We start from the raw sequence: 72,089 nt of genomic DNA on the forward strand, positions 1-72,089 counted from the left end.
GGCTAGTTTCTCAGAACAATGTGTGGATGAAGCAAAGTTGTCCATGTTGAGAAGAAGTACATGTGAAGGTATAGGAGACATCCTTTGCATTGTGACTGCATGATGGAGCATAATTGAATACAGGGACACCGCGCTTTCGATAGCTAGAAGCTATTGGACTTGCTTGATGAGGATGGTGTACATTTCATGGCCAATCGCGCGGTGCGCACCCCAATGGATCGCAATGGTATTAAGGCAGTAGTGCAAAAGGGAATTGTGCAAGTGGGTCAGGGTGACAAGTCTAACCATAGGCGAGACAAGCTCCCTAGGTATGTCCTGCCCTTGATTTGCCCTGAACAATTGTGAGTGATGCTAAAGGGCTAGGGGACTAGGGACGGAGCTAGTCGACCAAGGTCGCTAGACGTACCTTATTTGAGGACCCCTAGGTGCTGTGCTGTGATCGTGGGTGCTTCTTATCTTTTCATTTGTTTCTTTTTCTTTTCTTTTCTTTTCTTCTTTGCTTTTCTTATTCTTCTTTTTTTTTTGGGACTTGCCTGAATACAACCATTACAACATGTTGAGGCTATCAGCCTCCCAATGGGTGGGAAATGTCAAGTTTCAAGGGCTCAGAAAATTGATATTATAGTGATGATTGTGCCCTAGCGTCGTTGTTAGAGAAGCAGTTGCCGAGATGGGGAGCTACCCTTGAGATATTGCAAACCTCCCTTGCGACACACGCGATGTTGGTATGATTGAGGTGACGACTACCATGAGCCAACTATAGAACTTGACCCAGAAAGAGAGCGTGGCCCATGAATGTGCTTTGGACCGTGTGATGGGGGCGATTGGCAAGGGTGCTTTCGGCAGCGTGGCTTTGCCGCGGCTCCTTGTGGGGTTGATGGTCTTGCGGGGATCGGACATTGAGCACTTTCGCCCAAAAGACCTGTCGGATCCTGTATCCACTTGTCACTTTATGAGAGTACATGCATGGTATATGCCGCAACTATAATAAACCAGTGCAATGCAAGGAGACACCACTTACCTTAATTCTATGGTGTTGATTTGGACATTTATCACCTGCGCTTAATTAGCTTTTTCTTTGCAAAAGACGTGAAATACATTAAATGCAGATATGAAAGTTTCGTACAATTCGGGGAATGTCAACACTTAACCATTTAAAGACAAAAAGTTATGGCCAGGTAGCATTTGACGAGCCCTTTATACGATGTGGGGCTACTCTATTTGTACGAAGCGGGGCGAGTCTGGGTGGCCGGTTGATTGGGGCTCTGCTGGCGTGGAGCTCCTGTGGGGTCGGGTAGGGAACATGTCGGCCGGGACATGAATGGTGTAGTCTCGAGCCGCTACCATTTCCAGAATGTCTTTAAACAATTCATTGAATTCTTCCCTTTCCCAAGCTGCCCTTTGTGCCCTTGAGCATCTGGGGCTCGGGCGTGAGTTGGGGATTCGTGCCACTAGTGCTGCCACTTGTTGCAAGTTTTGAGTCTTGGCTTTCTTGACTCGAGAATTCTTCGGCCTTCGCCCTGGACAATGGTGCTTAGGGCCTCGCTTCTTGGCATACCTCTTGATGGTGGGCACATAGCGCTCCGGTGGAGGCGCGCATGCCACGTGCTCCCGTCATCTGTGAAGAGCGTCTTTGCATGCCAGATGTCCATGGTTCTCCATGTGTTCTGTCTGGAAGTCTGCAAGATGCAATCAAAGGGTTAGACCTTGATACAGGATACAACTGTTCGCATGGAAGGGATTTTAGTGTGGTTTATCAAGCGCATGTGACAAGAAGGGGAGGGGTGAGGCATGCAGTGTTTTTTCGTAAAGGGATGGCCCCCATGATGATGTTTGTTTTGCCTCCAGCCGTTAGCCAATATTGGCTTATGCTAAGTTGTGTGGACTGGTTGTCATGGAGTGGGATAGGGTACATCCTCGGAAGGATAGAACAAAAAGGGAAGAAGGTGTATAGAAAGGGGCTGCACCCTGTCTACACCATCAGTGTTGTTGGTCAAGGCTTCCTATGGTGGGAACGTGGGTTGCATGCCCTTCACTTGGAGGTGGGGATGGTCACACGGCTTTTAAATGGGTGATGAGAGGAGGACTTGAGGAGCTTATCCTGTCAGACCCAACTCTTCTCCCTACGCTTGACTATCATTACTTGTGTGTGTTGATATTGTTTATACACGGTGACACAAAAATCAGTGTTTATTTATATACATACTTATGAATCCATGTCACTTAACGAGGATAAGAACCAATTGTAGAACTCGGGGTTGTACTGGAGCGTGGCACACGCATCTAGCACTCGTGGCAGCTTATTTAGTACCAATAGATATTTTGCCACATCAAGCATCATGGACACTTGTCCGAGTCTACTGGCAACATGTAACTCCTCCTCTGTGAGAACCTTATCAAACAGAGGGTTTTCTTGGCTAGGTGGTTCAGCCAAGTCCCTACCCCGAATGGCAGTCAGCACTCGTAGGGAAGTTGGTGCCACATAGGTTGTACAAGCTGTTGATAGTGTTCAAGTGGAATGAGGAATGCCAACGCGCATATGAGGAGTTGAAAAAGGCTCTTACTACTACACTAATCTCACGAGCCCCAGACTAGAACATAACGTTTCATGTACGCATAGACGCCTCTAAGTTCTGTTCAAAGAGGAGAGAGAGACAGGGAAAACACCATATCCATGAGCCTTCAGGCTCTCAAGCTCATTTCTTCATGTTCCAAAAACTAAACTGAAAAGCACACACACTACTAGATAAAGTGACCTAGTGTAAATGTAGACCAGACAGGCTAACTCTAGTCAGGTCACTAACTGACTACTAACCCGACTTATTTAATGTAGTCACATGTAGACAGCTGTACACACTAGCTGTCATAGATGTCGGTCATAGATGAAGACACACTGACAGTGAGCTTGATTTCTAACACTCCCCCTCAAGCTCAAAAACAAAACTCAAATCATCTGCATCACTCCAAGTAGCTGTCTAAAGTGAATGAACTTATCTTTACCAAGTGATTTGGTAAAGATATCTGCTACCTGGTCTTCAGTCTTCACATGCTCCAAGTCAATCTGATCTGCTAAAACCATTTCCTTGATGAAATGGTAGTGAACCTCAATGTGTTTTGATCTTGCATGATAAACAAGATTGCTTGCTAACATAACACTGCTCAAATTGTCACAGTACAGCTTGACTTTGCTGTCCAAGTGTACTCCCAAGTCATTCAGCAACTTCTGTAACCACTTAGCTTCATAAGCCGCTACGGCCGCACCATGATACTCTGCTTCCGTACTAGACAATGCAACTGTAGGTTGTTTCTTACTCTGTCAATTGATTATGCTACTTCCCAATCCAAATGCATAGCCGCTGGTTGAACTCCTGTCATACGTGCAACCAGCCCAGTCAGCATCAGTGTACCCCATCAAGTCAAGGGGTTTCCCATATGTATAAAATAGCCCATGATCTGTGGCACTCTTTACATATCTCAGAATTCTTTTGACTGCATCCAAGTGTGGTTTGCGAGGCTTCTGCATGAACTGACTGATCAGCCCCACAGCATAACTCAAGTCAGGTCTAGTGATCGTAAGATAGATCAAGCTGCCTACCATCTGTCTGTACATAGTAACATTCTCAATCTCTGTCCCAATATCAATCTACAGCTTGATATTCTGCTCCAAAGGCGTATCCATAGGCTTGCAATCAGCCATACCATATTTCTGTAACATGTCATGAGCATACTGGTTCTGTAGCAGCCATATGCCTTGAGGTGTAGAGACAACCTCAATCCCCAAAAAATATTTCAGCTCTCCAAGATCCTTGACCTTAAACTCAGCCTGTAAACATGTCTTTATTCCTGCAATCCCATTTTCATCATCTCCTGTAATGATTAAGTCATCAACATAGACAACTAGGTAAACATAGCCATTATCTGTCTTCTTCACAAACAGACTATGATCAGCATCTCCTAATTGGAAACCATGTTGCTGTAAATAACTGCTAATGCGAGCATTCCATGCTCTGGGTGCCTGTTTCAGTCTATATAATGCCTTTTTCAGCCGACATACATGTGCTGGAAATTTTGGATGTATATAGCCTTCAGGCTGTTCCATATAAATCTCTTCCTGTAATTCTCCATTGAGAAATGCATTCTTTACATCCATCTGCCATAGTTTCCAGCCTCTAGCTGCTGCCAAAGCAATCACAATTCTAACTGTAGCCATCTTTGCTACAGGGCTGAAAGTCTCCTCATAATCAAGACCATACTGCTGCGCATACCCTTTTGCAACCAGCATGGCCTTATATCTTTCCAATGATCCATCTGATTTACATTTTACCTTATACACCCACTTGCATCCAATAGGTGTTTTTCCCTCAGGCAACTGTGCCAAATCCCATGTACCATTTTCAGCCAAAGCTGAATATTCCTCATCCATAGCAGCACGCCAATTCTCATCTGCAACTGCCTCATCAGGCACATGTACATACGGGACTTATGCTTCATCCCATATGCCGTCCCGTGGCTTATGCTTCATCTTGTGGCAACCGTCCCGTATGCCGTCCGACGGGCCTCCAAGGTAAGAGATTGAAGCCCCCCGATCGTCCGCGTCCGCGTGGACGATGGGTGGGCTTATGGTCGCGTCCGCGCAACCGTTGGGTGGGCTTATGCTTCGTCCCGTGGCTACAAGCGTGTGGCTTCGTCCCGTATGCTTCGTCAGAACAAGGTAAGAGATTGAAGCCCCCCAATTGTCCGCGTCCGCACGGACGATCCGTGGGCTTATGCACAAGCGTGTGGCTTCGTCCCGTGGCCTAAAGAGGTTGATTGTGTTATTAATCTTAAAGAGATTGATTGTGTTGTTAATCTTTAACCTTAAAGAGATTGATTGTGTTGCTAATCTTAAAGAGGTTGATTGTGTATCTATTTGTAAGTGTGTAGAGAAAGTTATGGCACCTAAAAGAGTGCTTAGAAAGAGAAAGAAATGTGTGTCACCTCATAGTAGCCGTGAACTCTGTATGAAGCTACGTTCAGGATGTGTTCCTGGGCGGATCTTAGAGCAAGAAGCATCATCGCGTTTGAGATCAGTGGACACTCCTTCCTCAACGAAAGGATGTGGTCCAAAAAGATGTGTCTACATTGATGACGAAGCACAAGTGGATGGGGACTCCAATACAATTGATGGGGTTGCGGAGCACACAGGTAGTCACTTATGTGTCCATTTCATTTACATATGACTCTTTGTTCAGTGTTATGTATTAAATATGATTGGTTTAATGCTACTATTTTTTAATGTTACTTATTAATATCTGCTCCTACAGAGACTAATGTGCAGCATGATAGCCTAGATGACAAAGAAGAGGTGAGTGGTGATAGTGATCAAGGGGAGAATGATGATGAAAAAGAAAAGAAGCACTCAAGGAACTTAGGCAAGCAAGTCTCTCTAGGACTGATGAAGGATGTGCTGAGTCAATTTTATATAAAAAAGAGGACGCTGCCTCCTCTTGTGCCTCTTTGTAGATTAGTGGCTCATGAGGCAGTCAGATTTGCTACGGATGATGCCCAGTGGTTGATTCCTTCCTTTGATTCCACTGGTTATCTTGAGACTATGGGACACTTCCTTGTGTCAGTTGAAGGTCCGAGAGGGGAGATGAATGGGGTCCAATATGGCGTCAAAGAAATGAGGATTTTGAGAGGGCTCTTGGAAGAGAGTGGCAAGACCTTAAGGGTAAAAAGTTCTTGGTTTGGGATGGAAACCAGAGGCTTAAAACGTGGTGGAAACACATCAAAGAAAGTAAGTTGTCCACTATACATGCAAGTATTGAATGTTTGTATCCCATTCTTATGTTTGTTGTTTTCAATTACAGAGTACTCCGACTGTGCTCACTACCATGTTAATGTACGGTGCCAATTCATTGAGGTGCCAAAGGCGAAGGAAGCAGAGCTACTACTCGCACTAGACACCACCAACGCGTAAGTCTTCTTCCTTTAACTATGCTCCTCTTTGTAATATGTTACACTTACATTCTCATATTATGCTTTTGTTTGTTTTCAATAGTATTTCCAGAGCTCATGTTACTCCAAATATTGCGCATGAGGTGTATATGTTTCAAAAGTTTGGTATTGCAAACAAAGAATCCATTCTAGATAGATTGAGTCCGGCCATGAGGAAGTGGGCTGAGGTTGAGATGAGTATAGAGGCAAGGTATTATCATGGTGTTGCTCCATGGTATAACTCTCCTTGCGGTTTAATATCTCAGCTTGTATGGAAGGTGATTTTCTTTCTATGGCTCACTTGTATGAGATGTGCTTTTCTATCTCTAATTTAGTTTTTTTTTTGGAATGATAGGATGAATTTCATGTCTTCATCTCAAAAGAAACTGTGAAGCTTGAGGCTCTTGGTCTAGATGAGGTAGAGAGGAAGAAACATTTGGAGAAGGCTACAAGGGTGGAAGAGGAGCGCCTTAAGGATAGGGGTTACAAATACCTATCCATTGCTAATCCCCAAAATGGTGATGAGTTCTTTAAGTTGTTATTTGGGCTAAAGTGGGATGATGCAAGCATGCTCAAGATCACAAGAGACAAGCTGTATTGTCTCACAAGCTCAAAAATCCGTGCGGAAAGGTAATTTGTATATATAACGCAAGGTGTGTGTATGTGATGCTTTTTTCTTCAATGCTTTCTATTTGCGTATATTGTTGTGCATCGCAGGAAAAAAATATTGTTGCATCTTATGAGTCTCACAAAGGCCAAAGACCCCCAATACTCGCATTTTGGTGATTATAAGCTCTTTCGGGTTTACACAAAGAAAGAGACATATTGGGCTCACTTGCATTCAGAGGCACTACTTCAGATTGATAGGATACAAGTAGAAGGTCCACAACTACTAGATTCATTTGAGGAGTTCTTTAAGCTTAACATGAAGAATCATGTCATGCAGGTTGACTCAATGCAGTGCATTCATATTGCTTTCTTAAGTTCTTTCTTAAAATGTATATGTGCTAATGTTAAGCGCTTGTGAAACTTGTGTAGGCTTTTTTACACCTCTTGGATGGAGTGAAATCTTCAGATGTTGCAGAGAAGATGCCAGAGCTTACGTTTTCAGCCAAACGTGTGATTTATAGGTTAGCATGCATTTTCATATTAGATTGTGTGTCTGATTTTCATATTAGATTGCATGCATTTGCTTGCGTAATTGGCAAGAATGTTGCAGGTGGATACTACAATGTGTAGAAGAGAAGAGGCTGGATTCAGCTCCGCAATTCACAAGAGAGTGGATTGATGTTCGTGACGAGAACACTATGTATTCTCCATCATTACGTGAGAGAAAATTGACGGCATGGGAGGCAAGTGTTTGCCCTTGGTGGCTGGATTACCCTGTGGGGGTTATCCCTAAGCAAGAGAAAGATCTGCATGAGAGTAAGTACTTCAATCTATGTAAACATCTCGTCGCTTTTGTAGCAATAGTTTTTGTGCTCATGCATGGGAATCTAAGGGTGAATGATACTATGTAGGATTCAAGGAGGGAGTTGATACTCATGAACCGCTTACCGCACCCACCACTGTAGAGGAGCAAGCAACCAAGGCTACCAAAGGTGCCACCCAAGGTACTCAAGGTAATCCAGGGAGAAAAAATGTGCCAGAGTCCTCTATGGCGCCCACCACCTCCTTTGTTGCAGATTCATCTCTTGGTCGAGAGAATTGGGAGAGGCGACCTATGACCCGTTTAGTAGGTGAGAAGTCTTATATTAACTTGAAATTCGTGTATGATTATTAAAAATAAATTACTTTGAAATAATTGTTGCAGGGTTCTAGTATCAAACATATGTCGATGCTCTATTAGTGGATGTGACCCAAATTGATAGATTTTCCCTTGATAGGTAGACATGACAACTACATATTGCAAGAACATCAATTTACATGTTGCATATAGCATTGCATCATCATTTACTTTGCATTAATGACTATGTTGTTTTGTGTATAGTATCAACAAGTTTTTTGCAACACAAAAGATGCATCTTTATAGCAAAGATGGAGTTCCATGTCAAGAGGTGGCTCGATTGATATTTGCGGATTTTCCTACGAGCTTGCTTGTGGATGCTCTAGGTCCCATCCCATTGGGTAAGTTATGCTTTCTATCACACAAGGTTTACATCAAACTCACTTCTCATATATCATAATGCCAATGTTGTTTGTAGAGGGCATGACTATTCCCAAGTGGAACACGTTCTCAAAGGGTCTAGTTATGGGTTGTATGGACCTTGCTTGCGAGTATTTGGCCGACCAGGGATTCTTAGTTACTATGTGCTTAGCAGAGCATATAGGTGAGTTTATTACAGATGCGGCAAGAGTGGGGCTTGTGCTTCACCGCACTTGGACACTCATGTGTGACTCCAAGGCTTATCGACATCCCATTACTAGAGAGGCGGTAAGATAACAAAGTTGGATACGTTGAACGTATGGTTTTATGTTCTAAATAAAGTTTGTGTTACATGCTTTTAAAAAAAACATGGATCACTTATTCTATTTCCACTCGTGAATAGGTACTTGATCTTACTGTGTGTCTTTGGCATTGTGCTGGTCATGTTGTGCCTTGCTACGACAGAGAGGCTGGGGAGAAGATTTCAGAGAGATTGTTTCCAGCGTATCATAGCTACATGATGGATGATTGTGTCTTTCCCATGGACGTTGATGGTGTCATTGTTAGAGGCGGAGCAGAGAGGTCTCATATTTTCTTTCAGTAAGTAGTCTTGCATGTTTTTGCTCTCAGGTTACCTTGTATGGTATTTTCATTGTTTCTACTTGCATGGCCGCAAAGATTCTATATCTTGATTGGTGATATGTGATTGGTGATACGGTTAGGTGGTTACTAGCTACATTTACGAAACGCTACGACTATGTTTTGGATGTGTTTGCGGGGTGTGGTGGTTTGGCGTGGGCCAGTGGAGAGGAGATGAGACATTGCATGTGTCTAGAAATAGATGATGTGCTCTATGGGGAGTGTTTGTCCACCATAGTGTGTGGACCGGTACCATGTTGAGAGAGAGTGTGTTTTTTTTTTCGAGAGACTCTAGACATTTCATTTTGTTACTAACTTTATATGTTTATTATACACTTCGTCATGTGACTATGCCCGATTTTGTCTAAGAGATTACATGCATTGGGATCTTTGATTTGTTTTTAGGAAGAGTGTACCTTGTGACTATTTGACACGAATATATTTTACTAGTTTTCCGTTGGTTTTGTTTTCTTGATGTGTGTTCATGTAAATGCAACGTGTCGTACTCCTTAAGTAAGACTATTTATATGCAGAATGGATATGTTGCACGAAAAAGCTCGAAAAAAAGAGATTGATTAGAAAAGAACGAAAATGAAAGCCCGCAAAAATAAAATCCCCGAATCAGATTGCTTAGGCATAGACATATTCTCCATTTTGTCTTTAGAGAATCTAATCTTCTTTTTCACCCCTATAATAACTACATCCTCATGAACATCATCATTTTTTGCATCATCTTTCAACCATTCCGAAATATCCAAAGACATAGCACCACTCAAAGCATTAGCATTTGACACATCATGAGAAGAAAAGCCCATAAACAATGGATATACAAGCTCTTTTCCTTTACCATTTTCAGCATCAATTGAAGGATGAGAATGAGAAAAATCCTTGTCATAAAGATCTACAAGAATTCATCTACCAATTTCTACTTTTTGAATGCACTAACCTTATCCACTTTTGGTGATTCCCAAAGAGATACATGCAAAGTTGGGCACACCACCTGCAAGTGAGCATACAAACCTACCAACATTGGTTCAATTCTACTCTTCTGTTGCTACTTCTAAATTGTGGGTACATGCACCTCTTGCATGAACTTATCATACAAAGTACCAAGCCAATTAGGAATTGCAACATTTTGGGCATATCAAAGAATGCCAAATGTATCCTTAGTAATAACATAGGCCTTAATGAAGAGAAGTAACCTTTGCATAAACCACTTGATGAAAAATCTCCTTTTGGGGTTAGCATGCCTCAAAACATATTGATTTTTGGAACTAGTAACATTGCCAAACTCCTGCTGCATTACTTCATCTATACATCTCTAATGCTTAGTTCTATCATTAAGACCAAGAGAGAATACTTGAGATAGAAGAGAAGGTGTGAGTTCCAATTTACCACCAAATTTTCCACTCTCTCTAATCATCAAAATTTGTTGTTGGGCATGTACATTATTGCCACAAGAATCCCATGGAAATTTAGAAAAATAAAGCAAGCCAATCTTCTTAAGCCAACCCCTGGTATTGGGCTCAAATACATCCATGAATATAGAGCAATCTATCACCGATCTGACCATCTCACCATCATCATCACTAGACATAGTGGAAGATGCTTTTAATGTAGAATCCTTTGCTTTGGAAGGAGTTGTGTCAGGAGGGCTATTGCTCCAATCCTCCTCTTTCTCAAGAACCCCTCTTGACTATTATCGGCCCCTCTTAACAAGGAGTTTGGGCACCTTCTTTTGCCTTGTTTTCACCATCATAGCTCCAGCAACAACCTACTGAGAATTAGGTAAGAAGAGAGATGAAGAATAGGAAAGAAGATGAAGGTGTGGATTCAAAGGATGGCATTGCTAAATAGATGCTTCAAAGGTAGGCATCAAGGATTGTGGCTTCTTTGCCATGCCTTTCCCTTTTCCTACTTCACAATGAGTGAATCTCCTAGAAAACAAAGAGTGTATAACATACCGATTACAACATGTACTCACTATGAGTTTGGCCCTGGTCTTGTGTCTCTTCAATTTAGCCTCATGCAACTAAAATTTGATGACCTCACATAGTTTCGGTACCAAAAGAACTGCATTTGAAGTCAATTCCCCTTTTAATCCATCATGCACAAGTCCATAGTTAAAGGTTGAAAGTCCTTTCAAAGCACAATCCATCAATTCTATGATGATACTTTTCCAAGTCATGATTACTTGTGGAAAAACTTTGACTATATATCCACCATAAGGAAAATTCTTATGGCCAAGCCTTAGTTTTAAATAATACCTCCACTTCATGAGGTTGCATAGTGCTTGCAGCAAGATTCTTAATGCTTCCACAATACCTGACACCTCATAGAGCACCATGAAAGTTTGAGTAGCTTCCTTATGAGGACCAAAAACAATTTGAAGGATAATAACATCAGCAAACATATCACAATGACATGATGGAGCTTCGTTTAAGAAATCAATCAATGCAAACTTATAGACAACCATAAGAGTGAGAGAATCATAAACTGCTCTATGAGGCAAAACCCCACTACCTACTCTATGAAGCAACACTACAAAAGGTTGAACCAAATTGACTACAATTGTGGATTTATCCTGAACTTCTTGAGGTAAAACATCATAATCATGTTGTACCAACCTCCTTAGTCTAAACCCATTTACTGCTAACTTGATTATTTCACCCTGCAAAGTAGCCAACACAAAAGTCCCTTGACCCACATTTTTAACAGCCTCATAAGGACCAGCATACTGCAATTTCAACTTTCCCAAATGCTTTCCAAGCTTTGAATTATAGACCATGACAAGATCTCTCTCCTTAATTACCTTCTTCTTCATGTGTCGGTTTACCATGCAACCTGAAAGTGTCTGCTTTGCAATGCCAACCTTCTACAATGATCTCTTGACAATTCTATAGGCATCACTCCATGAAGCAAAAAATTCAATATTTGATCATAAAAGGAATTGAATTTATTCACATGAACACTGAATAGCTCTCCATCAGGTAGCTGATCATTTACCCCACGTGCAGGGTCCACTGACTCAAGTCTACTCAAAAAATCAACTATTGCATGCTCTTTACCTAGTGTATGCACTATTTTGTAGTCAAACTCTTGCAAAAGAAGCTTTCACCTTGCCAATCTTTTTGTAGACTATAGTTTATTGATGAGATATAATAAAACTTGATGATCCACATGAAAATTTACTTGATTCCCCAAATAGGTAATTTCTAAACTTCTGCAATGCAAATATCATTCTGAGAGCTTCCTTTTTAGTTATTGTATAATTATTCTCAGTTGTTGTAAGCCTTCTAATTTCATAGTAGATAGGTCTAAACCAACCTGCAACTCTTTTCTACATCAGAACTGCACCCACCGCAATGTCAAATGCATAAAAAAATACATGGAATGGAATATCCCACCGTGGAGGTTGTAAAATTGTGATACTACCAACATCTTATTCAATATATCAAAAGCTTTATCATGGTCATGCTTCTAGAAAAACTAAACTCCCTTCTCAATAAGCAATGTAAGCAAAGCACAAATATGAGCTAAATATCGCAAATACCTACTGTGCCATTTCACTTGCCCCACAAATCACATCACTTCTTGAACTGTTGTAGGTACAATAGCCTTCTGAAGCGCTTGAATTTTCCATAGCCATGCCTTCCTCTAAGATAATATGACCCAAAAGGACTCCTCTTTTAGCAAAAAAAATAGAATTAAATAGGTTAAGTGACATCCCAAAGTGATGAATTATTTTGTAAGATATGGATCAAATATTCTATGAGCTTCACCTTGAAATTCTGGTGATCCATTCTTTAAACCAAAATTCATAACAATACTTACAAATGCTCCCCATTCCATTATAAAGGCTGTCTTATCCATATCATCCGGGTGCATTCGAATTTGATTATATCCAGAGAAACCATCTAGAAAACTATAGATCTCATGTCCTCCTACATCATCCAATAAATATTCCGTAAATGGAAGAGGAAATGGATTAGTTATTGTTACTACATTCAATTTTCTATTATCCACACAAATCCATATCTTGCCATTCTTTTTGGGCACCACCACAATAGGTGACAACCAAGTCAATTCATTCACAAGTTTGATAAAGCTAACTCTAAGAAGTTTGTCTATCTCTTCTTTCACCTATTTAGCATAATTCAAATTCATATGATACCACTTCTGCATAATAGGTTTAACATCTACCTTTAAGTTGATTCTATGCTAACATACTGTTGGATCAAATCTTTCATGTTAGTATACACCCAAGCAAATATATCCTAAAATTCTTTACATAGATTGATCAATTGCTGCTTGAAATCTTTCTCAACAAAAATATCACCTTTATTGCTTTAGAACTTGCTTCAGCATCCAAATATGCTTCCTAAACATCATCTTCAAACACTCTAGTTGATGTACTCATAGTGTGTTCATATTTCAACTCTGCATCAATAATAGCTTACTAACTTGCTTGATCTAGATCCTCCTTTGTCTCTAATGAATGCTTTTTTACTCTTTAAGAGTTTCCATATTAGTTCCCTTACTTCCCTTAGGGTTATCATTTCTTTTTGCAACCAAATTTATGTCTTGATGTATGAGGTCACTACTTTGCTACATAGGGTTATTGTGTTGCTACATGGGGTTACTATTTTTTTGCATGGGTAAAACCACTTTTGATAGTGATATTCCTGGAAACACATTATATTGAGACAAAATCTTTTCAACATGCACCGCAAACACTAGTACAACAGTAGGATTAGCCTACAAAAAGAGTTCCTCTTCATCATCTTCAATCTCATGCAACATTAACTGTTTGAGAGCAACTAATGGATGGTACTTGGGTTTCAATACCACTTGATTAATGGTAGATAACTTAACCTCCTTACCAGCATGAGGAATGATTGATGTGTTTGAACCCCAATCTTGCATCAACTTGGATTATCCAAACCAAGGTCTTCCCAGCAGCATGTTATATGAATCCCCTAAACCTTCCATATGGAGAACGATAAATCTTACCTTGAACTTTAGCCTTGCCACTTGAATAAGTTGATTCTTTAGTATCCCCAATGGCTAAAGTCTCTATTGATATGCCATTTTAACTTGAAACATTACTACTATAAATCCTTGCAATTTATGTGCCAAATACAACTCTTCATGTAGAATATTAACTCTTGAACCTCCATCTAGTAGTACATCATCAAACTTACTACCCAAGTATTCAACTTGAATAGTTGGAACTTTGTAATCTACCACCTCCAGTTGTGTGGGGACCACCACTTGACATTCTAAGATCTATCCACTGTCCATAGCATAATGTTTCCACATTTTATCTTGATTTAACATAATCTTTGCTTTGCACTTTTCCTTAGATCTTGGAATCAAATCAAGGATTTATTCCAAAGTTATTTGTAACGAAGATTTAGCTATTGCAACAAATAATTCATGAGAACCTTGAAACTGATCATATGAATCCAAACTTTGGTGCTGATCACTAGATTGCATTCCTAACAGCGGCACATCCTGTTGTTTTTCCTCATATAAAAATTGGCTCTCCTAAACGTCATGGGCTAATTCTGTGGAATCAGATTGTTTAAGCTACTTCTTCTTCTATAACTTCAAAATTTCTTTGGAGGTCACCTCTGAGCCTTTTCCTAGTCCTCCCGTTTGATCTTTTGCCTAGCTTTAGCCCTAGTGATGGCTAAAATTGCTATTTCTTCTAAACAATCTTCCACAACTATACAATTTGAGCAATCACAACCTAGCTATGGCTCTAACCCATGGTTAATTACATTTAAAACACCCTAACATGGCACCTCTTTCTCAAAAACTTCTTTAACTTGGTGCTCTAGTTGATGACCTATTGTCTAGCCCTCTGTGACTTCTGCATGTATCTCAACAAGGACAACTACTACAGGTGTCGATGGTTGATTTCCACTGGGTAGTCCTGCCGATTGCATTTCTTACTACTCTCAGGTCTGCATTCCCCTTTTAGCCCTATGGTGTACCAATAACTCACAATTAGGTCTTGACATGTGTCCCTACCTGCCATAGTAGTAGCAAGGCCCTCATTACTACCTTGGCTAATCATCATCCCATTGATTCTGTGGTTGACCCTTTCTACCAAAGCCTTTGAATCATTGCTCTGTTGTGCCATCTCACGTGCAATTCGGTTTCTAGTGCCATTGGAGGTGTTGTTTGCTATCTTGCGCTCCACACCATTTGGTTGTACCAGTATTCTCTAGCCTCATGGCCCACCTTCTGGAATATGTTACATGACTTCACATTCCTGGGAGTAATCATAACTCCCATTTCCAACAACTATTTTTTAATTTTCTTCTCCAATCGTTTTCCCAAGGCTGCTTTTTTCACATTTTTTCTTTCCCCTTCTTCTTATCCTTAGAAGGTCTCTTATACTTCCCAAAATTCTTTTGATACCTCTTCTGCTGCCATCTACTCTGGTCATTATGTGAGTCACTTGATTCAGTATCCGACTCAGAACCTCATGAGGCATCCTCTTCATCACCGATGTCCTTTGAATCAGAATCATCAGAATCAGAGTTTGAGGAGTCCTACTTACTTTTCTTCTTGGATCTACTCTTGCCAAGTCTTTTTTCCACATGTTGTGCTACTTCAACTAGCACATCTATGGTATTATTATTTCCAACTTCCACATTAGCAATTGCTCCCACAATAGCTTTATCCAATCCCTTAACAAAGTACGAACATTGTAAATCCAAAGAAGGATTATCTTCTTCATTCAACCTGTTTAATAGGTTCTTAAATTTTTGTGCATAATCCTGCACTAGCATTGTCTTCTACTTGATTTGCTTGGGTTCCTTTAACACATCTGTAGTTGTCTTATGTTTTCTAAATCTGCTTAAGAGAGTAGTTTTAAGGCCATCATATGTGGTAAAGTGTCCAACATTACAAGTACTATACCAATCCATGGCCTTATCTTTGAAGGTTGCTGCAAACTGTTGTACTTTGACCCCATTCTCTTAACATATTGTTGAAACTGCTAGCCACCCATCTTGCCTGAAATTGTGCAACATGACAGTCTGGGTCTTCTTAACCACTTGTCTCCATAATAGGACTGCACTTCCTAACACTAGATTTTGTAATCTTTCCAATGCACAATCTAGACGAGTTTAGAGATCTTCCAAGTTAGGCACTCCATTTGCTTCATCAGGAGAACTTGAAGGAGATTTGGTAGATGTGGCAAGGGAATGATACACAGTAGCCATACAATAGAGGTACCAACATCCTAGCACTCCTCTCCAAACTGTGGAAACTCCTCTTCATCCAAGGTGTCAATTCCTCTTGCTTCACCACCATCATTCTGCAATAACCATTGTTGTTATCCTACCAATAACTCTCTTAATTCTCTAGATCTACTTTGAGTTAGAATAACATTTTATGGGTACGGTAATTCTCTGACATATATACAGAAATGCAAAATTAATCCTTTAAACTACATCATGTTGCTTCAAGCAGTCTGCCACTACTTTAGGAATCAAGAAGATTTTCAGATTTAGAAATTCTGCTTCATGCAAGAATTGTGCTCCATATAGGAATTCTGCTCCATATAGTAAATTCAAATTTTTGGCCTCAATCTTTGCCACTTTTGATGATGTTTTAACACAAAGAAACAAGGAAGAAATGGCAAGATCATCAAAGTGTTGTTGCCCTATCTATGCAGAATACATAATAGGACGGGCAATGCCTCATGGGGAAAATACGTAATCTTATATTAGGAACTCATAGAAACTCAAAGATAATCACATAGAGACATAAGAACGCAGACTTCAACACTCATAATCAAATAATGAGAAGTAGAGCACAAAGAACGTGCTGAGAATAGTACAAGAACACAATAAATGATGGTGCCAACTGTCAGATCTACTGTATAATAATGAAAATCCATCATACATTGTAACGTGTCCACTAGTATCATCTAGGACACGTCTCAGCAGTCCATCAGAAAGGATATCTAGAAAGCTCCGCCCGGCACTCCCATGGAATGCTACGGGGTTTGCGATCTAGGGTTTTTGGCGTCTGCCACGTAGTGGAAGTATTCTGGCCGTTCCCCACTTAGGATCGATCGGAATTAGGGTTTTCCTAATTGGTCATTTTCTAACAGCAACTAGCGTCGGACCCAAGAGAACTACTTTACGCAGAAACGCTAGGTCCGAAGCGGATTCACACTGCACTTGGTTCAAGGAGAATGGGAAACGAGAGGGATGCAAAGCTCAATCTCTCTACCATAAGGCATAGTCCCATTTCGTTCCCCTAAAACAGCGTAAATCCGTTAAGACATAACTCTAGGTCAACGCTTTTGTTGTTCGTGTCCTTTGACGATCATCCCGCTGTACTTCGAGATTTGAGAAAAGTTCCCGGCCAACCGGGACCACCCAACCGTAGGACGGACCCATGGCCCATCCTCTGCACTTTCCTCGGTTTGTTTTAGTTAGGTAATTATCTAACACGTTAGTTGGACATGTAACAATCAGCTTCTTTAATTAAACTGTTAAGCACTGGTTCCTTCACGTAATCTTATCACGTGACATAGAAAAACAATATCAAACAAGTTCTTTATTAACATATCATTATATTTATCTTTGAAATACAAGGAGTTCCGCCCGTAAGCTTGTCCATAATCCGCTCGAAGGCTATCCAGTAATCCACAGGGATCACTATTCCAAGCTTCCGCTCGTAGACTAGTATGCGGGCCTCGAGATCCAATCCCGAGTCACGTTAGCCTCTTATGCAGGACCCGGAAGGCGAGGGATTTATAGCTAGAGCCCCCCCTGGCACCCAAGCGTCCTCCTGCTCCAAGTAGAGCTCAACGGAGAGACCTCTCGCGGTGGGTTCGGTCCACATTCCCAGCCCGGTCAACAACCCCCTTGGTTAGGGTCAGGCAGGCAGTCGGGGGTAACTGAAGCTGCCTCTCCCTTCAGGCCTTCAACATGAAGTATAGATATTCATCTAATTTGTAATTCATAAATCAAACAGTGCTCTAAAATCTCTAGCAAGCACAAACATTGCCATTAATCGATCTTGTTGTTGGCAAACTGCTAAGGAAGGAATCTTTCCTTTTGAATGCATCTAGCACTCGATCCGGGGTACCTTGCAACTTGGCAAGATCCTTTATATTCTCGGTTAGGGCGTACCCTATTAACCCAACTTGATCAACCCTAAAGTTCATTGGATACTTTAGTTTCCGGTTTTTAACTTTCCTTACTTAGAAGGATATCAAAGAATACATCCTTTTGCAAGATAACTTGCGTAAGGATCCGCCATCCTTGTTGAGGGTATTTAACCTTTCTTCTTGTGAATCAATCACAAGACCATATGACTTCGTACTTGTTGCGTAAGTCCTGCATCGTAATATGCGATGAAACAATCTGTTTCAATTTCTTTAAGCTGACGTTTGTCAGATCTAGGGTCTCCTTTTATTATTTTCTTTAAGAACCTTGGGGACAAACCCTAGTTCTTTTACGTTAACGATTTATTGACCCTACAATCAGGGAAGGTGGGCAAGTATTTAAGGTATAAACGTTTCTTGGATTTTAAATCATTCCCAATGCATATTTCACAGCATAGGTATTTCTAAGTTTATATTAATTCGGTTAACTTTTAAAAGGTAATATCGAGATCACTTCTGCACGATTTTCTATCTATGTGTCAATTGATTTTTCAATCCTAAACATTATCAATTTGCGGTTAGGTAAATTCAATTAATCTTCCTTTTTCCTTGCGAACAAAACTCATGCCAAATAAGCAATCTTTCCCTTGCTAAGTTATGCAGTTAGCAATGATAACTTCCTAGAGTTTAAGCAACGTAAGAAACTTTTCATGAATTGCACCTTTTATAATGATTTGTTGTAAAAGAATAGGGGTTAATTGTGCAAGATGTAGTTTTTATACCTTCAAGATTTAATTGAAATATACTACTATAGTGGGTAGATAATATTGCTCGTAATTCGTTTCAATGCATAATGTTATTTGAAGGGAAACTATGTTTTATACTTTATCCATTTTGCATGTTCAATTAAACTAATTCCTTCATCATAAATAACTAGGACAAAATATATCTTATCCCTAACAATTTATCTTGCATGATTGAATTAAAACCGATATAAAACGAAGAAGGAAAACCTGGTTTTGGGGTGAGATATCCACATGGATACCGGGAGTGACCCTCCCGCAGCTATTCCTTGGACTTTCTTAGGCGGCATCGCAGTTGTAATCCTTTGAACGTGAAGGTAGCTTTTACACTCCTTTTTGGAATTCCACCGTCGCTTCAATACTCTTCTTCTCTCTTTCGAGGCAAGGAGTCGTTAAGGGATTGACCACGAGAAGGGGGTAGTAAGACCTTTAAGACCTTAATTCATTTAAGAGGGAAAGGCTTACAAGGCCTAAAGAAAAGGGTCTATAGGGTATAATCACAGTGAAAAGGGTGTGTGTGAGTGTGGTTTCACAAACATATATGAAGGGACCTTGGGAGATCTTTGGGCACGGGAATGAAAGGGGTATGGGAAGGGGGAACTTGAAGGGATTTTTTTGGACACGGGGGTAAGTTCCAAACCAAGGGAAAGGTGAAGGGTGAAAGGGCTTTATAAAGGTCAAACACGGGGGTGAGAGGGGGAAATTTTAACACCAGGGGGTAAAAGGTGTGTAAAAAGAAAAGGGCACGAGGGGGGGGTGAAACACGGGGTTTCAAAAAAACACAAGAAGGGCCTTATAAATTTAAGCACGGGGGGGGGGGGGGGGGGAAGGTAATAAGGCTTTTCAAGCCTTAGTTCTTTTCAGGGGGGGTTTCCATCCATGGGAAGGGGGCTTAAGGGTTTAAAACCGGGAAGGGGGGGGTAGTGGTTTTTGAGGCCATGGGGAGTGGGGCTAAGGTGGCTTAAGCACGGGCTGGGGGGTTTAGTGGCTCCACAGGAAGGGGGGCTTAGAGGAGCCCCCCCTTAGAAGCTTCAACAAGCTTCTTGAAGCTTCTGTGGCTCGAAGGCCACGTGGGGAGAGAGGATGGAGGTGGCAAATGATGGCTCACATGGGGAGAGAGGATGGAGGCGGCAGATGATGGCGGCAGCGACAACAGCGGCATTGCAGGTGGTGGCGCTCTCAGCCCAGCGGCGACTCCACGACGGCTCCCTCTCCTCCTCTTTGTCAGTCCGGCAGTATGCTGGCTTCCACGGTCGTTCTCACCTTCCTCCCCAGTAGCCTGCGGCCCTCCCTAATTATATAGGGGAGGGGAGGGAATCCTTCCCCTCCTATGTGTCATTGCGCATGCCCGTGAAGCCGAGCAAGCTCCAGCGAGGAGCTTGCTGGCTCCTCCATCCCCTTCCCCCCTTCCAGCATGACGCGCCACCGAGAGAGGGAAAAAAAATAAATATTTGATATATACTACATACATAGATCATGAGCATCAGACATAACCTAGAAATGAGAATGACACACAAATGCCTCAGTAGGCCACGTTGAAAACTACCTACCATAACCAAAACTTCATGAGGCATTCATTTAATGAGGCATCTAAGGGTTGCCTCACACATAGAACTAACATGACCAAGGTAAAACCATGCTAAGGGCATAATACATGAAGTGTGAAACCACCATGGCTAACATGACCACCACCAAGCTTTAGGTGTTTAGGGTAAGCTTCCACTTGTGCATGTATTAGATTTACTCTTACTATAAGAAGCTATACGAATCCTAACTTTAAGGGATACTGGACTGGTACGATCCAAGAAGTATTTGCAAACAAAAAAAAAGTGTGTTTCCTTATCCAATGTTCACATTGCTCTCATTGAATTTGAGAGATCTCTAACTTGCGCTCATGTTCTTGCCTTAATAGCTCTTTCTCCACTTCTAAGCAAAGATACACTTAAGAACTTAGTCTTAGGCCCTTACACAAATCCTAAGGACTCCCTGCAAATGCACCACTAGTCAGGAGCTAAAACGGGCCTGACACTAGGTCTAATAACTCTAACCAAGGCTCCTAAACACATCAAATAACCCTACACAACCTCACAGTCAGGAGCATCTTGGTACTATAAATAAATGTTCTAACTGATGTGTTTGTAGATACAATTTCAAATTGTAATCCAACTGACTACCCCACTCAATTCCAAGCAAAGGAGTTTTCCATGTGTAGATGATTATCTCGTCTGATCAAATCACACACATAAAGGGAATCCCTCAGTCAATTTCTATGGTCCCTATGGCTCTGCTACACCCCAAGGATCAGCCCTAAGATGCACCATCTAAAACATATAACACATCATAACATGCTTCTCTCTTGATATTTGTCATTCTAGGAATTTGTTTATAACCTCATATAATTGCTCCCCAAGAAATAAACATACTAACCTATGGCTAGGGATCCTCTTTCACTCTATGTGGGTCAATAGGTTTGCAAAAAATTGTTATGCATCCAAGAAATTCATTCCAATATCATACTTATATGCATTGCAAAGTGTCGTGCCACATGGTGCCCAAACAATTTACTAATAAAACAGCTAAGTGATGTGTGAAACCATTCTTTTCGTGATTTATTATAGCGTAGTGCAGTGTTGAAGAAATGGAACAGGGCTAATCCATGCTTCCACTCCTTTAAATATTTGCTAAGACTCTAAATGCCTTACTACAATGCACAAACATTTAGTTCTTCATTGCAAATATATAAAATTTATCCATTTATTTCATGTCTTTGTTAACATTATGTGCTCCGAATTAATGGAGAGGCTAGGATTAGAGATTCAAAAAGATGCCTCCACAATTCTAAGGATGGTTGATGATAGTTTGAGACAACCAAAGGTTTATATTACTATAGTCAAAGTAACCATTGCTAACATTGAATGTATCCTAAACTTTAGGATCATTAGGTTTACAATGCAACCAAGCTACCCAAGTGCCATTAGGAAGGCCATGCATCTTGCAATCTAATAAGTTGACATATCAACTGGTCATTTGCTCTTTGATAGAGGTGCCAAACAAGTTATAATTGATGCTTACCCAGAATCACCTCAAAGCAAGAGAGCACCCATATCATCAATGGAATTGGATGCGCTAGAGGGGACTTTTAGTAGTGAGACTTCATCAAGTAATGAATTAAGAGAGGAGACTCCTATGTAAGATGTTTACCAAGTAGCTCTAAATGAGCCTATAGAAGCTTAGGATAGAATAAGAGATACGAATGTGATAGAGAAAGACCTTGGTTTGTTGAATGATTCACAATCGATCAAATTAGGGTCTATGCTTAACATAGAAGAAAGGAAGGTCTATGTGTCCTTAACCCAAGAATTCTGCAACATATTTGCCTAGAGTTATGATGAATTGAGGGGTATTCCCCCTAGTTTAGCCATGCATACTATTCCCCTGAAAGAGGGCAATCAACCTGTCCAAAGAGAAAGCGATGCGCATGTCTTTTGAGTTAAGGGATGGGCTATTCCAAGAGTTACAAAAATCACAAAGGCTTGCATGATATTTCTCGTGTAACACAAACAGTTAAGAATTATTATCTATTGCTATTCATTGATCAAATCTTAGATGAATTAGCAAGTAGGGATATATACTCCTTTATGGACTATTTTATTGGCTATAATTCATTGATCAAATCTGAGATCAACTAGTAGGTAGGAATATATACTCTCGTATGGGTTGTTTAGCCGGCTATAATTGAATGGCTATCACAAAGGAAAAAAAATTAAAAATGACATCCATAAACTATGTTTGGAAACTTTGTGTATCATGCCATAGCATTTGAATTATGTAATGCACAATGTTATTGGAAATGCACACTGACAAAACCCTTGATGATGTTTTCCTAAAGGAGCTAAAAGTTTTCATTGATGATTTGGGGACAACTACTATAGAGATAGACAATTAATAATTTTGAGGAAATATTTTGAGTGCTTGAGTAATTTTGCATTGCTCTAAATGCGAGGAAATGTGTCTTTGGAGTGCCCTACGGATTACTATTGGGCCATGTAGTTATTTTGGCTAGAATTGCAACTAATCTAGAAAAGATTAAAGATTCAATGAACTAGCTTAAAGGACATTTCCATTGAAAATTTAATTATCCTTCAACTATTCATTTGTTGGAGTGTACGTGCAAATCATCCTTCAAGGATGTGAAGCTGGATATCGGCTAAAGTGCCAAAGCACATAACAGAGATGAGACGTTTTATGTGTTTTTGATAGACACCATGCATAGTATCAACTACAACTTAGCTCAAATATGGGATGAGAAATGCTACCACTTGATTACATTCGCCAATTGCAAATTGGACGTGTCTAAAATTAATTATATATGTGGAAAATTTGTGGCTGGGGATGGTCTTTGCACATTATGTTGTGTATTTCATTTGAAGCAACTTAATGCTTGTTATGTTTTATTTGTGTGTAGATGAATCCGTGGATTTGACAGCCGAAGTCGCCCTATCCCATGGTCACCAATGAGAAGTGTGAATAGATGCTAAAATTGAAGCAGAAAATGAAGCATTTTTAGTAAAAATGAAGAGGTGCTAGAGTTTTCTATGCAAAAACGGGTGGCCAAGAATGTATTCAAAGCATTTGACTGTCAATTGGAGTTCATTAGATGCCCATTTAAAGAGGTGGAACTTTGGCATGATAAAGTATCTACTTGATAGAAAAGCCCAAAATAGTGTCTAGGAGGCCAAGCCAATAGAAAACGAAACCAGGAACATGGCCATGTTTTCATATCTTGTAATAACTCCAATTCCTAAATAAACGCATTCTTCGTATGAACCTCCTCTTAAAAGGAGGTCATGAGGATAATTAATTGAATAATGGAAATTTTTTTTTATAATCCCTCTCTCCTCTAGCCGACTGTTGTGCTGGAGGAGAAGGGAATAGCAAGGGCCATCAAGCTCCTTGCTGGAGCTTGCCCGGTTGGACGCCATGGAAAATCGCATGTGGAGGGAGGGAGGTACCTCCCCCTCTCCCATATAAACCCCCTGTGGGGAAGGGGAGGGGGAGAGGGTGGTCGTGAGAGGAGAGAAAGAAGCCGTCACTCTGCTGCATCGCGTCGCTGCCGAGCTGGAGGAGAAAGGCCATCACGCTACTGCCGAGAGTGTGAGGGAGGAGGGAGGTGTTGCATAACACCACCTGGCCAAAAAGAAGGAGACGGGACACTGCTCGCGGAGCTGGAACCAATACGCCACCATCTCCAATCCACGTGGGCTTCCACATTTTTTAGAAGCTCTAGAAGCTTCTTAGGAAGCTTCTAAAGCCTCCTAAGAAGCACCCCTTCATGTGGCCTCTTTAAAGCCTTCCTTAGGAGGTCTTTCACACCCCTTGCTTTCCCCCTTCTTCTGTCAAGATTGTGGGAGAGAAGGAAGGAGTCTCACTTGTAGCTTTCTTGCTTGCACAATGGGGGAATACACACAGAGGTGGAGGCTGAAAACAGTTTTCCTCTTCTTAGTTGTGTAAGCCAAAAGAAAAATCTCATACAAAGAAATAGAAGAACCCTATATATGGGTCTCAAACCAAACTCAACTAACTAAGGTGGCATACTAACTGAGCCACGAACTAGAGTAGATAAGGATAGTTGTCATCTAGCTATTATTCATGGGCGGTGTACCAACCGCATCTGCAACTGACACGTCGGTGACATAAATGCACAACGGTCACCCTGGCATATCACGAGTGGAGCTCGATATCTCAACACTCCCCCTCGAGCTCAATCCCAATTCCTGCACACCAAGCAGGTCTCTGAACTTGCGCAGCTTCTCTGCGCCCAATGCCTTCGTAAATATGTCAGCTACCTGATCCTCTGTGCTGACATAAACTAGATCAATAAGACCTAGTAAAACTCTCTCCCGCACATAGTGATAATGCACCTCAATGTGCTTTGTTCTAGCATGATAGACTGGGTTATTTGCCAAGTGTATACTGCTCATGTTGTCACAATAAATGACAACTGACCCATCTGTAGGCTGATGCATATCATAAAGTAGCTTATGCAACCAAGCTACCTCACATGCAGCCATTGCTACACCCCTGTACTCGGCCTCTGTGCTCGACAAGGCAACTGTAGGCTGTTTCTTGCTGCTCCAAGTGACTGCAGCACTCCCAAAAGAGAACACATATCCACTGGTAGATCGTCTATCAGAAATACTACCAGCCTAATTAGCATCAGTGTATCCATGCAACTGTATCTGAACCCCAGTCTCATAAAATAGTCCATACTGCAATGTGGACTTCACATACTTGAGTATGCGTCTAGCCGCATCCAAATGCGATTTCCTTGGAGCCTGCATAAACTGACTTACCAATCCAACAGCATAGCTCAAATTTGGCCTGGTAATAGTCATATAAATCAAACTTCCTACTATGCGTCTGTACATAGTAGGGTCTTCCAGAAGCTCACCTGCATCTGCGCTCAGCTTCACATTCTGCTCCAAAGGAACTGAAATAGGCTTACAGCCTGTCATCCCATATTTGGACAGCATGTCCAATCCATACTGCCTCTGCAAGAGCTGTATCCCACTTGGTGATCTAATCACCTCAATGCCCAAGAAATAATGCAGCTCTCCCAAATCCTTCATCTCAAACTTTTACTTCAATAGCATTTTCACATGAAGGATATCTTCATCACTGTCACCTGTCATAATCAAATCATCAACATAAATGACAAGTAGCATAATACCTTTCTCTGTTTTTCTCACATAAAGTGAGAAATCTGCCTTGGAAATCTGAAATCCAATAGTGACAAGATACTGTCCTATCTTGTCAGACCATGCTCTAGGTGCTTGCTTCAAGCCATACAATGCTTTCTTCAACCTGCAAACAAACTCAGGATGAACAGCATGCACATAACCTGGTGGCTGCTCCATATAGACCTCTTCTTGCAAATCACCATGCAAGAAGGCATTCTTTACATCCATCTGATGTAAAGACCATCCCTTTGATGCAGCCATAGCAATGACTGCTCTTACGGTTGCTATCCTTGCAACCGGACTGAATGTTTCTTCATAATCAATGCCATATGTTTGTGCATACCCCTTGACTACTAATCTTTCCTTGTATCTATTCACAGAACCATCTGCATTGTGCTTCACCTTATAAACCCACTTACAACCAATTGCAGTCTTACCTTTAGGCAAAGGTACTAACTCCCATGTAGCATTTGCTTCCAAGGCATCCATTTCTTCATCCATGGCTTTCTCCCATTTTTCTTTTCCCATGGCTTGCTCAAAAGAAGTGGGTTCTGGTTCCTGTATCACTTTGACCATATATACATAGTGAATGGCTGTAAATCCATCATATTTCAGCCTATCCACAGGATATCTAGCTCTCGTAGGCCTGCGCAAAGTAGGTTCACTCCCAGGTGCTCTCAAAACATCCCTGGTCTTCCTTACTCCAGGTGTAATAATAGAAGGAATACCCAATTCATCATCAATGCTCTGTTCTGAGCCACTGGATTCACCATCCACATAAGAGTGACCTGCATTCACATCAAACATGGGCTGATCAACCTTCTCTTTTCCTTTTCGTGATACCTGCATACCACTATCTGCATTGCTTTGAGAAGATTCTCCTGATCTCAATCTGCCTGTCCATGGCAAAGAATGTGAACCACTGCTAGAAGACGTTCCAGGTCCACTAATATTTTGTGACTGCTACTGTGAATTCTGTGCAGCATTACCATTTTGTGCATCTACATCATCAATCACATTTACTGGTTTATACCAGCTACTCATCTCATCAAAAACAATATCTCTGCTCACTGTAAACTTACGAGTAGAAGGGTTATAGCATCTATACCCTTTCTGCTGCAAAGAGTAACCAATAAAGATGCACTTCTCAGCTTTTGGATCCAACTTGGATCTCAACTCATCTGGCACATGTACATAGGCAATGCAACCAAAAATTTTCTAATGAGAAATATCTGGTTTCCTACCAGTATACCTCTCCTCTGGAGTCATCCCATGTATTGCTGCAGTGGGAGTCCTGTTCATTATATAGACTGCTGTAGCAACTGCTTCAGCCCAATAAAAATCTGGCAGGTCTTTTTCATTGAGCATGGCAGGAGATACCTCTCCAATATGCCTGTTTTTTCTTTCTGCAATTCCATTTTGCTGTGGGGTATGACTACATGAATATTGCTGCTTTATGCCATGCTCCTGCAAGAACCTTGCAAAATCATTTGAGAGGTACTCTCCCCCTCCATCTGACCTTAGGCATTTTATTTGCAGGCCTGTTTCTTTTTCAACCATAGCTTTAAGAGTTTTGAAATGCCCAAAAACTTCACTTTTCTTTTTCATAAAATACACCCAAACTTTTCTGCTATAGTCATCAATAAAAGTGACAAAATAATGACACCCTCCAAGAGATGCAGCTTTAGTAGTCCACACATCAGAGTGGATTAATTCCAATGGCTTCTTACTCTCTTGAACATATCTAGGAAATGGTTTCCTTGCCTGTTTTCCAAACTGACAGGCTTCACATACCTTATGCATTTCTGCAACCTTGAATTTAGGCAATCCTGCAACAATGTTTTGGGCCTGCATTGATTTAAGTCGCTGTACATTAACATGACCAATGCGTTTATGCCAGATATCAATATCTGCAACTACACCGGTCCCATGTGCAAACATTGCTGCACTCAATTCAGGCATGTCTGCATCCAATGTAAACATTCTGCCCTTCTTATTTCCTTTTGCTATCAAGCGACCTTTATTTTTCATATCCTCAACAAAGCATCCATGAGGATTAAATCTGACCTGCAAGCCCTGCTCAACCATTTGATCAACAGAAACCAGATTCTTGGTGATATTCGGGACATGAAATACATCGGACATGTATTTCTTTTTCCCATCCTGCATAGACAAAGGAATTTTTCCAATCTTCACAATAGGATGTGCAGTATCATCACTAGTTTCCACAAATCCTAGTTTTTCCATTTTCCTTGCATCCTCCATCCATTCTGCATAACCTGTCATGTGGTTTGATGCACCTGAGTCAACATACCACACATTGTTGCTTTCTTCTGCACTTGTCACAGAATTGTTTATGTGTTGCACCATAAACAAATGTTCATTTCTCTCATCACCCTGTCTACTAGAAGATGCATAATTTTCTTGTTACAGTTTTCCATTCATGATGTCATTCTGCTTTTTATAGCAGTCTTTAGCCATATGACCCATTTTACCACAGTAGTAGCATTCAACATTACTGTTTGCATTTTGGCCTCTTTGCCATCAACCATGACCTCTTTGGCTCCCCCTGCCTCTAGAGTTACCACGTCCTCCTCCATAGGACTGGTTTTCTTGAGTTTGCTGCATATTCTGATTTCTACCACGGCCTCCAAATCGGCCTCCTCTACCTCTGCCTCTACCTCTTCCAGCATTTGAGTAGAAGACAGCTTCTTTTGAAGTTCCTCCTGAAGAAGATGCACCACCATTTCTCTGCTCCTCAGAAATTAGAAGAGCAATCAACTCCTCAAAATTAGGAAATCTTTCACGAACTGAAATGGATGTCCGAAACTGTGCATAATCCTTTCCTAGACCATTCAAGGTCACAGAAACTAAATCATCATCTTTCACTGGCGACCCAATGGAAGCAAGTGCATCTGCAATCTTCTTCACCTTCATGTGGTAGTCATTGATGCTCATATTTTCTCTTTGCACATTATGCAACTCTTGCTTGAGTTGCATTTTCCTGGCTTGCGTATTTGTGCTATACATTTTTGACAAAGTATCCCATGCCTCCTTTGGCGTACTTGCATCCTGAATATGCACAATCATAGAGTTTGAAATACTGATAGACAGCCAGTACATAACTTTCCTGGCTCTCTCATGCCATGCTTTAAATGCCTGCATTTGCTATTGATTGGGAACATCAGGAAGAACTGGTTCTTCTTCATTTCCTGCAACAAATTCCCAATATCCTTTTCCCATAAGGAAATTCGTCATTCTAAACTTCCATGCTTGGAAGTTGTTCTTGTCAAGCTTTTCTGTGACAATCTGTGAGAGAGAATCAGACGCCATTACAGAACACTGCAAAAAGTTCTGTCACTGCAAAGAACACAGCTTCAGCCTCACAAGGGCTAATCTGCAAAACTGACGAAAGTGGTATTTGACCACACAGTCACTCCCTAGTGACGATTTTGCATCAACAGGCAACAAGGATGATTCTGTAACTCCCAATGTCTCTGCACACAAGCATACAATGGAATTTCTACAGTAACTTTTCACCGACCTGTAGAACAGTGGTTGCACAGCATAAAACTGGGCCTTTTCCTAAGTGCATGCAGAAAACTTCCGCCTTCAAAACAGGCCACGAAATGGCCTCAAATTAAAAAAAAAAGGGTCGCCAAGGGCTAAAGCCCATCTCCCGCAACATATACTACCCTCTTGCTTCACCGCGAAGGGCATCTCAACCTGAGACAATGTACTCTTGCAATTTTCGGCTGTGCTACCTGCAGAGATCTGCTCCCACAATAGAAAATGAAAGCAACACTGCTCCTCTTACCAGAACACCGCGAGCTTGGCTTGCTTTCTTGAGCTCCTTACCACGAACAAGGCTCTGATACCATGTCAAGATTGTGGGAGAGAAGGAAGGAGTCTCACTTGTAGCTTTCTTGCTTGCACAATGGGGGAATACACACAGAGGTGGAAGCTGAAAACTGTTTTCCTCTTCTTAGTTGTGTAAGCCAAAAGAAAAATCTCATACAAAGAAATAGAAGAACCCTATATATGGGTCTCAAACCAAACTCAACTAACTAAGGTGGCATACTAACTGAGCCACGAACTAGAGTAGATAAGGATAGCTGTCATCTAGCTATTATTCATGGGCGGTGTACCAACCGCATCTGCAACTGACACGTCGGTGACATAAATGCACAACGGTCACCCTGGCATATCACGAGTGGAGCTCGATATCTCAACATCTTCCTCGTGGGGTCTCAGCCAAACTTGAAAAAGGCCATTAAGCCCTTTCCCATGGCTTTACCAAGCCTTACCCTTGAAAGATTTTAAAACCCCTCCCCGGAATTTAAAACCCTCCCCGTAGGTTTTTCCCCCACATATCGTTTTAGGGTCCTTTAAGCCCTTTTTTACAAAGTCCCTCAAAGGCTTATCTTAATCTTGGGTCCTTTAGAACTCCTTTTATTGGCCTTCACAAACACCTTTAATTTTTTCCCCTTTTTCATTCCACCTAAGGCGCTTTACGAACTCATCTAACCCCGTAGTTAAGCCCTTCTTTCTCCCTTGGATTTCCTACAATCTCCCAATTAGCCCAAGTGCTAAACCCCTTCCCGCGTAGACAATTTGCACCCCGGAGCTTCTACAAAAGGAAGGAGAAATTATTAAGTTCCATTTCTAAGGTTCGATTCTGAAGGACGGTGGAATCACAAAGGGAGTTTCGCGTGTGCAAAGGAGACGGCCAACATCATAAATCGGCGTCCAGGGTGTAAAGGTTGAATTCGCGATGGCTCCTAAGAAAGCACAAGCGCAACCACAGGAGGATCGTCTCCTAACGTCCATGTGGACATTTCACCACAAGTCCAAGTTTTTTCTTCCTAATTTTGATTTACGTCATTATAATCCAATCATGCATGGATCATTTTTGGAGATAGGATGCATCTTTCGATTTAAATACTTTGACTAATTTAAAGGAAAGAGCTCACGATGGAAGAATTCGGTCATTAGTATTTTTCAATAAAACGAACAAAATAAAGCAAGCATAAGATTTCTATGCAAGTGGGTTTTATGCATTAATTAGATTAATTAATGCCCATCTTTACAAAACGGAATTATGATAGTACAGTTCAGCATGGAAGGAATAAACCACATATCACATTATTGAACATATTTCCTTCGAAATGATTCGTTATAGAAAGTTGCTAGCAACCGTAGGAAATTGCTAGGGCTGCATTTAACTCTAGGCAAGTGGCCTAAAAAACTTAAATCAACAAAAGGGTGTGTAAGTTCAGCATACGACAAATTCATTCGGAAAAGAAAGTAGAAAAAGGCTGCATGCTTAAACATAAAATCCTAAAAGCTTAGTAGCATGAATCTTGTTTACATGTTATAGGATGATCAATTAGAATTATGCTCTAACTTAACCTATACTTTGATCTTAACACGAAAATTTAGGGTTTGTAAATCAACTTACACGTAGACAATGAATCATGTGGTTATGAAAATGATAGCGTAATTATCTTCAAGACCAGACAAGTTAAATTGGTTTAAACCTAAACACCTAAAACCACGAGGTACTCGTTTAGGAAGGGTTAATTCAATACAACATATCCTAAAGAGCTAACTAGGATTTAACATGTTGAGGACATGACCCAGTCGCTCTTATTACCAGAACTGAAACACATATACCCTAAAGACTTGCCCACATTCACGAAATGTAGGGACATTAGGACGTACTTGCGAGAAACGAGCTAGGGTTTTTGCTCTAGGATTTGCTCGCTAAAAGGTTGAAACTTGGTTTGAACTTGGAACCCTAGGATCGACAATGACGTCTTAATGCAATCAGGAACGGATTTTTATACCTAATCATGATTTCATGATTATAAGACTCCATTCGATGGGTAAATAGTCCCATAATTTGATGCGACACTTGGCAACAAGTTGCAGAGTTGCATGATCTTGTGATTTGATCACAAGGGAATGGCCAATTCCTCGGAATGAAATTGGCAGATTCTTATGCAAGTTTATCTTGCAAGAGGATGAATAATTGTCCTGATATAGTACCTTTCTTGGGTAAAAAGACCAAGATACGGGAATTAGATATTTTCTTAAGACCAATCAATAAATTGAAATGATATATTTACTGCTAATAGCACTTAAGGTTTTGGTTAAGTTGGGTTAATAGGGTACGGCCCTAACCCAAGGATACAAGGGTTAACAGTCAAACTCTTGGGGATCTTGCCAAGTCGTAATTGATCCCGGATCGAGTGTTGGATGCATTCGGAAAGAAGGATTCACTCCTTAGCAGTTGGCCAAAAATAACAACCAATGGAAATGATTGTGCTTGTAACAGTTTTAAGAGCACTGTTTTGCTTTGTTTGCTCAAAGAATTAAAGGATGAAAAGATATCTAATGCTTCAGGTTGAAGGCCTGAAGGGAGAGGCAGCTTCAGTTACCCCCGACTGCCTGCCTGACCAAAGGGGTTGTTAACCACGCCGGGAAGGTGGACCGAACCCACCATGAGAGGTCTCTCCGTTGAGCGCTACTTGGAGCAAGAGGACGCTTGGGTGCCAGAGGGGGCTCTGGCCGTAAATCCCTCGCCTTTCGGGTCCTGCACAAGAGGCCAACGTGACTCGGGATTGAATCTCGAGGCCCGCATACTAGTCTACAGGCGAAATCTTGGATTAGTAATCCCTGGGGATTGCTGGATAGCCTTCGGGTGGATTATGGATAAACCTACAGTATGCTGGACTTTATGTATTTCAAAGATAAAAATTATAACCTGTTGAAAAGGAACTTGTTTAGCATTGCTTTTCTATGTCAAGTGCTATGATTACGTGAAGGAACCAGTGCCTAACGGGCTAATTAAGGAAGCTGATTGATACATGTCCAACTAAATGTGTTAGGTAATTAAATAACTAAAAAAACGTGAGGAAAGTGCAGTGGATGTGGCCATGGGTCTGTCCTATAGGTGGGTGGTCCCGGTTGGCCGGGAACTTTTCTCAATCATGATGGACAGCAAGAAGGTCGTTCAAAGGACACGAATAGCAAGGGCATTGACTTAGAGTCTAAGTTATAAATAATCCCGATTTATGCTATTTTAGGGGAACGGAATGGGACTATGCCTTATGGCAGAGAGGTCGAGCCTTGCATCCCTCTCGTTTCCCATTCTCCTTGAACCAAGTGCAGCGTGAATCCGCTTCAGATTTGGTGTTTCTGTGTAAAGCAGTTCGCTCAGGTTCGACGCTAGTTGCCATTAGGAAATGACCAATAGGGAAAACCCTAATTCAGGTCGGTCCTAAGTGGGAATGGCATATAGGCCTCAAATGAAGCAAGTTCAAGGTCAGAATCAGGGGCAAAGAAAGAAAGCAAGGACTAATAATGTCAACAAATTTGTTCCTACTCAAAGCAATGGTCAAAACCTCCGTTGTTTCCATTGCAACGAGCCCAATCATTTTAAGAGGCAATGTCCCAAGCTTGGAGGAGGACATTGCCAAGCACCTTTCTAAGGAACTGGCCGTGGACAGGGAGCCGCTACTCGAGACCGAGGAAGAACCGCCTGTGTGGCCAATAGGGAAATGTGAGAAGAAGAAGAAGATCTGACCATGGAAGCAGAATTTGAAAGGGCGACAGTCCATGCCGCTCTTCACAAGAAAGGGCCGAATCGCTAGTTCTCGGTGATTCAGACACTATCAGACTATCAAGGTAAAGGTTTCAAGACCTTGATTGATTGTGGCAGTACACATTCCTTTATCTCACCAGCTTGTGCAAAAAGATTAGGAGTAGCCAAGCAGGTGTACCTATCTTGCTTGTGGAATTGGCAAATGGTCGTGAGATTACTTGTACCAGGCAAACTACTAAGGTGGAATTCTTTCTGGGAGGAAAGAAGACTTTGGTCAAATTTAGAGTCATGAATTTAGGCATCCATGAGTGTCTACTCGGAATGGATTGGCTTAAACCTAATGAAAGTCCACATTCATTGTGGAAAGGGCCAAATTTCCTTCCAAAACTCTGAAGGGGAATTGGTCACAACTCAAGGGGAATCTAGAAATCCAAAAATCCAATTGGACAAAGCATCTCGGATCATAAAGGGAGTCAAAAAAGGACTAGCTGTCTACTTGATTAAGCTCAACAAGTTAGATCAGGAGCAGGAGTCTAGTGAAGGACCTTCATGGCTAAAGGAATACGCGGATGTATTTTCTGAAGAGTTAATAGAACTTCCGCCTCAAAGATAAGTGGATCATGAGATCAAGCTAGTACCAGGAGCTGCGCCAATTGCAAAGAGACCTTATAGAATGCCTATACTGGAAGCAATTGAGCTGAAGGAATAACTCAAGCAACTGCTAGATCAGGGCTACATCCATCCTAGCAGTTCACCATGGGGAGCTCCAGTACTGTTCCAAAAAAAGAAAGATGGAACACTTCGACTATGTATTGATTACAGAGGGTTGAATCAATCAACTGTCAAGAACAAGTATCCTATTCCTAGAATAGATGAGCCTCTTGATCATCTTCAGGGTGCGAAGATCTTCTCCAAAATTGATATCAGGTCTGGTTACTATCAGATAAGAATCAAGGAAGAAGATATCCCAAAGACGGCCTTCAACACAAGATATGGGCACTTTGAGTTCCTAGTTATGTCATTCGGGCTTATGAATGCACCTGCCACCTTCAACAGGTAAATGCAGGATATCTTTAGGCCATATCTTGATGACTTTGTACTCGTTTTCTTTGATGACACTTTAGTCTATTCCAAACAGAAGGAAGATCATGAGTTCTAACTTCGGATTGTCCTTGAGACAATGAGGGCACATAAGCTGTATGCTAAGATGAAGAAGTGTGCATTCTTCAAATGTCAGATTGAATATCTGGGATTCATCATATCAGCGGAAGGAATCTCAGTGGACCCAGCCAAGGTGAGAGATGTGCTAGAATGGCCAATACCAACAACTGTCAAAGAAATACGCATTTTTTTTGGATTGACAGGATGGTATAGGGTCTTCATCAAAAACTATGCTTTGATAGTAGCACCTCTGACGGACTTATTGAGGAAGCAAACATCCATTGCATGGTCAACTCCCAATCAAACCAGCTTTGATAGATTGAAGCAAATTTTGGTATTAGCACCTATCCTAAAACTTCCAGACCTCAATAAGGAGTTTGAGGTAGTAACAGATGCTAGCACGCTTGCCTTAGGATGTGTGCTCATGCAGGAAGGTCATCCTGTAGCATACTTCTCAAGGAAACTCAAGAGTCATTAGAAGAATTATGCTACCCATGATTTGGAATTGTTAGCTGTCATCCATGCTCTAAAGCTTTGGAGACACTACCTATTGGGTAACAAGTTTACTCTAGTGACTGATCATAAGAGTCTCAAGTGGATCTTTACCCAGAACGAGCTCAATATGAGGCAACGTCGGTGGATTGAAGTGCTGGAGGAGTATGACTTTGAAATCAAGTACCGACCAAGAAAAGAGAATGTAGTTGCCGATGCACTCAGTCGCAAGGCATTCCTTAATTCTCTAATCTTGCAAAATCCATCAACAGCGAGATCTCTAGCTACAAAGATATCTATGCCAAAAAATCCAATACTTGAGTTAGCTGAAGAGGAAGCATGCCATGATCCAGCCTATCAAAAGATGCTAAGGGAGATCTCTATCAAGGATCAAGAGCAAAAGCTGCAGGCTAAGTATCATGAATTCTCTATCAATGTGGACTTGTCTACTATAGAACGAGGCTATGTATACCAGCAAGCCAGTCACTTAAGCAGAACATATTGTGGGAAGCTCATGATTCCCCTTTTTCAGGTGGCCTCTTTAAAGCCTTCCTTAGGAGGTCTTTCACACCCCTTGCTTTCCCCCTTCTTCCCCATGGGGTCTCAGCTGATCTTGAAAAAGGCCATTAAGCCCTTTCCCCTGGCTTTACTAAGCCTTACCCACAAAAGATTTTAAAACCCCTTCCCAGAATTTAAAACCCTCCCCGTAGGTTTTTCCCCCGCATATCATTTTAGGGTCCTTTAAGCCCTTTTTTACAAAGTCCCTCAAAGGCTTATCTTAATCTCAGGTCCCTTAGAACCCCTTTTATTGGCCTTCACAAACACCTTTTATTTTTTTTCCTTTTTTATTCCACCTAGGGCCCTTTACAAACTCATCTAACCCCGTAGTTAAGCCCTTCTTTCTCCCTTCGATTTCCTACAATCTCCCAATTAGCCCAAGTGCTAAACCCCTTCATGTGTAGACAATTTGCACCCCGGAGCTTCTACAAAAGGAAGGAGAAATTATTAAGTTCCATTTCTAAGGTTCGATTCTGAAGGACGGTGGAATCACAAAGGGAGTTTCGCATGCAAAGGAGACGGCCAACATCATAAATCGGCGTCCGGGGTGGAAAGCCCGAATTCGCAATGGCTCCTAAGAAAGCACAAAGTGCAACCGTAGGAGGATCGTCTCCTAACATCCATGTGGACATTTCACCACAAGTCCAGGTTTTTTCTTCCTAATTTTGATTTACGTCGTTATAATCCAATCGTGCATGGATCATTTTTGGAGATAGGATGCATCTTTCGAAATAAAGCATGGCCAAAAATAACGACCAATGGAAATGATTGTGCTTGTAACAGTTTTAAGAGCACTGTTTTGCTTTGTTTGCTCAAAGAATTAAAGGATGAAAAGATATCCAATGCTTCAGGTTGAAGGCCTGAAGGGAGAGGCAGCTTCAGTTACCCCCGACTGCCTACCTAACCCTAACCAAGGGGGTTGTTAATCGCGCCGGGAAGGTGGACCAAACCCGCCGCAAGAGGTCTCTCCGTTGAGCGCTACTTGGAGCAAGAGGATGCTTGGGTGCCAGAGGGGGCTCTGGCCGTAAATCCCTCGCCTTCCGGGCCCTGCACAAGAGGCCAATGTGTCTCAGGATTGGATCTCGAGGCCCGCATACTAGTCTACGGGCGGAATCTTGGATTAGTAATCCATGGGGATTGCTGGATAGCCTTCGAGCGGATTATGGATAAGCCTATAGTACGCTGCACTTTATGTATTTCAAAGATAAAAATTATAGTCTCTTGAAAAGGAACTTGTTTGACATTGCTTTTCTATGTCAAGTACTATGATTACGTGAAGGAACCAGTGCCTAATGGGCTAATCCAGGAAGCTGATTGATACATGTCCAACTAAATGTGTTAGGTAATTAAATAACTAAAACAACCTGAGAAAAGTGCAGTGGATGTGGCCATGGGTCCGTCCTATGGATGGGTGGTCCCGGTTGGCCGGAAACTTTTCTCAATCATGATGGACAGCAAGAAGGTCGTTCAAAGGACACGAACAGCAAGGGCGCTGACCTAGAGTCTAAGTTATAAATAATCCCGATTTACGCTGTCGTCGTGTTAAGGGCTGAAGGTCTAACACCGGGGCTTAGTGCAGAAGAGGAGTATGGGATTCAAAGTTCAGGAAGGGGAAATAGATCGGGTTTAATAAGATTCGTGATTTAAAATGATTTAGATACGGAAGAAGAATTCAAGCTTTTTCTCTATGATTAGCATATATGAACGGAAGAAATAACTCTATCTTGATTAATCAAATGCCTCTAGATACATACATCATAACATAAAGGATATTTCTAGATTCTCAATCCAAATATGTATATCAAATGCAAGTTCTAGTGGCTTTTATTTCAAGTACATAGAAGGATTTCAACTCTTTGGGACAAGTATTATGTTGATAGACTCAAATACATTCAAGATTTGGGCCAATGATACATGAAATGGATTGAAGAAGCATAAATTTAGCTTCAGCCCTGTTTGAAAACAGAAAATTCCAGCCTATAATCAAGCTCAAAATGAGTGCATAAACTCATGAAGAAGCTCCTCTAATCATTAATGAACAAAGTCCTGATGAAAAGAGGTCATTTCCTTCCATTACAACCACATAAATCTCTTATTTGCTCATAAATATGGTCAATAACAGTGGGCTGCCCTGTTTATGACTGGTTATTTCAGCCCATAACAGCCCATATACCTTTAAAATCCTCACCCTTTGCTTGCCCCAAAGTCACTCAAGTACTTGGGTACAAGTCGGGCTTCACTGGACCAAGAATGAGGTAGACAAAATGAGAGAAGTCGTGCATAAGAGCAGGCTAAATGCTTTTCTCTCAGATTTTCCCCTTTTATAGACTGTTTCAACATGTATTTTCGTTAGACCAAATGGGCAGAGAAGTGGAGCTCTTACCATGTTTACATCTTCAGCTTTTGGGCATGTTGATCTTTAGTTTGCATGCTCCAAAGCATGCACCATAGCTTCAGCTTTCTCCAGTTGTGCTCAGACTGTGCAACCCGCATTTTGCACTGAAAAATGTGGGCTGCTCCCTGCTCAGGCCCAAGTCACTTTTTGACCTACCCAGGTCACTTGCTGGTCACTTAAGTCTATTATTTCAGGTCCCCCGTGAACTTAGTGGACTTTTGGCAACTTTTAGTATTTTTCTTGAGTTCTAACCATATTTTTGCACCTGAATCAATGTGATTTATCCTGCAGACTGTCAATTACTTCCAGTTGACCAAGTTGTAGGTTCCCATAGACTTATTTTTCATCAATATTCATGGTATAACTAAAAATTATATGCTAAATACAAAAGAACTTATGTATCTAAGTTGGTTATTGGATAACAATGTCTGAGTTTTGTATGCAAATTCCTCATATAACTCCCAGTGAAGTTCTTCTGTGTTCATAAGAATCCCATGATTTAAATTATGAATAGTAAACTCTTTGACATTCACCCCCTCCTAACCTGCACATCCTCCAGCATGTGCCATTTCATAAGATTACAGGTCAAGGAGGGTCTTCTTCTGATATATCTTCATCTTCATTCTCTAAGTCTTTTTCTTCCTGCATGTCTTCAAGTAGAGGGCTCATATCTAAGTCATCAAGTTCATAAGTTGAAGATTCTCTTCGTTTGAAGAGTTTGAGTCGTTTCCCAGCTATTGGTATCTTAATCATGGTCTCATCCATTTCAGCCAAAGAGTAAGTAGCATTATTATGTACTACTTTTACAATATATGGTCCAAACCATCGCTTGGCTAACATCCTATGAGCACTATATTGATTGTCCATGCTGCTATCATAGACAAGTACCCAATCATTCTCTTGAATAGATTTTGGACAGAGTCAATGATGCTTGTCAAACCTCTTCTTATTCTTTAATCTTGTTGTTTTCAGCCTTTCAATGGCTGTTTTGACATCTTCTGGCCTTCTTTCGAGTTGCCTTATGCGCAGAGATATCAACTCTTTTCTATTCATGCCTTCATCCCAAGGTAAGATACTCCATGTGACAATGGATTCCTCAATAGGCATAACAGGTGGATGTCCATATATAAGTTCAGTCGGCATATATCCTGTCACTGCACTATGGGTAGTTCTATCAGCCCATAATGCGAATGGTAGCATTTTAGGCCATTCCCTCATCTTTCCTTTGCATGATTTTGCTAAAGCTTCAAGAATTGGTTGATGACCTCTTTCACTCTTACCATTGCCTTCAGGGTTGTAGGCTGAAGTAAGTGATAGCTTAATTCCCAATTGAGCAAAGAAATGGCGAGCCTCATCAGCATCCAATTGTCAAGATTGTGGGAGAGAAGGAAGGAGTCTCACTTGTAGCTTTCTTGCTTGCACAATGGGGGAATACACACAGAGGTGGAGGCTGAAAACTGTTTTCCTCTTCTTAGTTGTGTAAGCCAAAAAGAACTCACATACAAAGAAATAGAAGAACCCTATATATGGGTCTCAAACCAAACTCAACTAACTAAGGTGGCATACTAACTGAGCAACGAACTAGAGTAGATAAGGATAGCTGTCATCTAGCTATTATTCATGGGCAGTGTACCAACCGCATCTACAACTGACAAGTCGGTGACATAAATGCACAATGGTCACCCTGGCATATCACGAGTGGAGCTCGATATCTCAACACTCCCCCTCGAGCTCAATCCCAATTCCTGCACACCAAGCAGGTCTCTGAACTTGCGCAGCTTCTCTACGCCCAATGCCTTCGTAAATATGTCAGCTACCTGATCCTCTGTGCTGACATAAACTAGATCAATAAGACCTAGTAAAACCCTCTCCCACACATAGTGATAATGCACCTCAATGTGCTTTGTTCTAGCATGATAGACTGGGTTATTTGCCAAGTGTATATTGCTCATGTTGTCACAATAAATGACAACTGGCCCATCTATAGGCTGATGCATATCATAAAGTAGCTTATGCAACCAAGCTACCTCACATGCAGCCATTGCTGCACCCCTGTACTCAGCCTCTATGCTGGACAAGGCAACTAGGCTGTTTCTTGCTGCTCCAAGTGACTGCAGCACTCCCAAAAGAGAATACATATCCACTGGTAGATCGTTTATCAGTAATGCTACCAGCCCAATCAGCATCAGTGTATCCATGCAACTGTATCTGAACCCCAGTCTCATAAAATAGTCCATACTGCAATGTGGACTTCACATACCTGAGTATGCGTCTAGCCGCATCCAAATGCGGTTTCCTTGGAGCTTGCATAAACTGACTTACCAATCCAACAGCATAGCTCAAATCTGGCCTGGTAATAGTCATATAAATCAAGCTTCCTACTATGCGTCTGTACATAGTAGGGTCTTCCAGAAGCTCACCTGCATCTGCGCTCAGCTTCACATTCTGCTCCAAAGGAACTGAAATAGGCTTACAGCCTGTCATCCCATATTTGGACAGCATGTCCAATCCATACTGCCTCTGCAAGAGCTGTATCCCACTGGGTGATCTAATCACCTCAATGCCCAAGAAATAACGCAGCTCTCCCAAATCCTTCATCTCAAACTTCTGCTTCAATAGCATTTTCACATGAAGGATATCTTCATCACTGTCACCTGTCATAATCAAATCATCAACATAAATGACAAGTAGCATAATACCTTTCTCTGTTTTTCTCACATAAAGTGAGAAATATGCCTTGGAAATCTGAAAGCCAATAGTGACAAGATACTGTCCTATCTTGTCAGACCATGCTCTAGGTGCTTGCTTCAAGCCATACAAGGCTTTCTTCAACCTGCAAACAAACTCAGGATGAACAGCTGTCAAGATTGTGGGAGAGAAAGAAGGAGTCTCACTTGTAGCTTTCTTGCTTGCACAATGGGGGAATACACACAAGGGTGGAGGCTAAAAACAGTTTTCCTCTTCTTAGTTGTGTAAGCCAAAAGAACTCTCTTACAAAGAAATAGAAGAACCCTATATATGGGTCTCAAACCAAACTCAACTAACTAAGGTGGCATACTAACCAAGCCACGAACTAGAGTAGATAAGGATAGCTATCATGTAGCTATTATTCATGGGCGGTGTACCAACCGCATCCGCAACTGACAAGTCGGTGACATAAATACACAACAGTCACCCTGGCGTATCACGAGTGGAGCTCGATATCTCAACACTCCCCCTCGAGCTCAATCCCAATTCCTGCACACCAAGTAGGTCTCTGAACTTGCGCAGCTTCTCTGCGCCCAATGCCTTCGTAAATATGTCAGCTACCTGATCCTCTGTGCTGACATAAACTAGATCAATAAGACCTAGTAAAACCCTCTCTCGCACATAGTGATAATGCACCTCAATGTGCTTTGTTCTAGCATGATAGACTGGGTTATTTGCCAAGTGTATACTACTCATGTTGTCACAATAAATGACAACTGGCCCATCTGTAGACTGATGCATATCATAAAGTAGCTTATGCAACCAAGCTACCTCACATGCAGCCATTGCTGCACCCCTGTACTCAGCCTCTGTGCTCGACAAGGCAACTGTAGGCTGTTTCTTGCTGCTCCAAGTGACTACAGCACTCCCAAAAGAGAACACATATCCACTGGTAGATCGTCTATCAGAAATACTACCAGCCCAGTCAGCATCAGTGTATCCATGCAACTGTATCTGAACTCCAGTCTCATAAAATAGTCCATGCTGCAATGTGGAGTTCACATACCTGAGTATGCGTCTAGCCACATCCAAATGCTATTTCCTTGGAGCCTGCATAAACTGACTTACCAATCCAACAGCATAGCTCAAATCTGGCCTGGTAATAGTCATATAAATCAAGCTTCCTACTATGCGTCTGTACATAGTAGGGTCTTCCAGAAGCTCACCTGCATCTGCGCTCAGCTTCACATTCTGCTCCAAAGGAACTGAAATAGGCTTACAGCCTGTCATCCCATATTTGGACAGCATGTCCAATCCATACTGCCTCTGCAAGAGCTGTATCCCACTTGGTGATCTAATCACCTCAATGCCCAAGAAATAACGCAGCTCTCCCAAATCCTTCATCTCAAACTTCTGCTTCAATAGCATTTTCACATGAAGGATATCTTCATCACTGTCACCTGTCATAATCAAATCATCAACATAAATGACAAGTAGCATAATACCTTTCTCTGTTTTTCTCACATAAAGTGAGAAATCTGCCTTGGAAATCTGAAAGCCAATAGTGACAAGATACTGTCCTATCTTGTCAGACCATGCTCTAGGTGCTTGCTTCAAGCCATACAAGGCTTTCTTCAACCTGCAAACAAACTCAGGATGAACAGCATGCACATAACCTGGTGGCTGCTCCATATAGACCTCTTCTTGCAAATCACCATGCAAGAAGGCATTCTTTACATCCATCTGATGTAAAGACCATCCCTTTGATGCTGCCTCCCTTGGTACGCTGTGTCCTATGCCTCTCTCCAGAGCATCTGACAGTCTTCAAGTAGACGACATGTTCTATATCTGATACATAGTTTCGATCTGTTGGCTACCTCCTTGGGTATGCCTTTTCATCAACAGACGAAGCGATATTCATCAACAACCCCCTGAGTGATGTGAGTTTTCATCCTAACCGGATAGGGACGTGAGTATGGTCTGCTCTCTATATCTTTCAATAGAGCATGAGATAGAGGGTGGCGTGAGTGACCAGTCCTTTCCCTTCAATTCACTTGAGAGCTGCAATGTGTGAATGGAGTGTTGCACGCATGGGTCGGGCCTCTCAATGCACAAAGCACAATATGTTCCTGTTGACTGCACTATAAGGCTCCATGGCCTTCCTTCTCGCACCGTATGCCGGCATAGGGTGGGATGCACATTTGCACCATCAAATGCGCACAAGGCATACAACCTTTGCACAAGTGAATGTGAGGATTACCTCAATGGGTTTCAAGAATGGGCTGCCCTTTGTATCTTTCAACAGAGTGTGAGACAAAGGGTGGGCAAAGTGTGATTGGTGTTTCTCCTCAATCAACTCCGAGAGGTGCAATTGAGGGATATTACGACAATTGAAGTCAGGTATGTTTTTGTTTCCCTCTACATATATACGGGATGGGTCTCTGCCACCATCATAAGCCATGCCACCCTATTTTGTACATTGTATGATAAGGCTCCCTGCCCTTCCTAGTTGCACCTATGCCAGATGGGTGGAACGCACAAATACACCATCAATTGTGCACATTGGCATACTCCCTCCTAATCACTTTCCCCTTGTTTAGTTCTACACCGGTCGTGAGTTATGGGATTTCATGCTTATTCATTGAGCGATGTGCATCATGGGGTGAGCGACTGTTCTATCATCCTCTTGAGTGCCCGTGAGCTGAGAGCTTTATTCTTCGTCATCGGCACTTGAATCAATAGAATTCATCAGCAATGCTATCTCCTTAGGTGTTGTTGCATGATTCCTACCATATTGGATGTGTTCTGTGGTGCACCCTGGTCCCTCTTGGCGCCCAATGACGGCTTTGATATTTTTGCATTAACAATGATGGTTCCCTTCAATCATCTACGAAATGGGCCAAGTGTTCCTAACCCTACTTTTTTGTTTGCAAGTGCATGTTATGTCTTAAGTGTGGGGACGCCAGCGTCCAGTCAGTTGACAAGTCCATGGCCGTGTCAATCAATCTACCCTAACCCGTAAGGTCGTAAGTGTGGGGACGCGTCCCTGTGCCTCTGATGTACATATCCCCTGCATATATCATTACCGAATCATGTGTATCTACCACATACTAGTTCTGCCCTGATGGGGTCCCTTTGCTCACCCACCCACCCTTGTATCCCCTATCGTCGAGGGCGCCATTTCCCTTGTGGTTGCTTTTATTTGCGCAATTTTTCTCTTTTCTATGTGAACATACCCTCCATTCACCAAACTCCCAATCCAACCTTATAGCCATGTTCATCCCTTTGAATAACACACTTTTCCTTTTTACATTCCCCTATACTGACTTACCATTTTTGCGTTATTAATTTTTGAAGCTTTTCTCGCACAATTGGATGTATTTTCATGCGAATGCGCCCTTATCGCTTCGAAACAGTGATCTAACATATCAAACCTCTTTTCTGCTTTTCCTTGGATATTTTTTATTTTAATCACTTGTCATTCTAGCATACGGTTTGTGTGTAATTAATTTTTGTGTAGTTTCATGCCTTTTTCGCATACGTTTTTGGCATTTTTCCATGTGAACTTGCCCTATTCTCCTTAGAATTCAATTCTAACTAGATAGCCTTGTCTGGCCATCCTTCTTGCACAATTCTCCTTTTCCCTCCGCCCTATTTTTCCCTCTAGATTTTTTGTTATTAATTTTTATTGGTGTTTTCGAGCTCCATTTTCTGGTTTCTTTCATGTGAACGCCTCCTAACCCCTTCCGAACTGAGATTTGATGTGACAACCCTAAACATTACATATGTCATGTCATTTTTTCTTTTTCCTTCCCTTCATTCCGGTGCACGGATCATTCGCTATTAATTTTCGAACCCCGTTTTAAATACAATTTTTGGGTTTTTTTCCATGCAAATAGGGTTTTCCTTACTCAACATTGTGTTCTAATGTGATAGGATTGTTGGGCATAATTTTCTACACATTTTTCTTTCTTCCCTCACTTCATTCCGGCTAATGGAGTTTTCAATATTAATTTCCGTTTGTGTTTTCAAGGTCGATTTTTGCCTTTTTCGCATGGGAACCCCTCCTTATTCCTTTGGATATGCATTTTATTGTGCTCACTATGTGAATCCCCTTCCCGCGGACATTTTTCCTTTTTACTACCCTTCGTTCCGGTGCTATGATATTTTTATATTAATTTTTGTGTCCCGTTTCGGGGGTCCTTTTTTGGTTTTTTCCAAGTGACTGGGTCTTATCTCCGTCGGAATAGTATTCTGACATGTTAGGCCTGTTTGGCCTACCTTTTCTCACAACTTTTCTTTTTCTTGTGTTTCAATTCGGCAAACTGATTTTTCGATATTAATTATCGTATGCGTTCTTAGGCCTGATTTTTGCCTTTTTCCCATGTTTCCCTGACTTGATCCCAGACACCCTATTGTACTTTTCTGCAATCTTCCCGTCGCCTTCTGGCACATTTTTTCTTTTTAGCGCATTATGTTCTGCCTCACGGTTTGTCTGTTTTTAAATTTTCTTTGTTTTGTCGTGCCTTAGCGCGCCTCGCCTCGCACGTGAACGTGTGTGTTTTTGCTTTTACGCACCTCGCGATGCCCCCGTGGCGTCCGCGCCTTCCCCATCGCCATCTTGGTCCTGTTACTTCCCGCCACTGCAAATTTTTTTACCTTGCCTCACGCATAAGCATGGGACGAGGGGTTTTTTTTTTCATTTTTATCTTTTTTTAAATTATTTCTTATTTATTTTATTTTTTTAAAAAAATTCAAACTACCCCCCCCGACGGTTCCCCCCTTCCCTTCTCCTCTCTCTCTCCTTTTCTTTCTCTCTCTCTTCTTCTTCTTCTCTCTCCCCGACCCTTCTCTCTCTCTACCCTCTACCTGCTTCTTCTTCTTCTTCTTCTTCTCTTCCCATCTTCTCTCTCCCTTCCACCTCTTTCTTCCTCCTCCTCCTCCTTTTCTTCTTCCTCCTCCTCCTTCTTTTCTTCCTCCTCCTCCTCCTCCTCCTCCTCCTCCTCCTCCTCCTCCTTCTTCTTCTCCTTCTTCTTCCTCCTTATTCTCCTCCCCCTTCTCCTTCCCTCGCTGCCTCCTCGCCCGCCCCTGGCTATTGCTGCCTGCCCCACCTGCCTCCCTCGTCTCCTCTCAACACCCTCCCACCTCCTCCGCCCCTTCCTCTTCATCATCATTCTCCTCCTCCTCCTCCTTTCCACCCTCCTCCTACCCTTCCCCACCTTCCTCCCGCCGCCATCAATGGGCATCGTAGGCCCCTCCCACCATATTTTTTAAAAAACAAGTCCTATTCACACACCACCCCCATCAACCCTCTTCACATGCCCCCTTTCCCACCCTGTTATAACCACACCCCCTTGTACACCCCTAGTCATGTGCAAGGTATGCCTGCATCTCGCCACCCGTCCGTGTGGTGGTATTCCCATGCTTGTTCGTGTGTGTGGGTGTGCCGAATCTTTTCTATCTATTTGTATTCACAATTGTTCACGTGCGCCGCAGGTGCATTTGTATTGTGTTCGGGAGTCGTCCATACGTATTCACGCGTGAGGACGCGCGTCTCAACTTGTCCGTGCAGTGGTGCGTGTCATCCGAGCACACGCTGTTGTTCACACGCAGCTTGGGTACCTTCTTTTTAAAAAAAAATATTTTTTAAAAAAACCCATTAACACTCGAAAACAAACACCTAACACCCTTAAAAATTCATAGAAATTTAATTAAAAATAGAAAAATAACTGAAATATTGCTTACTAGATTGGAAATTTTTTTGGTTATCTTGTTGGTTATAATATAGTTTAATTGCAAAAAATTTAAATCCTTCAAAATTGATTGAAATTGAGAAAAAAATAAATTAAAATCAGAATTAAATTCAAAGAAATCATAGAACTTTCCATCAATGCATTTGACTACTTTTGGAATATTTCATAAAGCTAAAAAAATGCTTGACACATGATCACCCTATTATTTTAAGGCCAAAATGTTAAATTTTTACTTAGATTCATAGAAATTTCATTTAAATTCCAAAAATAGGCTGAAATTTTATTGAAAACTATAGATCCATTGTTGAAGCATGATGGTTCAATTCTCACTGAGGGTTGATTTCCAAAAGCTAGTTATTAATTTAAAAAAAAACCATAATAAATAAAAAATGTTCTATTGATGGATTCTGTGAAGATGTCGAAGATTATGGTTGATTCTATCAAATCCGTGGGAAATATCTACTATGATGCTGCGTGAAGATTCATTCTTTTCCTTGTTGTGGTTCTCTAAAGGATGAAACAAAAGCTTGTTGATGTTTCAAGATAGATTTTCTTGCAGTAGAAACCCCTTTTCCTTGGTGTCTTTCTTGGGGCTCCAATGTGTCCAATCTTCCACATGTATCACCCTGGGCACATGTTTTTGACAAGAATGAAAGTATTAACCTATTTGCAATATCTCCCACCCTTTGATTATTCTTATTTTTATTCATGTAGTCATTGTTTATATGGCAAGCAAACTCGTAATTCGCATAAGAAGTCTAGTTCTACATATGCACATGAGCCTTTGGCTCTTGTGCATTCAAATGTTTGTGCCATTATTCCTTGACATTCCTTGGGTGGCATAAAGTATTTTGTTACATTCATAGATGATTATTCGCATAAGGTTTGGGCCTATCCCATTAAGCAAAAATCAAATGTTTTGTATATGTTTCACTGCTTTCTCACCATGGTTGAGAACTAGTTTGGGTAGAGGTTGAAATGCCTATGGCCTGACAATAGGGGTGACTATTCATGAAAGAGTCTATAGTGTGCTTAGTTACACAGGCTTACCGCAACACATTTATGCTGAGGGAATTACTATTGCCATGACTCTCATTAATAGATCCCATGCATTGCTCTTGGTAGTAGAGTTGTAGAGGAGATATGGTCTAATAAACCTCCCTCATATGCACACTTGCGAGTCTTTGGATGTGAGACTTTTTGCCATATTTCCAAAGATAAAGCACAATAAGGTGGATTCAAAGTCTATCAAATGCAACTTTCTTGGATATGGGGATGTAGGTGACATGTACTATCATCTTTGGATCCATAGGCTTGGAAGGTGATTCATATCCATAATGTTATCATCTTGGATATAGATCTATCATCTTTGGGATACATGATCTCAAAAGGTTATTTATAGAGCCATCATATTATTTTCCATGAGAAAAAGATGGATATGATACAAAAGCATATGATTGTTGAGATATGCAAGGTGATCTTTCAAGAGAAGCCTCTTGTTATAGTATAGCTAGACCTAGTGAGATAGCCTACTATAGTTGTTGATGATGTAGTGGCCCAGAATCTGCATGTTATAGGATCATGATGTTGGATAGAGAGAAAAGGCAATATAGGACCCACACCTAGTTTTGAGAGGAGTTGCTAGAGCTTTATGTCATTATCACCATGAGCCCTCTATGGATTATGTTATGGTGACAAACTCTGCTAAGCCATTTACCTATGAGGAGGCTATATGTAGAGATAATTCTCATTCTTGGGAGAGGGCTATGCAGCCTAAGTTTGATTCACTATAGAAGAACCATACATAGGACCTAGTTTTCTTGCCTAATGAAAAGCATGCATTGCCATACAAGTAGGTATACAAGTTGAAGAGTATCCCTTAGAAAAAATCACATGGTGGAGGAACTTGCTTGAGCTAGTGCACCAAACATACGCAAAACATGTAAGAGGAAGCTCACTTAAGAATATAAGAAGAGAGATGGAAGCCAAAATATTTTCTTACTAGTTTTTCTTTCTTTTTTCCTTCACAATACATTGTACACAAAAAGAAAAGTGACCTACTAAGTTAGATAGTGCAAAATTGTTTATACTAATCAATTGGTGTTATGACTATGCCATCTGTAGGTAGGTGTAATAAGCCAAATATAATAAGTAATAAGTTAGTTTCCATGTGAGGATTATAATGACTACTAACATGCTAAGTGTAGGCATGTAGACGCATCTAACCAAGTGGTCCATCATTAATGTCTACATGTTTGAGCTTGATGTCTCAATACTCCCCCTCAACCTCAACTACATCTTTGTATCTCCAAGTAAACTTCAAAAATTTCAAAGTTTCTCTACATCCAATGCCTTTGTGAACATGTTAGCTATCTGATCCTTTGTATTGATATATGCCAAGATAATATCTCCTAAAGTACATTCTCTCTCACAAATGCTAATGCACCTCAATGTGTTTTGTCCTAGAATGGAACATTGGATTCCTAGCTAACTATATATTGCTCATGTTGTCACAATGAATGCAACTGGACTATCTCCTTGCACACAAATCAGCCATTAACTTTTATAGCCATACCACCTTACATGTTGCCATAATAGCACCTCTATATTAGCCTCCTTTCTACTTGATAAAGCAACCTTTGATTGCTTTTTATTGCTCCAAGTAACTGCTAGACTATATATCCAAACACCTCCACATCCTTACCTACCTCATAAACAAGTCCATAATGCAAGGTGGACTTCACATACCTTATATGCATTTGATTCCATCCAAATGAGGTTTTCTAGGTACTTTCATAAACTAACTCACAAGTCTAACAACATAGCTCTAGTTTAGCCTTTTGATGGTCAGGTAGATCAAACTCCCTACTAACTTCCTGAACATAGGAGTCTTCTACTTTCCTAAACATAGAAGACCCTACTATCTTTCTAAACATAGTAGGGCCTTCTATCTCATCCCCAACATTAGCACTTAACTTTATATTTTTCTTCAATGGCACTAAAAGAGGCTTACATGCCATCATACCATACTTGCATGACATATCCAAGCAATTTGAGATAGCCATATACCATCAACACATTTGATCATGTCAATACCAAGGAAGTATCTTAGCTCACCCAAATTCTTCATCTCAAATTTTTGCTTCAAAAGGCCCTTGACATTAGCAATCCCACTATTGCTATTACTTGTAATAATCAAGTCATCCACATAGATGACTATGATGACCAAACTTGCATCATTCTTTCTCACATAAACAAGGCTCTTCTTGAGTTGAGTCTTTAAGGCATCCAAATCAGCATGAGCACTCCTAACAATAATAATATCGTCAACATAAAGCATCAATATAATACGGCTACCATCACAAGTCTTCTTCATGTATAAACACAGATCTATATCACTATGAAAATATCCCTATGAATATATGAAAGCATCAAACTTATGACACCACTTCTCACATGCCTACTTAAGCCCATAAAGACTCTTCTTCAATTTTCACACTAGGTGTTTCTTGCATCTTTTCACAAAGTCCTTAGGTGGTTGCATATAGATGTCCTCATGTGAGTTCTCATCTAGAAAATCCATATTAACATACATCTAATAAAGATCCAAATTGAATTGAGAAATCAAGGATAGTACCAAGAGTAGGGTAGTTATCTTGGCCACATGAGAGAAGATCTCATTAAAATCAACTCCTTTCTCCTCCTTAAAATCCTTAACAACCAATCTAGCCCCATATGTTGGCTTTGGGTAGCCAAGGGTGTTGAGATGGCAAGCTCAACGTGTGTGGACATTGATGATGGGCCACTTGGTTATATGGGTTTGCATTCTACACTTAGCACATCAATGGTCGTTATGGTCCTCACATGCCCACTGAATTATCACTTATCACTTATTATATTTGTTTTGTTATACCGATCTACAAGTGGCATAGTTATACCACTAGTCGATTAGTTTAGTCAATTATGCACTATTTGACTTAGTAGGTCACTTTCATTTATAGCGTGTATTATCTATACTTTGTGTACATTGTATTGTGAGAGAAAGAGGAAAGAAAAAAATCAAGAGAATATTTTGGTCTCCATCTCTCTTCGTGTATTCCTGAATAAACTTCCTCTTATGTGTGCTCAGCACAATAGCTCAAGCAAGTTTCCCCCACCACACAATTTGTGAGATAGTATTAGAATGGTGCTATTAAGAAAGGATGGATTTGAAGATTTAATTAAAGGACAAGGAGAAAGAATTCAAGGAAGTAAGAAATAAGTAAGAAGCTCTCCCGTTCTCTCTCTCTTTCCCTTGGATAGTGTTGTAGAGGCACTGGAAGCAAGGTAGAGCAAAAATCTCAGATTGCTCTGAGATTTTGTTGCAATCAGAATTGTGTGTATTCTACAGATAATCCCATTGGGGCTATGCCACAGTGTTTTTGGCCATCTGAGAACATTTCAAGTCCCCCTTCAACTTCACAAGGTTGTGAACAACAATTTCAAGGCATATTGTAATTTTGGTTGTGTTGGTCATTTCCAGGTACATAGGTTATAGATTTTAAATATGTAAGTTCTAATGTATTTATCAAGAAGAAAACACAAGGGTTATCTAGAAATAGGCTGAAGAATACTTGGTTATGGCCTTATAGGCTGTTGGCTTGGGATGTCTAGGGGTACTTTTCAACTTGTATACAAACTTGCATGGCAAAACACACTTTTCACTAGGCAAAGGAACCAAATCCCATGTATGATTTTTTAGCTATGAGTTATACTCTGATTGCATGGCTCTCTCCCAAGAGTGACTATCACCTTTGCACATGGCCTTATCATAAGTAAGAGGCTCACTAGCATCTATCACCATAACATAATCCATAGAGGGTGCAAACTGATTAGGATAATGTCTATCTAGTAAACCACCACAAAGTAGGCTATGGGGCCGGTTGTACATCCTATCTAACATTAGAGTCCTAGGAAACTAGAGAATCAGCTAATGTAGGTTGTCTAACTAGTTGTATGGTAATAGGAGGATCCTTATGAAATATCACCTTGCATATCTCAATACCTACTCAACCTACTTATGTAATTCTCCTGATGGAAAATAGCATGATGGTTGCAAATGACCTTCTGAGCTTGCAAATCCCATAGGCAATAGCCCATCTCACTTGCATTCCCATAACCAAGAAAGATGCATTTCATGGACTTAGGATCCACCTTATTGTGCTTGTCCTTGGGAACATGGTTGAAAGCCTCACAACCAAAGATACACAAATGAGCATATGATGGAGATTTTCCAAACCGCATCTCCTCCACAACCTAATAGTCAAGAGTAGTGCATGGAGATCCATTAATCAAATGCATGGTATTAGTAATTTCCTTAGCCCAAAAGTGTTGTAATAAGTCTGCTTGGCTAAGCATACTACGAACTCGCTCTTGAGTTATCTTATTCATGCACTCAACCTTACAATTTTGGGGTGGGTGTATAGGGCAATCAACTAATGCATAACACTCCTCTCATCACAAAACTACTCAACGGATTTAGATACATACATCCCCTAGTATCAAATCATAGGCATCTCAGCCTACACCCAGACTTGTTCTCAACAAAATCAAGTCAATGTTGAAACATAGCCAAGACTTCCAATTTTTACTTTATGGGATATGCCTAGACCTTGTGCGAGTAATCATCAATGAAAGTAATAAAATACTTTGTTTCACCTAAAGTTACAAGTTATAGGTCCACAAAAATCAAAATGAACAAGAGCCAGAGACTCACCCATACATGTAATTCTAGTCTTCTTATGTGAAATATTAGTTTTTCTACCATAAAGACAATGATCACAAGAATTAAAACACTTATATCCAAGGGGCAACAGATATTAAAAATAGATAAGTATTTCTATTCCCTTTAATAACATGTGCTCAAGGAGGCCATGCCAAAACAATATATGTGGTACTGCAGGCAACTGCCAAAACATGCTTGATAGACCAAGATATTGTTAGAAATGCGGGATCTAGAGCATGACATAACCGGAAGCTATGGAGGATGGAAGGAGAAGTGTAGACTCATGATGGAATGGACACTGTTTGTTACACAAGTGAATTAGGTTCCAAGATTGAGACTTCGACTCATAAACACAATCTTGTGTATGTGGACAATGACATTGACGCTTTACTGAAATGAAAAGAGTACTATCATTGCATTAAGAAAGGAAGCAAGTACAATGCTTTATAGGAAAGTAGGAAACTGCAGTAGGCACTATTGTGCATATGGGATAATTTCACCTGCATATCCTTGACCCTGAGATTCCATACAAAGAGGCTGTTTGAGTGTGATTGCTGATTCTCAACACCCCTCCTCAATCACAACTAGGAAAGGCACAAAGTGTGTAGAGGCTGTAATGAGAACCACCTGCAAAGTGTGGGTATACCACAGACATGGCAAAACACCAGAGGCTGTTGCAGAAAAAGCTAAGTGTGGGTACCATAAACATGGTGGACATCCAGAGGCTGTAACAGGGGCCTCACAAAGTGTACAGGGACTGTAATGCCAAGTTACATAAGGAGTTTACAAAGCTTATGGCAGGAAACATTAGGGCAAGGAAAATACAAGGCTATTAAAACAGTCTATCAGAATTATGAGAGTACAAGGACTGATGAGTCTTGTCCTTCCGATCCTGGTGGTCTTCATCTTCATCTTCCTCCTTTGCTTCATTTTCTTCTTCTTCTTTGACTGCGACTAGATAGGCCTTTTGGGATCTCTTTCTTGCGTGGCAGAACTTCTCGGTGTGTCCGGTCCTTTTGCAGAAGTCACAAAAGAGCTGATCCTTCTTGCCTTTGTACCTGTTGCCAACATATAATGCATGCTCATCTCTAGAGGTACTTGGTTCTTCTTTGGTTTTTAGCTTCTTTTCTTCTTCTAACAGTGATGCCTGGATATCAACAAGTTCAGGATTTGGCATGTTGATTAAAGTTGTTGATACGTTATTATATTCAGGAGGCAAGCTCTTAAGTAGAACACCGATGCAAACATCTTCATCCATTTTAATGTTGATTCCTGCAAGTTGGGTTAGGAGTCCTTCCATGTAATTAAGATGTGTGGCAAGTGATGTGCTGGACTTCATTTCAAGCCTGAAGAATTCAATTAGGAGACCATACTTTGATGATTTAGATTGTGCACCGAACAGGGTGTCAAGTCTTTTCCATGTATCCTGTGAGGTCTCACAGTTATCCACGTGATGGATATAACTGTCATCTAGCTCCAATTTGATAATGGCCTGGGCTCTGTCATCATTCTTTTGCCAAGTAGTTGCAAGGTCCGCGTCCCGAGGTTTCTTCTCTTTGCCATTTGTGATGGCCCAGAGACCCTTCTTCATCAGGATGAGCTTGATGCGGGTTTGCCAAGTGTGGAATCCGACTCCTTTGAATCGAGCATTTGGCGAGTCTTTGCCCATGTTAGATTTACGGGAACAGTAGCAAATCAACTTCAGACTTTATTAGATTTGAGCAACAGAAGAATTGATTGAGAGACACAAGTGCTAAAAAGCACTAACTGAGTGTCAATGAATACCAAATCTGCAAAAGTCTTTTACTCCAAGTGATCTTCCCCTTCTTGATTTGATGCTGATGTCGTCAGATCTGAGTGACAGTACTTTAACGAACTTCAGAGAGTATTGCTCAGTGATTAAAATCACTGTTGATAACTTCAGTGAGAGAAACAGTGAAAAATGTCAAGATTTTGAAGCTTTTGGCTATGGTGGATTTAGGGTTTCTGAGACAGGGGCCTGGTTTTTTGCTTATTGCAGGAGCTACAGTGCATCATTTTTAAAACTTTTTACATATCTAGGAAGCTTATGTCATGGGCTACCAAAGCCCCATGAAGATTGTGCAGATCGTGGTCAGTATGAGGCGCGCAGGTGCCGCGAACAGATTCGGCGCAGATCTGGACAGCGTGGTCGAATTTCTGCAATGCTGGAGCCAGGGAGCATCAATGTCATTGATTGTTGTGCCAAGATGAAACGCCTTGAGCAGAGGAACAACTCTCCAGAAGAAATCGTGGGCTGAAATGGCCTGGTTGAAGAGTTATGGAAGCTCCAAGCAAGGTAGGTCCTGTCTGGCTATGGCAGACACAGAACAGAGATTTGGGATTTTCACAATGCTGAGCTCCAGATGGTCCAATGTCCTGGATTGATGTGATACAGAGAAGCTTTATGAGTTGGGGAATACTTTTCCAGAAGGAAGCTGTAAGAGATTTGACCTGTGGAGTGAGATATAAGCAGTTCAATCTGATAGGGTGCTGCTGGCTATGGCTGCCATGGAAGCTTCAGTGAGAGTAGAGTTGGGAGATGAAGTCATGAGCTGACATTGAGCTGGATGGAGGTTCAGAAGAATCAAGAGAGGCTAGAGAAGCAATGCCATGCCCAACTGGGCTCTGATACCATGTTAGAAATGCGGGATCTAGAGCATGACATAACCGGAAGCTATGGAGGATGGAAGGAGAAGTGTAGACTCATGATGGAATGGACACTGTTTGTTACACAAGTGAATTAGGTTCCAAGATTGAGACTTGGACTCATAAACACAATCTTGTGTATGTGGACAATGACATTGACGCTTTACTGAAATGAAAAGAGTACTATCATTGCATTAAGAAAGGAAGCAAGTACAATGCTTTATAGGAAAGTAGGAAACTGCAGTAGGCACTATTGTGCATATGGGATAATTTCACCTGCATATCCTTGACCCTGAGATTCCATACAAAGAGGCTGTTTGAGTGTGATTGCTGATTCTCAACAGATATAAGTAAGGGATATAGAGTGCCACAATTAGCACCTCATGCCGAGACAAGATTCCCATGGGTAAGCTTCCATGAGGAATTACCAAAAAATACAACATAATCTACATCATCAAATTATCCAACCAAAAGTAGGAGTTTTTTCCAAAACTAAAACATGGCATACATCATGCAAAGTAACATATTGCTTGAAGAAAATTGATGCTGGACATCTCCAATACCAACAATATCCAATGACAGGTCATTACTCAATTTAACATATCTTGTCATGTTGTGATAGAAGTGGAACCACTCTCGATGAGGGGTGACATAAAATGAAGCCCCTAAATCAAGTAGCCCCAACACTGAGCATAAGTAGACAAGGCATCACTCAACTATGAAACATTAAGAGAAGAAGCTACAAGTATGTAGTCATTATTTAAATCAATCTATATGACATTAATCTCTTCCATTTTGACACTGGACTTGCTAGGGGCAATGCTATGATCATCATTCTTTTCTTACACTTTATCCTTTCTCTTTTTCTTGCACTCGTCATCATGTATTTTATTGCATTGTGACCGAATATGAGCCTACTTTCTAGAATAGTGGCAAGTCAATGTGGACTTATAGACATAGGACTTAGTACAAGACTAGCTACATGATTGAGAATAAGACTTTTGAGAGTCTCTCCTAGGGTGGTCATTACAATTGCTACCATTATTGTCTCTGACTATCAAAGCATGAGAGGTGTGCTCAGCATTAGTCATGATTTGGTAGCCTTCTTGTTCCCACTTGAGTCTGAGAGCATATCACTTGCATAAGAAGGATGAGTCATTATTAGCTAGCTTGCAAAGTTTGTCCAAGCTTCTGCTTGTGGTAGTAACTTTGCTCTTGTTGTAGGAGGCGATCAGTCGTTGTTTGAGGGCTTGAACTCGAGATATCTTGGCATCAACGATCAATTCCTCTATGACCGTGGGAGTTACCATCATGAATTCATATTCTTCCCAGATACATGGTATGGCACTGACTTCCAATGTTAAGGATGGATCTAGTAGACCTAGGTCCAAGCATTCATAGCTCTTAGCAAGTAGAGTGAAAGTGGCATCTAAGCACTTGATGTAGGTGGCCAGGTCATCTCCTGCGTTTTCATCTAGGTCTTTAGTCAACGTGAGGATTGATCGGCATTCGTAGGATGGTTTAAGACCTACTAGCGGGTAGGGTCGAGACGGGCTAGACAATTTGGCAGTTAATGGTTGCATCTTTGGTTGCTCCTGAGAGTGTGGTTGGGCTTCTTGTGTGATGGGCTTGGTTAGAGTCAGGGATGTTGTGCTACTAGACGCTAGTGAGTGTCAAGATTGTGGGAGAGAAGGAAGGAGTCTCACTTGTAGCTTTCTTGCTTGCACAATGGGGGAATACACACAGAGGTGGAGGCTGAAAACAGTTTTCCTCTTCTTAGTTGCGTAAGCCAAAAGAACTCTCATACAAAGAAATAGAAGAACCCTATATATGGGTCTCAAACCAAACTCAAATAACTAAGGTGGCATACTAACTGAGCCACGAACTAGAGTAGATAAGGATAGCTGTCATCTAGCTATTATTCATGGGCGGTGTACCAACCGCATCTGCAACTGACAAGTCGGTGACATAAATGCACAACGGTCACCCTGGCATATCACGAGTGGAGCTCGATATCTCAACACTCCCCCTCAAGCTCAATCCCAATTCCTGCACACCAAGCAGGTCTCTGAACTTGCGCAGCTTCTCTGCGCCCAATGCCTTCGTAAATATGTCAGCTACCTGATCTTCTGTGCTGACATAAACTAGATCAATAAGACCTAGTAAAACCCTCTCCCGCACATAGTGATAATGCACCTCAATGTGCTTTGTTCTAGCATGATAGACTGGGTTATTTGCCAAGTGTATACTGCTCATATTGTCACAATAAATGACAACTGGCCCATCTGTAGGCTGATGCATATCATAAAGTAGCTTATGCAACCAAGCTACCTCACATGCAGCCATTGCTGCACCCCTGTACTCAGCCTCTGTGCTGGATAAGGCAACTGTAGGCTGTTTCTTGCTGCTCCAAGTGACTGCAGCACTCCCAAAAGAGAACACATATCCACTGGTAGATCGTCTATCAGAAATGCTACCAACCCAATCAGCATCAGTGTATCCATGCAACTGTATCTGAACCCCAGTCTCATAAAATAGTCCATACTGCAATGTGGAATTCACATACCTGAGTATGCGTCTAGCCACATCCAAATGCGGTTTCCTTGGAGCCTGCATAAACTGACTTACCAATCCAACAGCATAGCTCAAATCTGGCCTGGTAATAGTCATATAAATCAAGCTTCCTAATATGCGTCTGTACATAGTAGGGTCTTCCAGAAGCTCACCTGCATCTGCACTCAGCGTCACATTCTGCTCCAAAGGAACTGAAATAGGCTTACAGCTTGTCATTCCATATTTGGATAGCATGTCCAATCCATACTGCCTCTGCAAGAGCTGTATCCCACTTGGTGATCTAATCACCTCAATGCCCAAGAAATAACGCAGTTCTCCCAAATCCTTCATCTCAAACTTCTGCTTCAATAGCATTTTCACATGAAGGATATCTTCATCACTGTCACCTGTCATAATCAAATCATCAACATAAATGACAAGTAGCATAATACCTTTCTCTGTTTTTCTCACATAAAGTGAGAAATCTGCCTTGGAAATCTGAAAGCCAATAGTGACAAGATACTGTCCTATCTTGTCAGACCATGCTCTAGGTGCTTGCTTCAAACCATACAAAGCTTTCTTCAACCTGCAAACAAACTCAGGATGAACAACATGCACATAACCTGGTGGCTACTCCATATAGACCTCTTCTTGCAAATCACCATGCAAGAAGGCATTCTTTACATCCATCTGATGTAAAGACCATCCCTTTGATGCAGCCATAGCAATGACTGCTCTTACGGTTGCCATCCTTGCAACCGGACTGAATGTTTCTTCATAGTCAATGCCATATGTTTGTGCATACCCCTTGACTACTAATCTTGCCTTGTATCTGTTCATAGAATCATCTGCATTGTGCTTCACCTTATAAACCCACTTACAGCCAATTGCATTCTTACCTTTAGGCAAAGGTACCAATTCCCATGTAGCATTTACTTCCAAGGCATCCATTTCTTCATCCATGGCTTTCTCCCATTTTTCTTTTCCGATGGCTTGCTCAAAAGAAGTGGGTTCTAGTTCATGTATCACTTTGACCATATATGCGTAGTGAATGGCTGTAAATCCATCATATTTCAGCCTATCCACAGGATACCTAACTCTGGTAGACCTACGCAAAGTAGGTTCACTCCCAGGTGCTCTCAAAACATCCCTGGTCTTCCTTACTCCTGGTGTAACAATAGAAGGAATACCCAACTCATCATCAATGCTCTGTTCTGAGCCACTGGATTCACCATCCACATAAGACTGACCTGCATTCACATCAAACATGGGCTGATCAACCTTCTATTTTCCCTTTCGTAATACCTGCATACCACTATCTGCATTGCTTTGAGAAGATTCTCCTGATCTCAATCTGCCTGTCCATGGCAAAGAATGTGAACCACTGCTAGAGGACGCTCCAGGTCCACTAATATTTTGTGACTGCTGCTGTGAATTCTATGCAGCATTACCATTTTGTGCATCTACATCATCAATCACATTTACTGGTTTATACCAGCTACTCATCTCATAAAAAACAACATCTCTTCTCACTGTAAACTTACGAGTAGAAGGGTTATAACATCTATACCCTTTTTGCTACAGAGAGTAACCAATAAAGATGCACTTCTCAGCTTTTGGATCCAACTTGGATCTCAACTCATCTGGCACATGTACATAGGCAATGCAACCAAAAATTTTTAAATGAGAAATATCTGGTTTCCTACCAGTATACCTCTCCTCTGGAGTCATCCCATGTATTGCTGCAGTGGGAGTCCTGTTCATTATGTAGACTGCTGTAGCAACTGCCTCAGCCCAATAAAAATCTGGTAGGTCTTTTTCATTGAGTATGGCACGAGATACCTCTCCAATATGCTTGTTTTTCCTTTCTGCAATTCCATTTTGTTGTGGGGTATGACTGCATGAATATTACTGCTTTATGCCATGCTCCAGCAAGAACCTTGCAAACTCATTTGAGAGGTACTCTCCCCCTCCATCTGACCTTAGGCATTTTATTTGCAGGCCTGTTTCTTTTTCAACCATAGCTTTAAGAGTTTTGAAATGCCCAAAAACTTCACTTTTCTTTTTCATAAAATACACCCAAACTTTTCTGCTATAGTCATCAATAAAAGTGACAAAATAATGACAGCCTCCAAGAGATGCAGCTTTAGTAGTCTACACATCAGAGTGGATTAATTCCAATGGCTTCTTACTCTCTTGAACATGTCTAGGAAATGGTTTCCTTGCCTGTTTTCCAAACTGACAGGCTTCACATACCTTATGCATTTCTGCAACCTTGAATCTAGGCAATCCTGCAACAATATTTTGGGCCTCCATTGATTTAAGTCGATGTACATTAACATGACCAATGCGTTTATGCCAGATATCAATATCTGCAACTACACCGGTCCCATGTGCAAACATTGCTGCACTCAATTCAGACATGTCTGCATCCAATGTAAACATTCTGCCCTTCTTCTTTCCTTTTGCTATCAAGCAACCTTTATTTTTCATATCCTCAACAAAGCATCCTCAACAAAGCCTCCATGAGGATTAAATCTGACCTGCAAGCCCTGTTCAACCATTTGACCAATAGAAACTAGATTCTTGGTGATATTCGGGACATGAAATACATCGGACAGGTATTTCTTTTTCCCATCCTGCATAGACAAATGAATTTTTCCAATCTGCACAATAGGATGTGCAGTATCATCACCAGTCTCCACAAATCCTGGTTTTTCCATTTTCCTTGCATCCTCCATCCATTCTGCATGACCTGTCATGTGGTTTGATGCACCTGAGTCAACATACCATACATCGTTGCTTTCTTCTGCACTTGTCACAGAATTGTTCATGTGCTGCACCATAAACAAATGCTCATTTCTGTCATCACCCTGTCGAAGATGCATAATTCCCTTGTTGCAATTTACCATTCATTATGTCATTCTGCTTTTTATAGCATTTCTTAGCCATATGACCCATTTTACCACAGTAGTAGCATTCAACATTGTTGTTTGCATTTTGGCCTCTTTGCCATCCACCACGACCTCTTTGGCTCCCCCTGCCTCTAGAGTTACCACGTCCTCCTCCATAGGACTGGTTTTCTTGAGTTTGCTGCATATTCTGATTTCTACCACGGCCTCCAAATCGGCCTCCTCTACCTCTGCCTCTACCTCTTCCAGTATTTGAGTAGAAGACAACTTCTTTTGAAGTTCCTCCTGAAGAAGATGCACCACCATTTCTCTGCTCCTCAGAAATTAGAAGAGCAATCAACTCCTCAAAATCAGGAAATCTTTCACGGACGGAAATGGATGTTTAGAACTGTGTATAATCCTTTCCTAGACCATTCAAGGTCACAGAAACTAAATCATCATCTTCCACTGGCGACCCAATGGAAAAAAGTGCATCTGCAATCTTCTTCACCTTCATGTGGTAGTCATTGATGCTCATACTTTCTCTTTGCACATTATGCAACTCTTGCTTGAGCTGCATTTTCCTGGCCTGCGTATTTGTGCTATACATTTTTGACAAAGTATCCCATGCCTCCTTTGGCGTACTTGCATCCTGAATATGCACAATCATAGAGTCTGAAATACTGATAGACAGCCAGTACATAACTTTCCTGGCTCTCTCATGCCATGCTTTGAATGCTTGCATTTGCTGTTGATTGGGAACATCAGGAAGAACTGGTTCTTCTTTATTTCCTGCAACAAATTTCCAATATCCTTTTCCCATAAGGAAATTCGTCATTCTAAACTTCCATGCTTGGAAGTTGTTCTTGTCAAGATTTTCAGTGGCAATCTGTGAAAGAGAATCAGATGCCATTACAGAACACTGCAAAAAATTCTGTCACTGCAAAGAACACAGCTTCAACCTCACAAGGGCAAATCTGCAAAACTGACGAAAGTGGTATTTAACCACACAGTCACTTCCTAGTGATGATTTTGCATCAACAGGAAATAAGGATGATTCTGTAACTCCCAATCTCTTTGCGCACAGGCATATGATGCAATTTCTACAGTAACTTTTCACCGACCTGTAGAACAGTGGCTGCACAGCATAAAACTGGGCCTCTTGCTAAGTGCGTGCAGAAAACTTCCGCCTCCAAAACAGGCCCCGAAATGGCCTCAAATCAAAAAAACAGGGTCGCCAAGGGCTAAAGCCCTATCTCGCAGCATATACTGCCCTCTTGCTTCACCGCGAAGGGCGTCTCAACCTGAGACAATGCACTCTTGCAATTTTCGGCTGTGCTACCTGCAGAGATTTGCTCCCAAAACAGAAAATGAAAGCAACACTGCTCCTCTTACCAGAACACCGCGAGCTTGGCTTGCTTTCTTGAGCTCCTTACCACGAACAAGGCTCTGATACCATGTCAAGATTGTGGGAGAGAAGGAAGGAGTCTCACTTGTAGCTTTCTTGCTTGCACAATGGGGGAATACACACAGAGGTGGAGGCTGAAAACAGTTTTCCTCTTCTTAGTTGCGTAAGCCAAAAGAACTCTCATACAAAGAAATAGAAGAACCCTATATATGGGTCTCAAACCAAACTCAAATAACTAAGGTGGCATACTAACTGAGCCACGAACTAGAGTAGATAAGGATAGCTGTCATCTAGCTATTATTCATGGGCGGTGTACCAACCGCATCTGCAACTGACAAGTCGGTGACATAAATGCACAACGGTCACCCTGGCATATCACGAGTGGAGCTCGATATCTCAACAGTGAGGTTGTAGGGACACTAGTAGGGCCGGGTTGAGCTAGAGCATGAGTAGCAAGGTTTGTTTTTGGTCGATAGACTCCTTTAGCCTCTATCGGCTTCTGCATTTGAGGCTCTACGGGCCTCACAGCTTGAGTCGTTTGTGGCACTGGGGTGTTTTTTGTCATGTGGTTAAGGTTGCGACGGCGGGCATCATTTGAGTAGTGCCCTTGGCCATTTTGGTTTTAGGTATCCATATCTAGGCGTTACCCTGGTAATAACTTTGCACCTACAATAAGATCTTGGGGATCCATCATTGCTTAACTATTCTCGATGCCTATAGTTCCTTCTCTGCCTCCTAGGTTTCAAATATGAGTTCATAGCCTTGCGAGGCCATGATTGGGTGCTCCTAGGTGCTGGTCTTGGATGTTTCGGTACCCATTTGAACTGTGGTGCATGGGCCTTGGATATGATTTTAGTGGTTTGCTAGCTTTGGGATTTGGTGGGTTGTGACAAGTCACGACCCCTATCCTTAGCCTTGGTAGTGGGTTTCTTTATTGGTGGCTTTGTAGGTTTTGATGGAGCTGCGCTACCCTTGTTGAAAGCAGTGACTATTTGTACATTGCCGATAGCAAGCTGAATACACTGTGAGTCATAATTGACGTTGGAGAGTGTCTACTTTTTATATGTACGTCCTAACAATGATTTCGTACTTGCATCCCTCTCATTGGACAACACATAAAATATAATTGGTATGCTTTCAGACTCGATAGAGACTATAACCTTGCACTTTCTCAAAAGTCCAAATGCACGGCCACCAAATGGGCTGAGTTTGGTGTTAGTGGCATGTAACTGTGGTTTGCCAATTTGAGTCCAATGATTGTAAGTCAAGACATTAAAGTTAGCACCCTCATTGATCAATGAATCAATGGCATATGTTTGTTGGGCTGTAATGGTCATGCATAGGTAAGTTGGAGCTATAGCTTCCTCATCCTCATCTTCAACTTTTGTGATAGTGGCCACTCATACCTTGATAGGGGATTCTTACAATGGAAGCTTGTGTAGTGGGTAGCAATCCTCATCGCTGAAGGAGTGGCAGTCCTTGTATTCACTCTCATCATTAAAGGAGTAGCAGTTCTTTTATTCATTGTGAGAACCAACCTCATCCGATTGCTCATCATCTCCTAAGTCTTGATGCAACGTTTCCTTTTTATTGGTGACTAAGGCTCGATTGTACATAAGTTTAGGTTGTGTACCTTAGTCCACCGCCACTTGGGTTCATCCAAGAGATTGTTGAGATGTTTCAAGTTAGCGGGAGGGTTGCCGGCTAACTTGCCCGTTAGGTACTCCAAGACCTCTTGGAGTTTTGGCCTATTGCTAGGGACATGGAACGTCACAGGTTTGGATTGGCCACAAGGGCTTCTAGCCATCATGCAAAGTAGCATTGTAGGCTCCTTCTTGGGCACTCTCTCTCTCTCTCTCTGTGGCTTGCTTGTACTCCTCTTCCTCATCTGACAATGGTAGATCGATTGTAGCAAGTACATGCATCCAATCTCACTCATCCTCTGGGCAAGGGATATACTTTGTGAGTAGCCCGTAAGAGTTTATAATCTGCATGGCACCTTTCAGTATGTTGGAGACAACATCCATGTCGACTAGTGTGGTCTTCCATGTATCCATCTCTACTCTTGCTGCCTCTGTTTGATTGCCCAAGAAGATTAAACCATTGCCCTAGTCTTCTATGACCCATGCATTGCACATCTAGGGCCGGCCTAACATGATGTCATAATCCACTCTCTTCATGACTACAAAGTCAACAGAGAATTGGATTCTCACAATCTTCAAGGGCCAGCTCGACTGCACTTAAATTTCATTGGCTAGGGTGACATTGAACCTAGCATTCTCAACAGGCAGGTTATCCCCAGTCTTGGAGTACTGCATGGCTCAGCACACTAACTCCTGCTCTCGTATCCACAAATCCCTTTCTCATGGTGTCTCCTAGTGCTAGGACTTGTAAGACTGCATGCATTTTGGTGCCTTCCCAAAAATCATTCACGTGTAAGGACTTTGGCATTGAGTGCAACTTTAGGTTGGATATCTCAGTTACTGTGCCATGATTGTGTAGATCTTCTACCCCTTGCTCCATTGATCCTTCAACCCATTGCTTTATTTCTTGCCATAGTCTTGGATGCTTGCTAAGCAATTCTCCTAGGCCTAGAGTCACCAGGGTAGTTACTAGCATGATGAGGAGGCCGTTAGCCGCTTGCCTCTCTTCTAACTCTATGTTTCTTGGCCAATAGCCCTGACTGGTTTGCTGGCCCGTAGCATGTAGGTTGTGTTTAAGTAGCACTGCTTGTGGTACAACCGCGTGCCTCAACTTTGGTTATGGAGGTAAGAAAAATGTACTTACACTTGAGAGATCATCTAGCTCATCTTCCAATATGGGCTCATCATCCTTTAGGTGCTCATGGGATTCTTTTACCCAATCCTTGACATTTTTGATGGCCTCGAGTTGGCACTTTGAGTTGGGGTACTCCTCAACCTTTGCACTCCCCTTCTCAGCCATTTTTGGAGTTGATGTTTCTGCCTCTGCGTCTGTCACTTTTTTTCCAATAGGTAGCATCATAGCACTCTCGGTTTTTAGCGTGACCCTTGCATCAGCTTTCTTTCTCCTTTGCCTTCAACTTTTCTTTTCGATTGAGGCTGCCTCTAAGTTGTTGGGTCCATGCAGTAATATGCCAGCCTACTTTGTCTGCACGCGGGTCATGACATGTAGTGGGATGGGTGTGTCCTCTCCGTTAAATGTCTCAAATCCAAATAGCCCCGATGGTATAGATGGCTCATTTGCCACACTAGAGGGTGGTCTTCATCTAGGGCATTCGGAAAACAGGTGAGTGATTCCACACTTTGGGCATCTAAGTTCGGCCTTTTCTTGATTAGCCTGCTCTCATTTGGGGAAACGTGAGGAGATATGTCATGGGTGTCCACAAGTCCAACATGAGATTGGTTCTTGGGTCTGCCCTCCAAAGCCTCTACCTCCACCTCTTCCTAATGCCATCACTAGTACAAGTTGGTAATCCATAAGGACTGCATTGCCCTCTTCATCATACGATGCACATAAGGCTCCTCATTGTTTGGCTCCTCCACATAGTGGACTGGAGTGTCGCTTGGTGGATGGGTTATGTAGGATCTAGGTGGTCTAGATATGCATGTGGGGTTTATCTCCATCCTTGGAATTGCTAGTTTGGCATCATTAGGTGCCAGGAGAGCCAATGGGACTCCCCTTCCAAAGAAGTTTTGTGGCCTATTTGCTAGGTAAGGCTGACCGTATGATTGTGAGTATGGGAGTCTCCTCGATAGTCAGCAATGCATGAGATTGTGACCAAACCTACCACAATTGGTGCAAGGTTAGAACCTCAAGTCTCGACACTCCATTGGCAGGTGGTTTCTGCCACCACAATACACGCATTGGATGTGAGGGCATGTAGGTTGTCTCATCATTTCTTGTAATTTGGCTAGCTCTGTCTTCATCTTCACTAGCTCCTAGCTTGCGTTTGTGTCCTTTCCTTTATCCTGAGAGCTTGGGCTTGATCTTTCACTTGACATTGAAATTCTCTCGGAGTTTCTAGCATTTGTCTCCTCTCAGGTCGAGCTCTTGGAGCTTCTCTCTTGGAGCTGGTTGTCCACTTTGATTTCTTTCTCAAAGACCCTAGCTAGTGCGTCTCGCTGCAAGCTTGAATTGCCTACCAAGGTCTTGTAGAGTTCCTCACTTCGCATCCCATTGATGAAGACTATGGAGACCACTCGTTCAGTAGGTCACTCACCAGTTGGGATCCTCTTGAAGAGACTCTATATGTGGGTGATGTAGTCTCTAATGTCCTCCTTGTCTTTCTGCTTTTGACGTTCATCAGTCACACCGGGAGGTTATCGGAGTACCCATGCTCAAAGAATCTCTTAATGAAGAGACTCTTGAGGTTGTTGAAGTTAGTCTGCTCAGTAGTGTCCAAACTCGTGTACTAGGTTCTATCCTTATCTCCTAAGCATAGACCAAAATCTTGTGAGTGTAAAGTAAGATCAGTGAGGGTGTTGGCCTCACAGACTTGCTTGAATTGCTCCACAAAGCTATATGGGTCATCGTTTGGCTGGTACTTGTCTAGCTGCTTAGCCACAATAGGGATTCTTGATTGGCTCTTAGAGCCCTGGTTGACTCCTAATCGTGCAAGCAACGAGGTTGCCATTGTAGCGGTGCTCTACTCTACAGAAGCGTTGTTGAGTAGTGGCTTCATAAGAAGCTCGCTTAGCATGAGATTTCCTTCTAGCACTCTTTCCCTTTTTGCGTCAGGTCCTGTCCTATTTCGGCTTGCTAGGGCTAGCACTCGTTGAATCTCACACATTTCTATATTGTGTTGCAAGCTCTTGGCTCGTTGCTGTTGATTGTAAGTCACTATGCCCTGCAAGGCTTCTTGCACTAGTCTCCTCTCCTCTTTGAGATCCGCTATGATATCCTCACATGTCCTATTGTGGTGGTCAATCCCAATATGTAGATTGTTGTTGGCAACTAGCCGCTGGATTTCTATTGAGAATACACCTAGGTTAAGCTCTTCGTCTCGTCCGTAGTTAGTGCTTGACTCTGCCATGTTTGCAGTCTCTTGTTCCACCAGGGTATCGATGAGATTGATCAAGTCAAGTAGATCCAGTCCTCCAATGGTGTCAGTTCTTGCTTGGTCATATGCTTGGGGTTCTCGATTACCCGACTTTGTTTTAGGGTCTTCTCCTACTAGTGGGTTCATTCTAATGGTTAGTTCTGAGTGAGTTCCTTATTATTTATAGACACTCCTCAGCTTAAACTCACTCGATGTATGTGTGCGTGCTCTCTTGCATGCAACACTGTGTGAAATTAGGCTCTTGGCTTTTTAGTGTACTTCAAGTGATAAAATCAATGTGGGGTGCAAACGTAGAATGGAAAATGCAACTCACGCTATTCCCCTTTTTGTTTGCAATATAATGTGGCTCTAGGCATGTTCTCTAACTGCTCCTAAGAATTTTCTAGGATCTCTACTGCTCCTCTCTAGTTGTTCAGGGTGGAATTGGGGTCTATGAGTTGGTTTTGGCTCTAAATGGGATTGGACTCTCGACTAGGGCACTAGAGGCTACCTCATGGCTGTAGATCACGATTTTGCGTGTTCTTGGCTTTTGTAAGCCGGGTCGTTTATCTCAGGGGGTTCTAGGGTCTGATTTAGTTGGTACTGGTTAGGGGCTGGGTAATTTTCCCCTGTTTTTGTTCAGCCTTGTTGGTCCGATTCCCAAAGTCGGACAGTGGTCCATCAACTTTGGTGGTCTAATTGTCCGACTGTGGGTGTCGGATGGTCTGAATCAGATTGAGTATGTCTGACTGGACACAAAGTGGTTTGAATGGCATGTCTAATTGGGGTTGTTCGATTGGATAGAAAGTCATTCGAATGGCACTGGTCCGATTGAATAGTCCTAGTCCGTGACACTGATCAGTCAGACGGTCCGATTCCACAAGTTGGACAGTCCGATTGGTCTGACTCTGGGACTTAGACATCGATGGTTAGTTTGACTGTGGCGGGTGTAAACACAAATGCTAGTGCAATCGATGTTAGAGGACCCTAGGGTTACCACCTAACTTGTATATGCCCGATTGAGTACCCTCCTCCTTCAAGCACACCAGTAGCTCCACGATTCATGATGCGAGCTCACACAACCTCAAGCCTCTACCTTCAAGCTCCATCCTCCATAGTCGCATGCAAGACAAGAGAAGAGAAGAGAAGAGAAAAGAAGAGAAAAAGAGAAGAAGAGAGGAGATGACGGAGAGCTTTGTCTCCTTGATCCCTCACTCTCATACACTCACTCCCTCACACTCTCACACTCCCTCTCTGAAGCACACACACACAAGCAAGAAGGAGAGAAGAAGATGAGTCCACTTTGCCACACACCAAAGAATGAGCTTCTCATTCACTTTTTGAGTTTATATACAAAAGCCTTATCCCTTTGGGCACCCATCCCCTTTTTTACATGATCGGCCATTATGGCAAGGTCCTCTTTTCCCCTTCTATTCTAGTTGTCCTTTCTCTTTACCGATGCCCATCTACCCTTTACAATTTGCACAAGAGGGAGCCCAGCGCTCTTTTACAAAATTTTTATGGGCGCCTTGCATTTAAAAATGTGTTTTTGCCTTTGACTTAGCTTTTGAGACCTCCTTTGCGCTTTTGGCCATTTCCTTTCCTGCTTCTTCCTTTTTGTCTACATTTGGAGTTTTCTTGGAATTCTTTGGACTTCTTTTTGTACTTTGAGAAAACTTTATTGTATATATATGTGTACTCTTAGTAATTGCAATGCAAGTGTGTAACCAAGTGTACATTACAAGTATGTGATTCATGCCAAGAATTGCGTGGTAGGGGGACTTGCTTGAGCTGTTGTGCCAAACATACATTGTATATACAAGAGGAAGCTCACTCAAGAATACAAGAAGAGAGATGGAGGCCAAAACGTTTTCTTGCTGATTTTTTCTTATTCTTCCACACCCTATACAATGTACACAAAGTATAGATAAGATATCACATAAAGGAAAGTGGCCTACTAAGTTAAACAGTGTATAATAGACTACAATCAATTGACGCTATATCTTTGCCAGTTATAGGTAGGTGTAATAAACTAAATATAATAAGTGATAAGTGAGTGGCCATGTGAGTATCATAGTGACCACCAACGTGCTAAGTGTAGACATGTGGACCCATCTAGCTAGGGAGTCCATCATTAATGTCTGCACGTGTTGAGCTTGCCATCTCAACACTCCCCTCAAGCTCAACTCTATCTATGCAACTCCAAGTAAGCTTCGGAACTTTCGAAGCTTCTCTGCACCCAATGCCTTTGTGAAAATGTTAGATATCTGATCTTGTGTGCTGACATATACCAAGTCAATCTTTCCTGCAAGTACCTTCTCTCTCGCAAAGTGATAGTGCACCTCAATGTGTTTTGTCCTAGCATGGAACATTGGATTCCTAGCTAGCTGTATGCTGCTCATGTTGTCACAATGAATGCCAATTGGACCATCTCCTTGCACATCCAAATCACCTAATAACTTTTATAGCCATACCACCTCACATGCTACCATAGCAGCACCTCTATACTCAGCCTCTGTACTCGATAAAGCAACTATAGGTTGCTTTTTGCTGCTCCATGTAATTGCTGCACTACCAAGGGAAAACATGAATCCACTTGTAGATCTTCTGTCTGACATGCTACTAGCCCAATCTGCATCTGTGTATCCAAAGACCTGTACATCCTTACCTACCTCATAAGAAAGTTCATAATGTAAAGTGGACTTCACATCCTCAATGCACATCTGACTATATCCAAATGAGGCTTTATAGGCATTTGCATAAACTGACTGACAAGACCAATAGCATAGCTCAAGTCTCGCCTTGTGATAGTCATGTAAATCAAACTCCCTACTATCCTCTTAAACAGAGTAGGGTCTTCTATCTCATCCCCAATGTCAGCATTCAAATTCACATTTTGCTCTAATGGTACTGAAAGAGGCTTAAATGTTATCATACCATACTTGGATAACATATCCAAGACATACTGCCTTTGGGATAGCCATATACCATCATCACATCTTATTACATCAATTCCAAGAAAGTATCTCAGCTCACCCAAATCCTTTATCTCAAACTTCTTCTTCAAGAAGTCCTTAACTTCAACAATCCTATTGTCATTGTCACCTGTAATAATCAAGTCATCCACATAAATGACTATGATGATTAAACTTGCATCTCCCTTTCTCCATAAAGTGAGTGATCAGCACATCGGAAATACAAAATCTAGTATTGACAAGATACTCTCCATTCTTGTCAGACCATGCTCTAGGTGCTTGCTTTAGCCCATAGAGTGCCTTCTTTAACATGCACACATATGTGGGATGTTCTAAATCCTCATAACCTAATGGTTGCTCCATATACACTTCTTCTTGCAATTCACCATGCAAGAAGGCATTCTTAACATCCATTTTCTACAAAATCTAACCTTTGGCTACTACTGCCAAGACAATCATGCATCTAACAGTTGCCATCCTAGCAATTGGACTAAATGTCTCTTCATAATCTATGCCATATGTTTGAGCATAGCCTTTTGCAACCAACCTAGCCTTATACCTACTAATAGAACCATCTGCATCATGTTTGACTTTGTAAACCCACTTACAGCCAATAGCTTTCTTACCCTTAGGCAAGGTTACCAAATCCCAAGTCTTATTGACTTCTAATGTAGCCATCTCCTCATCCATTGCTGCATCCCAATGAGCATGATCAACAGTATCCTCAAAACAAGTGGGCTCAATATCCTCAACTACCTTCACCATATAAGCATAATGGTGAGCTGCATAACCTTCAAAACCAAATCTTTTAATAGGTTATTTGACCCTGCTAGACCTGCGTCTCAGTGGATCACTCAATGGAATCGTTACATTACTATGAGCTCTTTGTACATCTGGTGTCCTGATTGACAGAATACCAAGCTCATCATCCAAACTCTCTGAACCACTAGAATCTCCATCAGATTCCAAATGACTAGTAGATGCATCATTACCGTCCAACACTTTCTTCTTTCCTTTGTCTTTGCCTGCAACACTTATAGATCCACCTGAAGATGTGGGGCTACTCCTTAGTCTCCCAGACCAAGGGCTCAGTGTAGGTGTAGTACCAGATGATGTTTCTGGTCTACTAAGACTTCGTGATTCTTGCTTTTCATTCTGCACATAGCTATCATGATCATTATCACCATCTAATACATCACCAGTAGGTGCATACCAACTACTCATCTCGTAAAAAATAACATCCCTGCTCACTTTGAACTCACTTGTGACAGGGTTATAACAACAATACCCTTTCTGCTCTAAAGATTATCCAATAAAAATACATTTTTCAGCCTTTGGATCAAGCTTCTTCCGTAGCTCATCTAGCACATGAATATCTACAACACAACCAAATACCTTCAAGTGTGATACATCAAGCTTCTTGCCAGTAAAGCATTCTCCGGGAGTCATCCCATGAACTGTAGCTATGGGAGTTCTCTTCATAATATAGACAATAGTATGGACAACTTCAGACCAAAAATGTTTTGGCATATTCTTTTTAGCCATTAATGCCTGTGCAACTTTTGCAATATGCCTATTTTTTCTTTCCGCAACCCCATTTTGCTATGGGGATATACCTGCAAGTAAATTGCCTCTTTATCCCATGAGTCCTCAAGAAGCCACTAAACTCATTAGAGAGGTACTCTCCCCCTCTATCTGATCTCAAGCACTTAATTTTCAAGCATGTTTCTCTTTCAACAATTTCTTTGAAAGATTTGAAGTGCTCAAATAAATCTCTCTTTTTCGTCATGAAATATACCCATAGCTTCCTTGAACAGTCATCAATAAATGTGACAAAGTATTTACTGCCGCCAAGAGATACATTCTATGTAGGCCCCCAAACATCTATATGCACTACATCAAGTATATTTCCACTCACTTCTCTATCATGCAAAAACACTTTATGAAATTCTGCAACTCTAAAAGAAGGCAACCCTATAACCAATCCTTTGGACTACATTAATTTCAGTTTTTGCACATTTGCATGTCCAATACGTTTATGCCATATTTCAATGTCTGCAACCACTCCTTTTCCTTTAGTATACATAGTAGCATCCACTGCACGAATTCCAACATCTAAAGTGAACATGCAGCTAACTCTCCTTCCTTTTGTGACCAACCTGCACTTATCATTAAAGTCTTCTACAAAACAACCTTTTGCATTGAATTGAACTTGCAACCCTTGCTCTACCATTTGGCCAATAGACACTAGATTCTTTGTGATTGATGGAACATGTAATACATCTGTCAGACTCTTTGTCTAGCCATCATGCAAGGACAAGGGAGCCTTTCTAATGTGTAAAACTGGGTGGCATGAATCATCACCCGTCTACACATAACCTGGATTTTGTAAGTCCTACATCTTTCCAAACATTCCACATAACTGGTCATATAATTAGATGCACCTAAATCAACATACCATACATCATCATGTGTCCCCTTTCCTATAGCTACATTCATCATATGCTGCAACAAATAAATGCTCATTTTTGTCTTCATTCTATCATGAAGATGATGCATACTTTCCTTGCTGCAATTTACCACTGCGAATATCATCCTTCTTAGCATAAAAATGGGCTACAATATGACTTGCTTTGCCACCATAATAGCAAACAATAGTAGAATTTCTAGAACCTTTGTTTTGCCATCCACCTCTTCCTCTAGAGCTCC

The sequence above is a fragment of the Lygodium microphyllum genome, chromosome 4 (assembly GCF_053477565.2).
Source record: "Lygodium microphyllum isolate KBCC chromosome 4, Lygodium_microphyllum_v1.1.10, whole genome shotgun sequence".
Lineage (NCBI taxonomy): Eukaryota > Viridiplantae > Streptophyta > Polypodiopsida > Schizaeales > Lygodiaceae > Lygodium > Lygodium microphyllum.